The 72,089-nt window shown below is 38.5% G+C and overlaps 1 protein-coding gene, 1 long non-coding RNA gene and 1 pseudogene across 3 annotated transcripts in view; all 3 read right to left on the bottom strand.

Moving 5' to 3' along the window:
* Positions 1 to 9,239: 9,239 nt before the first annotated feature.
* On the bottom strand, positions 9,240 to 10,178 carry LOC309861983 (olfactory receptor 2T27-like; the record flags this gene model as incomplete). Its single annotated transcript, XM_082725239.1, has 1 exon — positions 9,240 to 10,178. The coding sequence occupies one exon, from the start codon at positions 10,176 to 10,178 to the stop codon at positions 9,240 to 9,242; it is 939 nt and encodes a 312-aa protein (XP_082581365.1).
* A 17,373-nt stretch (positions 10,179 to 27,551) lies between these two features.
* On the bottom strand, positions 27,552 to 29,573 carry LOC309861984 (olfactory receptor 2T27-like; annotated as a pseudogene). Its single transcript has 2 exons — positions 29,561 to 29,573; positions 27,552 to 28,527 (listed from the first exon to the last, which is right to left on the bottom strand). The product of its transcript is annotated as an olfactory receptor 2T27-like (transcript).
* A 14,585-nt stretch (positions 29,574 to 44,158) lies between these two features.
* Positions 44,159 to 72,089, bottom strand: part of LOC309861487 — a 763,634-nt gene continuing 735,703 nt past the window's right edge. Inside the window, exon 2 of the long non-coding RNA XR_014309963.1 lies at positions 44,159 to 44,428. This is a non-coding gene — a long non-coding RNA (uncharacterized lncRNA). The remainder of the gene's footprint in view (positions 44,429 to 72,089) is intronic.

The following is a 72,089-nucleotide window of genomic DNA, read 5'->3' on the forward strand; positions in this document are numbered from 1 at the left end:
ATGCGCAAGCCCTGCTACAAAGCCTGAGATACCCGTGCACACCTCTCATGCTCCCCTGAGAGAGTTACAAAGTCCGGGCCAGAGCTCTTTGACCCGCACCATTGTTTCCAAGCCTAACCCGTGTGCCCCAAACTCTCCTCTGACAGAGGTGCACAAAAGCCCAGCCTGGTGCTCTCGGACCTGTGCCCCATTCTCAGTGACTGAGATGCGCGTGCGATTCATAGCCACCCCTGAAAGAGGTGCACACAAGCTGGGCAGTCTTAGACCCTGCAAGACCAGGCACTCCCAGCCTGGGCCAGCGGCAAAATATCAGTGTGCGATTGCTGCTTGGAACCTTTCTGGCACTCAGGAGCTCCCAGACAGCCACCACTGCCTTGGTTTTGGGTACAAGCAAAAGATCCTGTACCCCAACCGTCTGCAACTTGGAACCTGCTCTGCCAGCGGCCATGGGGGAACTTATTTAGGCTCTGCAGCCAGAATGAGGCTTCTCTCTGAGAGGGAGATCAGGGTGTGGTTTGTTTTCCTCTAAAACTACAAAAACCATCAAAGGTGGTCAAGGTGAGAGAAAAAAAAAATGAACAAACATAAAAACCTCCAGAGAACAAAAGTGTGAAAAAACTAGTTTCCTCAGAGCCCACCCCCTTGAGGGAGGTGGGAGAACTTAACTCAGGAAACACCATTGACTGACAACCCACGTGGCAGGCGCCTCCCCCAGAAAACAAATCAAGAAAGAAAAAAAAAAAGAGGAAAAAAAAAGACTACAAGAGAACAACCACTACTTCATAGGAAAACTTGTATTGTTGACTCGTTCCCACTATTCTGGAACATTTTTTTTTTTTTTTTACACATAGGTAATTTTTATAACGTATTTACCATCACAACGAGCTGTACAGTACATCAAATTCCATAATACCCTTCTAACCTGAACTTTTTGATACATACACCTACGTTTTTCTTTTGCATTTTTATTTCTTGAATTCCTTTTTTAAAATTTTAGTTTAGGTTAGTATAGTTTATTCCTTTTTATTTTTATCCTCTAATATTCAAATACAGTTAAACTTCAAAGTAATCCCTTTTCCCCAATCATCTTCTTCCCATCTTCTTCTTCCCCCAGTGATTCTGTGTTTTTGTGTTTGTCCTGATAGCTCTTATGTTTTATTTCTTAAATTCAACACACGAATGAAATCATTTGTCTTTCTCTGGCTGACTTAATCCACTTAGCACAAAACTCCATCCATGTCATTGCAAATGGCAAGATTTCATTGTTTTATGGCTGAGTAATATTCCATTGTGTGTACAACTACACACACACACACACACACACACATTTCATTTTCTTTATCCTTCATCAGTTCATGGACACGGGCTTTTTCTATAATTTGGCTATTGTAGACAATGCTGCTATAAATATTGGGGTGCATGTGTGCATTTAAATTAACATTTTTGTGTTTGGGGGGTAAATCCAATTGCAGGATCATATGGTAGTTATATTTTTAACTTTTTAAGGAAATTCTATACTTCTTTTTCCCACAGTGGCTTCACCACTTCACAGTCCCATTAACAGTGCAAATGGGCTACACTTTCTCCACATCTTGACTAACATCTATACTTTGTGTTGTTGATTTTAGCCATTCTGACAGTCATGAAGTCATATCTCTTTGTAGTTTTGGTTTGTGTTTTCATGATGAGGTGTGATATCAAACGTCTTTTCATATGTCTTTGGTCATATGGATACATTCTTTGGGAAAATGTCTATATCTTCTGCCAAGTTTTTTTTTTTGTAGTTCATATTTTTTTATTAATTTTTTATTTTTTATAAACATATATTTTTATCCCCAGGGGTACAGGTCTGTGATGCAACATGGGGGCTTAAGTGGGTAGGAGAAGAATAAATGAAACAAGATGGGATTGGGAGGGAGACAAACCATAAGTGACTCTTAATCTCACAAAAAAAAACTGAGGGTTGCTGGGGGGAGGGGGTTTGGGAGAAGGGGGTGGGATTCTGCCAAGTTTTTAAGAGGATTATTTCTTTTCAGGATGCTGAGTTTCATGTGTTCTTCATATAATTTGTATACTAACCATTTATCAGATATGTCATTTGCAAATATCTTCTCCCATTCTGCAGTTTTCCTTTTTAGTTCTGTTGATTGATTCCTTTTTTGTAAAGAAGCTTGTCATTCTGATGAAATCCCAGTAGTTTGTTTTTGCTTCTCTTCCCCTTGCCTTTAGAAAGAAGTTGTTAAAGCCAAAGTCAAAGTGTTGCCTGTGTTCTGCTCTATGATTTTTTTAATAGCTTCAGGTCTCACATTTAGTCTTTTAATCCATTTTGAATTTATTTTTGTGTGTGGTGTAAGAAAGTAGTGTACTTTCATTCTTTTGAATGTTGCTGTCCCAGTTCCTCAACACTGTGTTGAAGACACTGTCATTCCCTTTAGATATTCATCCCTGCTTTGTCTAAGGTCAGTTGACCATTTAGTTGTAGATTCAAATATGGGTTCTCTATTCTGTTCTATATATATCACTTTTTTGTGTGCCTGTGCCATACTGTCTTGATCACTGTGCATCTGTAATATAATGACTAATATAACGATGTACAGAATTATGCCTTCAGTTTTGCTATACTTTTCATTTTTAAAATTGCTTTTGCTATTCAGGATCTTTGTTTACATACAAATTTTAGGATACTTTGCTGTAATTCTGTGAAAAATGATGGTTGTATTTTGAATGGGATTGCATTAAATGTATAAATTGCTTTGAGTGATATAGACATTTTGATGATATTTGTTACTATATAGTTTTTCAAACATTTGCTTATAATTTGTTGTATTTCTGCAGTATTTCTGTGGTGTTATTTCTCCTCTCTAATTTGTGATTTTATTTGTGTATGTGTTTGTGTGTGTGTGTGTGTGTTCTTTCTTTCTTCATGCTAGATCTCATTAGGGGTTTATTAATTTTATCATTTTTTCAAAAGAAACAGCTCCTCCTTTCTTTTCTTTAAAGGATTTTATTTATTTATTTATTTAAGAGAGAGAGAAAGAGAAGAGAGAATGAGCAAGAAAGGAGAAGGAGCAAGCAGGACCAGGGGAACAGAGGGAGGGGAGAAGCACAGAGCCTGAAGTGGGGCTAAATCCCAGGACACCAGGCTTGACCTGAGCAAGGCTTGACCTTGAGCCTAAGGCAGATGCTAAATTAACTGAGCCATCCAGGTGCTCCCAGCTCCTCATTTCATTGATGTGTTTAATTGCTTATTTTGTTCTAAGGTTCTGTATTATTTATATCTTCTCTAATGTAAACTATTTCTCTTATCCCCCTGGATTTGTCTTCATCTTTTGTTCTTTTTCTAGATCCTTTGGGTATAACATTAAATTGTTTATTTGACATTTTTCTTGCTTTTTAGGGTAGGTGCATATTGCTATATACTTCTCTCCTAGGACTGCTTTTGATGCATCCTAAAGGTTTTAGACTGTTGTTGTGTTCTCATTTTCCTTTATTTTTATGTTTTTGGTTATTTCTCCTTTGATGTTCTGATTCATATTTGTAAAGTTTATGGATATTTCTTAACTTTTTATCTGTTGTTGAATTAATTATTTCTTTTCTTCATTGTCAATATACTCCTTTATCTGTTACTATAGTATTTCTTAAAGTATCTTTTTTCTGATATAACTATTGGTACCCACCTTTTTTTTTTCTTTTCTTTCATGTTCATATATATACCATGAACATGAAAGAAAAGAAAAAAAAATTATACGTGTATATATATATACAAACAGATGTGTATATATATGTATATATATGTGTGTGTATATATACACACATGCACACACAGATATGTGTATATATATGTTCATGGTATATATTAATATAATATATATATATATATACCATGAAAATGAAAGAAAAGAAAAAAGTGCACATATATATGTATGTGTGTGTGTGTGTATATATATATATATATATATATATATATATATATATATACCATGAACATGAAAGAAAAGAAAAAGAAAGTTGGGTACCAAAAAAATGTGGTACCAATGTATATACATATGTATGTGTGTATATATATACGTATACATATATATGTATATGTGTATATATGCACGTGTGTGTGTGTGTGTGTATAAATATATACACACACTCTATGTATATATACAAGACCCTATGTCTTTTGGTTGGAACATTTAATCCCATTCCACTTAAAGTAATTATTATTTCTTTTAGTAGAAAACTCCTCAAAAATTTTTATTTCATTTTTTCAGTTTTCCAAAATTCATTGTGTGGCATGTAAAGTAATTACTGATAGTTATATACTTGTTGACATTTTGTTATTTCTTGTTGCTGTTTCTTTTCAGTTTATTTCCTCTTATTTTCTCTTTCCTTGTGGTTTGATGGATTTCTTTAGTGTTATGCTTAGATCTCTTTCTCATTACTTTTCATACATATTTTTTAGGTTTTTGATCTCTGTTACCATTGTGTTCATATATGATATAATTTTTTCAGCTTTTTAAAAAAAATATATATATATATTTTTTCAGCATAACAGTACTCATTGTTTTTGCACCAAACCCAGTGCTCCATGCAATCCATACCCTCTCTAATACCCACTACCTGGTTTCCCCAACCTCCCACTCCCCACCCCTTCAAAACCCTCAGATTGCTTTTCAGAGTCCATAGTCTTTCATGGTTCACCTCCCCTTCCAATTTCCCTGAACTCCATTCTCCTCTCCATCCCCCCTTGTCCTACATGCTATTTGTTATGCTCCAAAAATAAGTGAAACCATATGATAATTGACTCTCTCTGCTTGAGTTATTTCACTCAGCATAATTTCTTCCAGTCCCGTCCATGCTGCTAAAAAGTTGTGCATTCATCCTTTCTGATGGAGGCATAATACTCCATAGTGTATATGGACCACATCTTCTTTATACATTGGTCCATTGAAGGGTATCTTGGTTCTTTCCACAGTTTGGCAACCGTGACCATTGCTGCTATAAACATTGGGGTACAGATGGCCCTTCTTTTCACTCCATCTGTATCTTTGGGGTAAATACCCAGGAGTGCAATGGCAGGGTCATAGGGAAGTTCTATTTTTAATTTCTTGAGGAATCTCCACACTGTTTTCCAAAGTGGCTGCACCAACTTGCATTCCCACCAACAGTGTAGGAGGGTTCCCCTTTCTCCACATCCCCTCCAACACATGTTGTTTCCTGTCTTGTTAATTTTGGCCATTCTAACTGGTATAAGGTGATATCTCAATGTGGTTTTAATTTGAATCTCCCTGATGGCTAGTGATGATGAACATTTTTTCATGTGTCTGATAGCCATTTGTATGTCTTGATTGGAGAATTGTCTGTTCATAACTTCTGCCCATTTTTTGATATGATTGTCTATTTCGTGTGTGTTGAGTTTGAGGAGTTCTTTATAGATCCTGGATATCAGCCTTTTGTCTGTACTGTCATTTGCAAATATCTTCTCCCATTCTGTGGGTTGCCTCTTTGTTTAGTTGACTGTTTACTTTGCTGTGCAGAAGCTTTTGATCTTGATGAAGTCCCAAAAGTTCATCATTGTTTTTGTTTCCTTTGCCTTTGGAGACATATCTTGAAAGAAGTTGCTGTGTAAAGAAATCAGTGGCTTTCTTATTCACTAACAATGAAAATACAGAAAGGGAAATTAGAGAATCAATTCCATTTACTATAGCACCAAGAACCATAGGATACCTGGGAATAAACCTAGCCAAAGAGGTATAGGATCTTTACTTGAGGAACTACAGAACACTCATGAAAGAAATTGAAGAAGACACAAAAAGATGGAAGAACATTCCGTGCTCTTGGATCGGAAAAATAAACATTGTTAAAATGTCTATACTGCCTAGAGCAATCTATACTTTTAATACCATTCTGATCAAAATTCCACCAGTATTTTTAAAAGAGCTAGAGAAATTAATCCAGAAATTTGTATGGAATCAGAAGAGACCCTGAATCACTAAGGAAATTTTGGAAAAAGAAAAATAAACTGTAGGCATCATGTTACCTGATTTTAAGCTTTACTACAAAGTTGTGATCACCAAGACAGCATGGTACTGGCATAAAAACAGACACATAGACCAGTAGAACAGAGTAGAGAGTCCAGATATGCACCCTAACTCTATGGGCAAATAATCTTTGACAAAAAAGGAGAAAATAAATATCCAGTGGAAAAAAGTCTTTTCAATAAATGGTGCTGGGAAAATTGGATAGCTATATGTAGAAGAATAAAACTCGACCATTCTCTTACACCATACAGAAAGATAAACTCGAAATGGATAAAAGACCTCAATGTGAGACAGGAATCCATATATGATATTTAATGTGTATAGTCATTCATGTAAAGTTCATGGTTACTTAAATTTGAAGACATTCTATAAACACGAAAATTTTACTATCCCCTCAATGCTTTATACATTGGACATCACATTTACATTTTAAAATTTTTGAGTGTTTTTACCTTTTTAAAGATGTAATTTATTTTACTACTTGTCTTTTAACCTCTATACTGGCTTTATAAGTGATTAATCTACTAACTTTATTTGCTTTCACCTGTGGATTTTTTTAATGATTTATTGCATAAAGTTAAGGCATTTTTTTTCCACTTAAACTATTTTCCTTAACATTCCTTTCAAAACTTGTTTAGTGATGCTAAAATCTTAACCTTTGCTTGTTTAGGAAACTATCTCTCCTTTCATTGTGAATGGTAAGCATGGTCATTTGAATATTTTGGTTGGGTTTTTTTCCCCTTTGATAAATTTAAATATGCCATGCTTATTTTTCCTAACCTGCAAAGTATATACTAAAAACAAAAAATTAGAGCTGATAACATTATAGGGTTCCCCTCATTTATAACTGTTTTCTCTTATTGCTCTTAAATTTTTCATTTTGTCATTTTGTCCTATTAATTATGTACATTGCTGTGGCCTGCCTTTGGTTTATCTTGTTTGATGCTCACTGTGTTTTCTGGACCTTGATGTTGGTTTCCTTCTGATTAGAGAAAGTTTTAGCTATATTTATTCAAATAAATTTTGTGCCCCACTTCCTTTTTTTTCTTCCAAGATCCCTAATGCAAATATCATTATGCTTAATGATATTACAGATTTCTCTTAACATATTCTTTATTATTATTATTATTATTATTATCATCATTGTTAATCTTTGCTATTAAGCTTGGTTTCTTTCCATTATTCTGTTTTCACATTACTGATCTGTTCTGCATATTCTAATCTGCTCTTGATTTCCTCTTTTGTATTTTTTATTTCAGTTGTTACATTATTCAGCTTTGAGATATTAAATATTGAATATCCCATATTCAAATATTGAAGTGTATTTCAATATTCTTTTTGAAATATAGAGAAAAAACACTTTCTCTGTGTTAAATTTCTCACTGAGTTCATTCACTTTTTCTCAAGTCCAGTGAGCATCTTTGTACCCACTACATTCAGTTATTTATCAGGCATATTGTTTATCTCCAATTCATTTATATTTTTCTCTATTTTTTTTCTTGTTGCTTCATTTGGGTCATATTTCTCTGTTTCCTCCTTTTGATCTTTGTGGGTTTTTTTCTACGTATTAAGTAGGTCAGCTACATCTCCTGGTCTTGAAACTGGTGGCATGTGTAGAAGATATCCTATGCTGCCTTACAGTGAATTCCACTGGTCACTAGAACCAGGTACCCCAGCCATTCCCCTGTGAGGATAGCATGCACTCCTGTTCTGGCTGAGCTGCAATTGCTTTCAGCTTAGTTAGCTGCAATGACCAACTTTGTCTCCTGTAGGTGAAGTGAGTGTTTTTGGGCCCCGGAGTTGTTGAGAGGCATGTATGAGTTTGCTGTGAGCTTGTTGTTGGTGAGAGCTGACAGTCAGTGTAGCTGTCTGCAATTAGTCTCTCTACCACATTTGTGAGTATACTAAATGGGAGGTCTTTCTCCCTGCACAGCATGCTAAAAAGCCAGGTTGCTGGAATTGCAGGCATTCTGCTATATTAGGTTATATCTCCCCGTCATTTTAGAAGGGTGCATGCCAATATGAGAGGTTGAGATGATGCAGGGAAAATGCAAGGACAGGGTACACAGTGCTTACAAGGTTGATGGAGTGTGTTAGTGCTGGCTTCCCGGAGACTCTAACTATACTGATCACATTAGGAGAAAATATATGGCACCTGCTAGGACTTTTGTTCCTGTATAAATTGAAATATCTCTGGCCTTCTGCCACATGTTATAAGATTAGTCAATAAATCTTCACTATACCTTAGTGTACTGTGTCTTGGGATAAATTATTTATTTAGTATGTTGGCTGAAAAAAGTGTGTAATTGTTTTGCTGTTCCACACCAGCTCTCTAAGAGTTTAGCGAGCTATTTTGAAGCCTCAAAATTTAGCTCCACTGACTTTCAAAGTCAGATGTTATGGAGACTCTTCTTCCCTGTGCAGCTCCCCTGTATGAGGGGCACCTGGTGTGGACTCTGATCCTTTCACATCTTTATACATTTGAGGTGCCCTTAATAGATTTATTGATGTCATGGAGATTCCCAATGATGTCTCCCTTTTTTATGTGTTTTTCTCTCTGGATTAACAATGGAATGTTTTTCTGCCATTTGGCTCCAGGTTGTTTTAAGAGTTAGTTGCATCAATGTAGCTGATACCTCACTGTATCCATGATGGAAGGTAAACTCAGGATCCTCCTCTTACATTGTCTTCTTGTCTTTCCTAATATTGCTACCTTTAATATCAAACAGATTCAAGAATGCTAAGTTCAATGTAAAACCCAGACATTGATTCTCATTTTATTTACAAGAAAATTTTATAATCTCAGATTTCAGAATAAATTTACTTTTTAAATGCAAAATAATTTTATTACATTTTTTTCTAACTTTTTTTTATTATGTTATATTAGTAACCATACAGTACATCATTAGTTTTGGTGTATTGTTCCAAGATTCATTGCTTATGTGTAACACCCAATGCTCCATGCAATACATACTCTCCTTAATATTTGTTACCAGGCCTTAGTAATGCCCAAATGATATTTATAAGTAAAATAAAGAAACCTACATTGGAATACTAAAAAAACACATATGAATAGGTCTGTTTACAAAAAGCCACAATCACCATGGTTTCCTAAAACCTACAAAACCATGTTAGTATTTCAAAGTGGCATTTATGTCTGTGTTATAAACATGTTTTTTTTTTTTTTCACAGCTCTGGTGTAGTTTTATTCTAGTAAGAAAGCACACATTTCCCCATAAGTTTTTTGAGAGCGGCCACCACCTCCTTGTTCCTCAGGCTGTAAATTAGGGGATTCAACATGGGGGTTAGGATATTGCTGAATACAGAAAGAGCTTGGTCCTGCTCTGCACTATGGGAGGAAGTGAAAATCATATAGATAAATATGTTTGGGCCAAAGAAGAGACTCACCACAGTTAAATGGGAAGAGCAGGTGGCCAGGGTTTTTTTCCTTCCTTTGACAGAGTTCATTCGGAAGACCGCAAGGAAGATGAGAGTATAGGAAGCTGTGATGAGACTGAAAGGAACAACAAGCAACAAAATGCTTGTCACCACCACCACTAACTGATATGCTGACGTGTCTTCACAGGAGAGCTTAATGAGGACTGGGACCTCACAGAAGAAGTGATGGATCTCCCGTGACCCACAGATGGAAAAATGCATAGGGTAGACTGTATGGACAAATGAACTTACAGAGCCTCCAATCCAACACCCCAAAACCATGTGCATACAAAACCTGGGGCTCATGATAATTGGGTAACGCAGTGGGTTGCAAACAGCCACATAGCGGTCATAAGCCATGAGAGTCAAGATGAAACACTCCGACATTCCCAACATTAGGAAGAAGAAACTCTGTGTTCCACAGCCAATCCATGATATTGTCCTTTTCCCTGTGAAAAAATTAGAAGCCATCTTTGGGACAATGGTGGAAGTTAATGTCAAGTCAATGAGAGAGAGTTGACTGAGGAGAATGTACATGGGTGTATGGAGCCGAGAATCTCCCCAAATCAAGACAATCAGAAGTGTGTTTCCCAGGAAGGCAAAAGTGTAGATAAAAATTATCATGAAGTTGAGGACAATATAATGCTGAAATTCAGGAAAGAGCCCCACAAGGATGAAATCAGTTACTGAGGATTTGTTTCCATCTACCATACCTCTAAAAGAAATGTAACAGGTTTGGGGACGAATCAAATGGATTAGAACTGGTGACATTCAATACAGGTCTTATATCAATAGTTGGATGTAAAATTTTTTATCTTTCTCACCATCTTTAGAATTCCATAAAATTTGCCATCATCTCACCAGAGATATCTCACTATTATTGCTGAGAAATTGTCTAAATAATTCTTAAATAGATAATATTAGGAAAAAACATGATAAGTTCAGTGCCTTTTAAACTCTGTTGAGTTCTTTCTTTCTTTCCTTCTTTCTTTCTTTCTTTCTTTCCTTCTTTCTTCACCAGAGAATGTTGTAAAAACTATGGATCAACTTTCTGCAAATATAAACATAAAGATGTGTCTATTGTTTAATAATTATGGACCCTAGTTATTAAATCTTGTAAATTTGGGGGGAAAAAGAGAGGATGATCAAATTAATTCACTTAATTTTATTTTAAAATTACAAATCAGGGGCGCCTGGGTGTCTCAGTGGGTTAAAACCTCTGCCTTTGGCTCAGATCATGATCTCAGGGTTCTGGGGTCAAGCCCCACTTTGGGTTCTCTGAGTACAATAGGGAGCCTGCTTCCCCCTCTCTCTCTGTTTGCCTCTCTGCCTACTTGTGATCTCTGTCTGTAAATAAATAAATAAAATCTTTAAAAAAAATACAAATTAATCTTTAATAAAATATTAAAGAGATCCCATATTAATTTATTTGGGGCTAGTCATGATGACATAAGTATAGTAATAAAAATTGCCAGACCTATTTCTCCTCCTGGAAGCCATAAATATTCCGTATTGTTAATAAAATAGCTTCAAAAGAGTATATGTCTAATAAATACTTATTATCCATAAAGTTGCCAATGTACATGGAGTTCAGCAGGACACATTTCAAAATTGAATGTATGAGAAATACCTTCACTGCAATTGTATTCCCGGTGAGAACAAGAGCTTTTACCCTCCGTGACACCTTGCTGAACAGTGAAGAACCCACCCCAATCTAAGAAAGAGAAATGTTGTACATGTGGATGTTTCCTTATGCTTCAGTGTTTCTTAGAAACCGGTATTGATAAAACACAGACATCAAAATAGCTTGAAATCCTGTTCTCTATTAATTCAGGAGGAAATTTTATAATACAAAACATTGACATTTCCTAGGTTAAGGTAATGGTCCTTTTCTGGGTTTGTATATTCAGACTATTTTGTGGTAAATATATGCTCTAAGGATATTTGTTTTTGTCTTAGTCATAATTCTGCTGAAATATAAAATAAGAAGCTAATTATTATTCTTCTTCTGTCACTAATGAGCCTGCTCTCTAATCTTGCTAAAATTATACTTATATTATTTCTGGAAAATAAAGTAGTTCTGGAAAAATCATCACCATTTATTTATTTTTCATTCTAAATTTATTGAGTGGCCATTTTATATATATATATATATATATATATATATATATATATAGAGAGAGAGAGAGAGAGAGAGAGAGAGAGATGAGTTTATATACACACATATACACATGAGTTTAGACATGGAGTCATTTTACAAACAGATAAGAAGAGAGTAATAAAAATGCTTAAACTAAAGCTCTTATAGGGTGATATAAACACAAAGAAAGATCTGTCTGAGTAAGGCAAATGTGAAGAATGATCCAACATATAATTTGAGGTGTGTCTACCCTAGGACACAGAAAACTCATAAGTTTAAAGACTAAGGAAATACTCTGTACTGTCAACACTCATGTTGCATAAATAAGTGAGAAAAGAATTAGAATTCCAACCCAGATTATTATTTAGCAGTTTTGAACTGTATAAACCATAAGTTTTCAATTTCCTCATCCTATCCCCCAAATAACTTCATGGAACACATATAGGCAAGATAAAAACATACATATTTATGTTAGCATATTATAAACATATTGTACATATAAATGTGCATATTTACATCATACACATATGTGTTTCATGGCTTGGCTTGGTTTCGTCTCACTTTCTCCACTGAGCTTGGAAATTTATCTGTATGCTAAAAATATTTTATTCTTTTCCTAGAATAAGTATAATAGAAGGACATATAATAGAATGACACATCCAAAGTGCTCAAAATTTATCTATTATTATTATTAATTATTATTATTATTCTATTATTATTATTCTTTATTATCAGTGACAATATAGCAGCCCTCTTCTGCAGTCTGTTTTAGGTCTGAATTATAATCAATTATACAAGCCACATAATTCGTCAAGGCTATCAGTATATAACTTTATAACTTTCAGCATGCTAATGGCAAAGACTTTAAAAATATGGGTAATAAATAAAAGGAGGTAATATGCAGTGATTTTGAAACCAAACACCACAGTAAAGAAAAATAATATAGGGGATCCTGGGTGACTCAGCTGGTTAAGTGACTGCCTTTGGCTCAGGTTATAATCCCAGGATACTGGGATCAAGCCCCACATTGGACTCCCCCTGCTTTCAAGAGATCTTCTTTCTCCTTTTCCCTCTACTGCTTTTCTAGCTTGTGTGCTCTCTCTCTGTGTAAAATAAAAAATATATATTTTTTAAAAAGAAAAAAAAACTCTACATGTGTTTAATTGATTTTTACTTAGTATTTTAATTACTATTTTGTAAATTTGTATCAGTGAATAACTACCTGCCTGGGGAAAAGAAAAACCAAAAGCTATTGGTTGTGTTTTAAGAATTAAAAAACCATGAATTACAGTGCAGCCAGACTACAGATAGTAATTCTTGGAGTAGAAAAATGTACTGTCATTTATTAAAATTTTTGAAATATTTATTGAATTTTTCCCACAATAATAAAGCAATTGCATTAATTAATGAATCCATTTGAATAATTATTTATTGACAGGAAATTCAATATATTTCCATTATTCCTTTAATCTAATCTAGATCAATCTACTCCAAATGCAGAGTGCAATGTTACATTAATTATAGGATTTTACTAAGCTTTTAAAAAGTCTTCCACATTATGACTACTTATATCATTTTAGGAACACATCATGCCATTATTGTTGGCATGATTTGATGTTGTGCTTATGTAGGTATGCACGAGGAAAATGAAAAGAAATCATAACTCAGTAACTAGATAGTTTTTCTTTTATATTTTTTCTTAAGATTATTTATTTATTTATTTGACAGGCAGCGATCACAAGTAGGCAGAAAGTCAGGTGGAGAGAGGTGGAAACAGGCTCCCTGAGGAGCAGAGGGCCTGACAGAAACTCAATCCCAGGATCCTGGGATCATGACCTGAGCCAAAGGCAGAGGCTTTAACTCACTGAGACACCCAGGTGCCCCAGTTTTCCAAAAAGTAATAGGATAAATTGAAGAGATTATTATGAGATTCACTTGGTTACTGAGTTTTGGCAGATTTTTGAAAATATCAGTTTTGACAATGAATCATGGAACACAACATCAAAAACTAATGATGTACAGTATGGTGACTAACATCACATAATAAAAGAAAATAAAATATGAGATTCGAGTCTGAAATTTTGGTAGTTCACACTCTCAAATGTCTCTCTCAACATCATGAGTGATGCCTGCTCCAGGTTTGGTCATACAAGAGCATTTATAACACAGTTATTTAATGAATATCATCCATGCAGTTAGTCAAACAGAAACATTACAATTTCACATAGCTTTCTTCTGTATCTGAACCCTGGGAAGTATATGAAATATTCATTTAAGACTCTCACAGTTATTTTGCCTTTTGTAAGTATAATCACCAAAGTCTGACATCTGTGAAACTTAATAGGCATACAAATTTTCTACAGAATATCCATTACCAGTTTTAGTTCAAGATGCTTTCTTTTTTCTGCTAGTTTAGTATCTACCTTAGATTCTACTTATGTCCAAACACCGCTGCCTCTTGGAATTGATGACAACTTTGAGGTTTTCTGTGATCAAGTATTATATTCTCACTATGCAGCATTAGACTTATTTTGCATAGGAAATGAATGCAATTGTCTTGGTGTTGATGGAGAGACATACATTTTGGGAATGAGCCCAGTGACTATGATTATACAATACTATGTATATTAAATACTGGCTGGTATAACAGGTAAGATCTAAATTGGTAGGTGGCTTAGTAATTTGTTATCCTTTTTGAGACCTTTGAGGTGAATGACCTAGGGGAGCATAGTCCCCAGACTTTAATTAACTTTGATTGCAGATAATAATAGTTAACCCAGCCCCATGCTCTTCTAATGGCTCACTAAAGCCCATAGGCATGACCATGCCCTGCACTCTCCTGTTTTTTTTTTTTTTGCTTTTACTATCAAGTACAAGGCGAGTATTGGAAGTCCTAGTAAAACCACTAGGCAAGAAAATATATATAACTAATCTTAACTTAAAAAGAAGTAAAACTGACACTCTTCAGCCAATAAATACATTCATAAATATATTCATTAAAATTGCAAGACACAAAGTCAATGTACAAAAAGGGTTGTGTTACATAGACTAATATCAAACTATTTGAATTAGAAATTAAGAAACTGATCCAATTTACAATGGCATCAAATAAATAAATAAATAAAATACCTAGGTAGTAGTTTAACCAAGGCTGCACCAATGTATATTCTCACCAACAATGCATGAAAGCTCCCACTTCTCTACAACCTCACCAACAGTGTTTATTTATTCTTTATCTTACAGCATTCTGGCATGTGTGATATGGTATCTCATTGCAGTTTTGATTTGCAGTTTCCCAGTGATTAGTAATAACAATTCTATACGTATATCAGGGCTCATTAAGATAAATGTACTCAATCTTATTTATTCACTTCAGTCTTTTGATTTTATTGATTTCCTTTGGTGTGCAAATCTTATTTGACATAATCCCAATAGTTTGTGTTTGCTTTTGTTTCCATTGAGTAGGAAGACACATATAGAATAATGTTGTTAAAGCAGATCTCTAGGATATTCCCATCTATGTTTTTTAAAGACATTTTATGGTTTCAGATCATTTATTTATATTTTCAATTTATATTGGATCTATTTTTCCATATAGTGTTAGAAAGTGGTCCAGTTTTACTGGATGTACCTGTTTATTGGATTTAAGTGTGAAGTTTTCCCAGCATTACTTATCAAAGAGACAGTATTTTCCCCATTGTATACTCTCACCTTCTTTACTGTAGATTAATTGAACACATCAGTGTGTCTTTATTTCTGAGATCTTTATCTGGTTACATTTTGTATGTCTATTTTTATGCATTATCATAGTGTTTTAATTACAATAACTTTGTAGTATATCTTGAAATCAGGGATTACTGTATTTCCAGCTGTTTTTGTTTTTCTCAAGCTTGCTTTGGCTATTTGGGGTCTTTTGTGGTTTCAAGTATTTATTCTTGTTCTCTGAAAACTATTGCTCTTTAGACAGGAATTGAATTGAATCTGTAGATTGCTTGGGGTCCTATGGACACTTAGACAATAAAAATTTTTTCCAATTCATTAGTGTGGTGTATCTTTGGACTTGTCTGTATCATCTTTATTTCATTAATCTTTTACAGTTTGCAGATTACAGGTGTATAACTCCCCAGGTTAAGCTTTTTTCTAAGTATTTTATTTTTCTCAATAAATTATAAATGGAATATAAACTGTTAAATTATTTCTCTACTACTTGATTTTCAGTTTATGATAGTGCAAAATATTTCTGTATATTAATTTTATCCTGTGATTATTGAGTTTCTTTTTAGTTCTAGTAGGTTTTTGGTGGTGTCTTTAAAGTTTACATCTATAGTATTCAATCATATACAAATACTGACAATTTTATATCTTCCTTACCAATTTGACTGCCTTTTTTCTTGTCAGAATGTTGGAGCTAGAATTTCCAGTACTATGCTGAAAAAAAGTGATGAGAATAAAATCATAATGTTATACCTGATCTTAGAAGAAAGTTTTAACTTTTACCTGTTGAGTATGATGTTAATGATAGACTTACCCTATACGGCTTTATTATCTAAATTATGCCTCCTATAAACTTACTTCATTCAGAGTGTATATCATGAAAAAGTGTTGACTTCCATAAAATGCAGTTTCTGCCTCTGTTAAAGTAATGATTTTTTAATTGTGTTGTATTAGTCACCATAAAATGCATCATTAGTTTTTGATGCAGTATTCCAAGATTTATTGTTTATGCACCACACCCAGTGTGCCATGCAATCCATGCCCTCCTTAATACCCACAACCCGGCTCATCCATTCCCCTTCTCCTTCCTCTCTAAAACCTTAAGTCTGTTTCTTGGAGTCCACAGTCTCTCATGGGTTCTCTCTCCCTCTGATATCCCCAATTCACTTTTCCTTTCTTTCTCCTACTGTCCTCCATGTTATTCCTGACATTACACAAGTAAGTGAAACCATATGATAATTGGCTTTCTCTGCTTGACTTTTTTTATTCAACCAAATCTCCTCCAGTCCTGTCCATATTGATGCAAAAGTTGGGTATTCATACTTTTTTAAAATTTTTTTTTATTTCTTTTCAGCGTAACAGCATTCATTGTTTTTGCACCACATCCAGTGCTCCATGCAATCCGTGCCCTCCCTAATACCCACCAATTGTTTCCCCCAACCTCCCAACCCCAGCCCATTAAAAACCCCCAGATTGTTTTTCAGAGTCAATAGACTCTTATGGTTCACCTCCCCTTCCAATTTCCCTCAACTCCCTTCTCATCTCCATCTCCCCTTTTCCTCCAAGTTATTTGTTATGCTCCACAAATAAGTGAAACCATATGATACTTGACTCTCTCTGCTGGACTTATTTAACTCAGGAGAATCTCTTCAGTCCTATCCATGTTGCTACAAAAGTTGTGTATTCATCCTTTCTGATGGAGACATAATACTCCAAAGTGTATATGGACCACATCTTTCTTATCCATTCATCCGTTGAAGGGCATCATGGTTATTTTCACAGTTTGGTGACCGTGGCCATTGCTGCTATGAATATTGGGTTAGAGATGGCCTTTCTTTCACTACATCTGTATCTTTGGGGTAAATACCCAGGAGTGCAATTGCAGAGTCATAGGGAAGCTCTATTTTTAATTTCTGAGGAACCTCCAGACTTCTCAAAAGTGGTTACAACATCTTACATTCCCACCAAAAGAGTGGGAGGGCTCCCCTTTCTCCACATATTCTCAGGCATGGATTGCTTTCTGTCTTGCAAATTTTGGCCATTTGTACTGGGGTAAGGTGGCATCTCAGTGTGGTTTTAATTTGAATCTCCCTAATGGCTAGTGATTATGAAAGATTTTTCATATGTCTGATAGCCATTTGTATGTCTTCATTGGAGAAGTGTCTGTTCATATCTTCTGCCCATTTTTTGGACATGATTATCTGTTTTGTGTGTGTTGAGTTAGAGGAGTTCTTTATAGATCCTGGATATCAACCTTTTGTCTGTACTGTCATTTGCAAATATCTTCTCCCATTCCGTGGGTTGTGTCTTTGTTTTGTTGACTGTTTCCTTTGCTGTGCAGAAGCTTTTGATCTTGAAGAAGTCCCAAAAGCTCATCTTCCCTTTTGATTCCTTTGCCTTTAGAGACATATCTTGAAAGAAGTTGCTGCAGCTGATATCAAAGAGGTTACTGCCTAAGTTATCCTTTAGGATTCTCATGGATTCCTGCCTCACCTTGAGGTCTTTTATCCATTTTTAGTTTTTCTTTGTGTACAGTGTAAGAGTATGGTTGAGATTTGTTCTTCTACATATAGCTAGTTTTCCCAGCACCATTTATTGAAGAGACTGTCTTTTTTCCACTGGATATTTTTTCTTGTTTTGTCGAAGATTATTTGACCATAGTGTTGAGGGTCCATATCTGGGCTCTTTACTCTTCCACTGCTCTATGTGTCTGTTTTTATGCAAGTACCATGCTGTCTTGGTTATCACAGCTTTGTAGTAAAGCTTGAAATCAGGTAACGTGTTGCCCCCAGTTTTATTTTTGTTTTTCAACATTTCCTTCGTTATTTGGGGTCTCTTCTGATTCCATACAAATTTTAGGATTGTTTGCTCCAGCTCTTTGAAAAATACCAGTGGAATTTTGATCGGAATGGAATTAAAAGTATAGATTCCTCTAAGCAATATAGACATTTTAACAATGTTTATTCTTCCAATCCAAGAGCATGGAATGGTCTTCCATCTTTTTGTGTCTTCTTCAATTACTTTGATGAGTGTTCTGTAGTTCCTCGAGTACAGATCCTTGACCTCTTTGGCTAGGTTTATTCCCAGGTATCATATGGTTCTTGGTACTATAGTAAATGGAATCAATTCTCTAATTTCCCTTTCCGTATTTTCATTGTTAGTGTATAAGAAAGCCTCTAATTTAAGTACATTGACTTTATATCCTGCCATATTGCTGAATTGTTGTATGAGTTCTGGTAGTTTGGGGGTGGAGTCTTTTGGGTTTTCCATATTAAGAATCAGGTCATCTGCGATTAGAGGGAGTTTGACTTCTTCATTGCCAATTTGCAAAGATTTTATTTCTCTTTGTTGCCTGATGGCAGGTGCTAGGACTTCTAATACTATGTTGAACAAGAGTGGTGATAGTGGGCATCCTTGTCGTGTTCCTGATCACAATGGGAAGGCTGCAAGCTTTTTCCCATTGAGGATGATATTTGCTGTGGGTCTTCCATAGATAGATTATATGAATTTCAGGAATGTTCCCTCTATCCCTATACTTTGAATCATTTTGATAAGGAACGGATACTGGATTTTGTCGAATGCTTTTTCTGCATCAATTGAAAGGACCATGTGGTTCTTCTCTCTTCTCATATTAATTTGTTTCTCACAATGGTTGATTTGCGAATGTTGAACCATCCTTGTAGCCCAGGGATGAATCCCACCTGGTCATGGTGTGTAATCTTTTTAATGTGCTGTTGGATCCTGTTGGCTAGAATCTTGTTGATTATCTTAGCATCCATATTCATCAGTGATATTGGTCTGAAATCCTCCTTTTTGGTAGGGTCTTTGCCTGGTTGGGGGACAGGGTAATGCTGGCTTCATAGAAAGAGGCTGGAAGAATTCCTTCGGCTTCAATTTTTTGAAACAGCTTAAGGAGAATAGATGTTATTTCTTCTTTGAATGTTTTGTAGAATTCCCCAGGGAATCAGTCAGGTCCTGGGCTTTTATTATTTCGAAGGTTTTTGTTCACTCCTTCAATCTCGTTCTACATGTCAGTCTATTCAGGTTGTCAGTTTCTTCCTGGTTCAGTTTTGGGAGTTTATGATTTTCCAGGAATGCATCCATTTCATCTGGGTTGCATACCTTATTGGCATAAAACTGTTGATAATAACTTGATGATTGTTTCTACTTCCTTGGTCTTCGTTGTGATCTCTCCCTTTTCATTTATAATTTTATGAATTTGGGCTTTCTCTCTTTTCTTTTGGATTAGTGTGGCCAATGCTTTATCGATTTTATTGATTACTTCAAAACACCAGCTTCTAGTTTCATTGATACGTTCTACTGTATTTCTGGTTTCTACCTCATTGATCTCATCTCTAATCTTGATTATTTCCCTTCTTATGTGTGGAGTTGGTTTGATTTGTTGTTGATTCTCCTGTTCTTTAAGGTGTAGAGTCAGCTTTTGTGTGTTCTGGATTTTTCACTTTTTTTCAGGGAGGTTTGGATGGCTATGTATTTACCCATTATGACTGTCTTTGCTGTATCCCTTAGGTTTTGGACTGAAGTGTCTTTATTCTCATTGGTTTCCATGTATTGTTTAAGTTCTTCTTTGATCTCCTGCTTGATCCAAGAATTCTTAAGTAAGGTGGTCTTTAGCTTCCAGGTGTTTGAGTTCCTTGCAAACTTTTCCGTGTGATTGAGCTCCAGTTTCAAAGCATTGTGATCTGATAATATGCAAGGAATAATCTCAGTCTTTTGATATCGGTTGAGTCCTGATTTATGACCCAGTATGTGGTCTCTTCTGGAGAAGGTTCCGTGTGTACTTGAGAAGAATGAGTATTCTGTTGTTTTAGGGTGGAATGTTCTGTATATATCTATGAGGTCAATTTGGTCCAATGTGTCATTCAAGGCTCTTGTGTCTTTATTGATTTTCTGCTTCGATGATCTGTCTATTTCTGAGAGAGGCTTGTTCAAATCTCCTACTATTAATGTATTCATATCAATAAGACTCATCTTGCTTAACAGTTTTCTTATGTAATTGGCAGCTCCCATATTTGGGATATATATATTTACAATTGTTAGATCATCTGGGGTTAGTCCCATGAAGAATTATATAGTGTCCTCCTTTATCTCTGACCACAGTCGTTAGATTAAAATCTAAATTGTCTGATATTAGTATCACTACCCTGGCCTTCTCTTGAGGCCCATTGGCATGAAAGATGCTTCTCCATCCCTTCGCTTTCAGTCTGGGTGTATCTTTACGTTCAAAATGGGTCTCTTGTAGACAACATATGGATATGTCCTGTCATTTTATCCAATATGAAACCTTGTGCCATTTTATGGATGCATTTAGGCCATTGAGAGTGATTATTGATAAATGCGTTTTTATTGACATCGTGTTACCTTTGAAGTCTTTCTTTCTGTAGATTTTCTCTATATTTCTGTTCAATGCTATTCTTAGGATTTTTCCTCTTTTATAGAACCCCCCTTAATATTTCCTGCAGTGTTGGTGTGGCAGTTGCATAGTCTTTTAAGCCTTGCCAGTCTTGGATTGCCATCCATTTGAGTTTCTTTCTTGCTGGATAAAGTATTCTTGGCTGCATGTTCTTCTCATTTGATGCCCTGAATATATCTTGCCAGCCCTTTCTGGCTTGCCAGGTCTCTGTAGACAGGTCTGACATTATTCTTTTGGGCTTTCCTCTGTAAGTAAGTAGCCTCCTTGTCTTAACAGCTTTCAAGAGATTATATCTACAATTATGATTCCTCAATTTGACTATTAGATGCCTTGATGTTTTTCTGGAATCTATAATCGTGGGTGGAGACTTTTTGGCCTCTAGTACATGAGTGCTGGTTCCATTCTCAAGATTGGTAAAATTTTCATGAAGAACTTGTTTCACTATAGCTTCTAGACTTCTTTCTTTCTCCTGTCCTTCAGGGATTCCAATAATTCTGATGTTGGAATGTTTCATGGCCTCATTTATTTCCCTAATTCTGTTTTTGTGGCTTCTAAGCTGTTTGTGCCAGGCTTCCTCCTGATACTTTCTATTTGTTTGTTCTCCAGATTAATAATTCTATCTTCTATTTGTTTGTCCTCCAGATCAATAATTCTATCTTCTGTCTCAGTTTCCCTAGCTTTGGGGGAATTTAGATTAGATTGGAACTCATTAGGAGCACTGTGAACCTCATTCCTGGTGGCTTTCAGTTCTGCCCTAATATTGTGAACATCATTCCTGGTCACATCCAGTTCTGCCCTAATCAATTTCATTTCATAATTCATGGCTTTCTCCAATGTATCTATTGCCTGGATAATTGTTAGTCTGGATTCCATTTCCGACCTATTATCTATGTTGATAGCGCTGTTGAAGAAGGCCCATCCTCTGTATTTTTCTTCTGTTGGGCATTTCTCTTCCTAGTCATTTTGGTGAGAGATGACTGAATGAATGTAGCTGGAGGTATCAATCTTGGTGAAGTCTAGGTGCACCCTGGTAGGCTTCTGAGCAATCAGGATTCCCCACCCAAACAAGAGAAAAAAGAAAAGAAAAAGAAAAAGAGAGAGAGAGAGAGAGACTGGGAAAAAAAGGGAAGATAAAAGAGAAGGTAAAGCCCAAATGGGCCCCAGGTTAAGATTTATGAAGTATACAAACAAAAACAGGAAAACAAAAAAATGATAAAGTATATGACAAGAGAAAAATATATATATATATGCAAAAAAATGAAGAATCTCGTCAAAAAGAACCCCAAGTATAAGATTTATATACTATCAGGACAAATACAAATACACAGAAACACTGGTGGAAGAAAAAGTTGGGAGAATAGTTATAAATTCTCAGTGTGGGTGAGGAAGTTTGTTTTGATTCTTCCTGGATGTATCTTGATATCTTTGTTAAAGGACTCAGCTTTCCTAAGATAAAGATGGATTAAAAATTGGTTTACCTAAAGGGGTAGAATTGATTGGGGAAAGGGGATTACCTTGAAGTTTAACTCTTTATGAATTTTAGAAAATAAAAATAAAAAAGGTATAAACTAGACTGAATTAAACTAAAATTAAAAAAAATAAAAAAATAGAAATGCAAAAGAAAAACACAGGTGAATGTATCATAAAGTTCAGGTTATAATGTTATTATGGAATTTGATGTACTAGACATCTCACTGTGCTGGTAAATAGGTTAAAAATTTATCTATATAAAAAAGAAAAATGAGCCAGAATAGTGGGAACGAATTAAAAATAAAAGCTAAATTTATCTATATAAAAAAGAAAAATGAGCCAGAATAGTGGGAACGAATTAAAAATAAAAGCTGTCCTTTGAAGTAGTGGTAGTGGTTCTCTTGTCTTTTTTTTTTTTTTCTTTCCTGGTTCGTTTTCTGGGGGAAGGGCCTGTCACGTGGGTTTTCAGTCAGTTATGTTCCCTGAGTTAAGTCCTCCTGCCCCCCTCAAGGGGGTGTGCTCTGAGGAAACTGTTTTTATCAGGCTTTTGTTCTCTGGAGGTTTTTATGTTTGTTCACTTTTTTTTTCCTCTTGCCTTTACCGCTTTTAATGGTTTTTGTAGGTTTAGAGGAAAGCAAACTGCACGCTGAACCCCCTCTCAGAGACAAGCCTCAGTCTGCTTGCCTGTGGATGTTGTAGAGCCCAAATAACTTTCCCATTGGTGGCTGGCAGAGCAAGTTTTCAGTTGCAGTCCCTGGGGATGCAGGATCTTCTGCTTGTATCCAAAACCATGGCAGCCGTAGCTGTTTGGGCAGCTCCAGACTGCCAGCAAGGTTCCAAGCAGTGATCACACACTGAGATTTTCCTGCTGGCATGGGTGGGAGTGACTGGTCTTTCTGGGTCTAAGAGCACCGGGCTTGAATGCACCTCTATCAGGGGAGTGTGAGGGTTGGGCATGTGTCTCAGGCTCTGGTGGAATGGAGCGGGCCTAAGAGCTCCAGGCTGGGCCTTTACACAGCTCTCTCAGGGGAGGGTGAGGGGCGTGTGCGTCTCAGGCTCTGTAGAGTGGGCGGCCCGGTATTCTACCATCAGGCGAGACTCCCAGCCCCTCACAGGAGCCAGACCCCATGCATTCTCGGGCACACTGGCACCTCAGGGACCAAGACCTGGTTTCTCCACTGCACTCTTTCTGGCTCAGCGCCAGGGGAGACTGTCCTGTTTCCCTGGACATAAGGCCCTGTCCCTAGTCACCCCAATTTCCACAATTTCCCCCTCAGTGATCCTTTGCTCTTTTTGAGTGCTTTCAACCAGTCTCCAAGTTAATGCTCATCCCCAGATGCAGGGCACTCTCGTATTTGAGGTATTACTTTCCAATTGGTCGTCACTGGTGGCTCCCTCCCCCTTTTGTTTATCTTCTGATATCAGTCCAACGTTCCCACTCTGCTTTACCTGCCCACTTGCATCTTCTACCCCTGTAGAGATCCAGACATCTATAATTCTGATCTCAGGCTGATTTTGTGGGTGATTGGTGTTCATTGGAAAGTAATGAGTTCACTTTAGGGTACAGGTTGAAAGGGCGCCTACTCCTTCTTTCCCCAATCTTGTCTCCTCTGTTCCTACTATTATTAATTCAACTTATGGTCTTCCCTTCCTACTCAAAATATCTCCTTTAGTATTTCTTACAGGGCTTATTTAGTACTCATGATTTCCTTTATTTTTTTTTTAATTTTTAAATTTTATTTATTTATTTTTTGTGTGTTGGAAACTCTTTTCTCAAATCCAGTGAATAAATTTATGATAATTATTTTAAATATTCTATCAGGCACATTGTGTATCTCCATTTTGTTTAGATCTATTTCTATGAATATGTCTTGTTCTCTAATTTTAGGCATATTTCTCTATCTTTTCATTTTGCCTAACACTTTGTATGTTTCTACATCTTAGGAAAGTCAGTGATGTCTCCTGAATATAGTGGGTTATGAAGAAGAGATCCTGCCTGTAGTGTCCTGAAATGAAGTATCACTTCACTTGAACCTTTGAACCTACCACTTCAAGTGTATCTCTTATGTATGTTATGTACACCCTGCTGTTGTGGCTAAGATGATTTTCCCCTTGTTTCAGCCATATGCAATGGGTCTTTTTCCCTGTTGTAAGCAGGGTTTTCTCCCTGGAATGCAGTAGAGCATTCTGGGGCTATCTTGCACTTGAGCTGAGATATACCATCCATTTGCCAAAGATGCAATAGCACTGAAATTCCAGGCACATTCTCTGTTTTGTCCATGAGAGGCTTTCATTTTGGGGAAAGGCCTAGGTGTTACACCAGCTGTCTTCCCCCAGCCCACTGCTGAGTTCACAGACTGATGGTTATTTGTGGTTATCGTTCCCTCTCCACAGGGAAAGGGTCACTTTGGAGTTGGGCTGGCCCCTTTAGGTCTGCTTTCATTTGGCCAAGCTTGTTGAATCACTTTTGGATGGGATTTAAGAGTGTATGGAAGGGGTCGATCTGCAGAAAGGCAGGTTGAGGGGTTCAATGGTGTTAAGAAAGTTTGCTGGGGACTGCTCTGAGAGGAGAGTTGGAGTTGAGGCCTGGCTGGAGAGGCTGTGTCCAGAGGAGAATGTGAGAGTGAGGCATTGTGTTAGCAAGTTTAGTAGGGAATGTATGTGCCATATTGATCTTATGTTTTGACTGGGAAAGGTGAAAATTGAACCCCCAGATCCTCTGTTCACAGAGAAATTCCCCAATGATCCCTGCCCCTCCAGCACACTCTGAGATTAGTAAACATATCTACCTCCTGTATACTGCAGGTGTTTTTCAAAATACAGCTTTTATGCTTTGTCTCTACAGGATTGTTTTTTGATGTCTCTTTAAGGGCAAGGAATCAGTTTCTTGTTGCACTCTCCCAGCTCTCTTTTAGCAAAGCCCACTAATTTTTAAAATTCTAAGTTATGTCCCTATGCTTATAGGAACTCATGAGTTTCAGTGTCTCTGATTTTCAAAACCAATTGATATGGGGTATTAATCTTTCCTTTCTTGGCTTCCTGCTGTGACAGTCTGTTTCTACATGTCCATTCTGTCCCTCCATCTCAGACATTCTTGTGGATATGTTTAGATTATGTGTGTATCTCTGTCCTTACTACCCTATTCAATGTGATGTCTTCCTTATATTTACCTGTGAAGAGTTTGGTCTGCCAATCTTTAGTTGTTTTTTTTGTTGTTGTTTTTGTTTTTTTGGGTTTTTTTTGTCTTGGATTATTTAAACTGCTGTTAATGTTATCTAGTTGTATCCATGGGAAGAAGTGAGTTTCTCCTACTCTAACATCTTCCCAGGAGGTTTAGTAAACAGACTTAAAAAAAATGGTATTTGAGAAACTAGATAGCCAAATGGAAAATGATGAAACTAGATCACTTTCTTACATCATACACAAAAATAAAATCAAAATTAGTTAAAGACCTAAATGTGAGACCGAGAACCATGTAATTCCAAGACAAAACAGGCAGTAATCACTTGGACATTAGCCTTAACAACATTTTTATGGATATGTCTTCTCAGACAAGAGAAAAAAAATTTAGAAATGAATTACTGGGACATCACGAAAATAATAATAACAATTACAACAAAAATAGTTTTGCACAGCAACAGAAACCATCAGCAAAATTAAAACAACAACAACAACAATGTAATGAATGGGAGAAGATATTTGTAAATGATATATCTAATAAAGAATTATTATCTAAGATAAAGAATATAGACATTTAACATCATAAAGCAAAATATCCAATTTAAAAATGGTTAATGAATCTTAGAAGACATTTTGTCCAAAGTATATATACATATGAGACCCAAACATATGAAAAGATTCGCCACTTCTCTATTCATAATGGAAATGGGAATAAAAACTACAATGTAGGGGCGCCTGGGTGGCTCAGTGGGTTAAAGCCTCTGCCTTCAGCTCAGGTCATGATCCCAGGTTCCTGGTATCGAGCCCCGCATCAGGCTCTCTGCTTCACGGGGAGCCTGCTTCCTCCTGTCTCTGCCTGCCTCTCTGCTTACTTGTGATTTCTCTATGTCAAATAAATAAATAAAATCTTTAAAAAAAAACCCTACAATGTAATATGACTTAACACCAATCAGAATGACTACTAAGCAAAAGACAAGAAATAACTAATGTTGGCAAGAATATGGAGAAAATGGAACCATTGTACACTATTGGTGAGAATTCAAATAAGTAAAATCACATGGAAAACAGTATAGATGGTCCTCCTAAATTAAAATTAGTAATGACATATGATCCAGTAATTCCATTCATTGGTATTTACTCACAGAAAATGAAAACCGTAATTTGAAAAAAAAATACACCATTATATTTACTGCTGCATTATCTATAACAATCAATATATGGATGCAAGCCCAGAGTCCCATGATGATTGATAATGTGGGGTGTGTGTGTGTGTATCTGTGTTTGTGTATTGCAATATTACACAGCCATAATAATGAGGTTTTGTTATTTGCAACGATGTAGATGGACCTAGAAGGTGTTATGCTATGTAAAACAAATAGACAAATACAGATACCATATGATTTCACTTATAAGTGGAATTTAAAGAAAACAAACAAAAACACATTCTTTCAAATACAGAGAACAAACTGGTGGTTTCCAATTGGCTGGTGGTGGAAGAATAAACAAAATAGATCATAGTGATTAATAGCTACAAAATTTCAAGTTAGAAAATTAGTTAGTCATGGAGATTAAAAAACAACAACAGCAATATAGGGAATGTAGTTAATAATGTACTAATATTGCATGGTGACTACACTTATCACAGTGAGCACTACATAATATATAGAATTGTCAATATGTTGTTGACTTTCTCAGCTGACCATAAAATTGTACTGCCTGTCAATTTTATTTCAATAATAGGTTTCAATATAATTTTATATAGGAAACATCAACCTGGATAAAATAGTACTTCATGGAGAAAATGGATGTCTTTGTTTCTCCACTTTTCTACTCTCAGATTAGGCTGATGCTCAGTCAAAAATTAGAAGCATTCACTTGCTCCTTTGTATCTTTGATGGTAAAATATGACAATATTGCTTGTCCACCTTTGTGGATGATTTAAGAAAATATGTATACCTCCACCTATTTGTTATCAAAGCCCTTTTATTCAAATATTTCTATAAAGTAACTCTTTACTAAACTTAATTGTTTTGTTTCAAAAAGAATAAGTTGTTTGACAATTTAATGACTGTTTTGAAATAATCTATGTCTCTAAATAGACTTTCTCCATAGCTGAAGACAACTTTCAAGCCAAGGAATTTGATTTTTATTCTGGGACTGGTTTTAAATATGAAGTATGACAGTGATATTTCTTAAACCATTTTGATATTAGGTACTTTCCCAGGACCTTCTTTATAGCGCCCACAACCTCCTTGTTTCTAAGGCTATAAATTAAAGGGTTCAGTATGAGGGTGAGGATAGTATAGATCATGGAGAGACCTTGATCTAGTGCTGGGGTGTGGGAAGAGCCAAGTGTCATCTACATCAATATTGCTAGTCCCAAGTAGAGACTCACAGCAATAAAGTGAGAACAGCATGTGGACAGGAATTTTTTTCCTCCCCTCAGGAGAGTTTATTTTGAGAACAATGAGAAAAATTTGAATATAATAAGTCACTATTCAGCTAAAGGGGTGAGTATAAATATAATCCTTACCATAAAGAACACCATCTCATAATCTGAAGTGTCCTCACAGGATAGCATTAGGATGACTGGTATCTCACAGAAGAAGTGATTTATTTTCTTCAGGCCATAGACAGGAAAATGCATGGTGTAGATGGTTTGAATGAGTAAATTTTGAGCATCTCCAGTCCATGATGCCACTGCCCTTAGCAAGCAGACTTTAGAGTTTGTGATGAATGTGTAGTGAAGGGGGTTACAGACAGCCACAAATTGGTCATAGGGCATAAAAGTTAGGAGGAGACACTCAGTGCCACCTAAAGTCAGGCAGAAGAACATTTGGACTACCAAGCCAATGAGAGAGATGTTGTGCTTTCCTAAGGAATGTTTGATGACAATTTAAGAAACCAAGATGGAAATATAAAACAAATCAATGATGGAAAGTTGGCTGAGCAAGAAGTTTTAGGAGTGTGGAGGTAGGAGTCCACCCAGATCAGAAAGATGAACATTGAGTTTCCTGTGAGGGTAATAAGGTAGACCAGAAGGATGAGGTAGAACAGGAGGCTGGCATATTGGAACTCAAGGAAGAGTCCCAAGAAGATGAAATCTGTAGTGCATGCATCATCTGTTTGCCATATCTCGACTTCATTGGTGACAGATGATGTGTAGTAAGAGGAAAGTATGGGCTGTCCATTAAATTTTGTCCTTTTATGAACCTTTTATTTTAGGCTTGATTTACTTTTTCCCATCTATTCTTTCTGCAACATCTTGACAGACCCAAATAGCATTTAAAATATCTTGGGAAACTTGAAAGTTGGGAACATATGGAAATTTGGAGAGAGTGGCACACTTAAAGAAAGCATGAAATGTCTGTGTTTTACCCCATGTACATTACCCTACACATCTCTCCCATCTAGATGTTAATTTTTCTTTATTCTTTATTTTATCTTTTAATAATAAATATATAAATATCTAGTTTAAAATCCTGAAGTTTGAATGTAGCAAACTTCTTATTTACTAAATATTAATGTAATTATTTCACTCTGTTATGTAAAAATTAATCCATATTTATATAGTTGTAGTACTCACTCAAGAATTTAAAACTCATTTTTTTCAAATTTCCTAAGACAATGAGTCTCCATAGTTTTTGACTTGTCAAAGAAACCATTTCCCCAAGAGTCTTGTATAGATCATTCTCTGCTCTGTGTAATTTATCTCCTTTATCAATTTTTTATAACCATTGCAGAACTAACTATGTACTTTGCATGAAAAGATGAAAATTTTGGACCCCCTTTGTTCAAAGTTATTAAGAATTTCAAAACAGCAACATCAAAAGAAGAAATCATGCACAATACCCTTCTAAGGACAGAATTTAGTATAATATCATGAATTACTTTTATCCTCATCTTAAGGGATTCAAGCTTCTAGAATAACACATCAATATGATATCTTCTGAACTCATTTCTGTGTTGGCAATTTCCTAAAAACTTTCATCAGGTATCCCGAGAACACTTTCAATTTATCATGCCAAAATTGATATTAGCTCCCATCTCTTACACTTTATTATTTCCTCCATTTCCATTTTGTTACCACAAATATTCAAGCTTAACCCTTGAGGCCAATTTTGATTTCTTCATTTTCTATGTTTAATCAGTTACTTGGAGCAGGCATACTACACTCTCAGTATCTCTAAGACTCATATCTCCTTTTTAAACCTATTATTTCACTCCATTCTAATTTTTCAATGCCCATTCCTCAAAAGTCTCCTGACTTTCTAGACTTTTTTCTTTTTTTTTTCCTTTCAAATCATACATATCTAAAAACACATCAAGATCAAGTCACTTTCTGGGACAATTTTTGAAATGTTTTTTATGAACTAGGGAATTGCTTAACAATAATTATATTGGTATGCAAATATTCAGCGAATTTATGACTAGTTTACCTGGCTCGCTTTCTTTCTCTTTCTTTCTTTCTTTCTTTTTTTCTTTCTTCCTTCCTTTCTGGTTCTTTCTTTCTTTTATTTATAACAAACTTTCATTTTTTTTTCCTTAAAACAACTTAAACTATAATTATCTAAAAGGTCACAATGTTTTTCATTTCCATGCTGGTACTTGCATAGTTTCACTTCCATTTAAGCTAAACTTTCTCCAACATAACCTATATTAAACCTTTCCAATTATTTAATTTACTAATCACATGTTAGCATCTCGCTGAAGCTTCCTCAAAACTCTGCCCATCCTCTGCCAAATCAAAATTTGATATTTTCTTCTTAATTTTGACAATGCATATTAAACTGTCCTACCGGTGGCACATTCAAATTTAACAATTTTATTAAATATTTTGTTCCAGGTGTGCTTGGGTGGCTCATTTGGTTAAGCATCTGACTCTTGGTTACAACTCAAATAATAATCTTATGGTTCATAAGATCATGCTCCACATTGAGTTCCATGCCAAGCAGGAATTCTTCTTGAAGACTCTCCTTCTACCCATCTCCCCAGTATCCTTGCTCTTTCTCTCTCAAAAAACAAACGAACAAAGAAACAAACAAAAAAACCTAAATACTTAAGAATAATAAATAAATAAATACTTAGTTCCACTTGAACTTCAATATTTATAATGAGGAAGTAACAAATATATGTGTTTTATAATTCTTATAAAGTGATCCCTCAATAGAATTTTATAAGATAGATCATAAAATGGATGAGTTAATTAGTTAGTGTTGGAATGTAGATGTTTCAAGATTATTACAGCCATGCTAGCATTCACTTTTGCAAAGAAAACTCATCTAGTGAAATATTTCTTAACTTTGTTAATTTTGACACTCGATATGTGTTTGCTGGCTATCAGAGATGACCCAACTACAGACTGAAAGTAATTCATGAAAAAGGGAGTTAGAGTTTGAGGATTTATAGAATAAAGAGAAGGAAGTGGAAATTGATTAATAGTTGTGGAATAATAAGGGGAGGAAGAAATGTTTTAAAACAAAGAAAGGAAAGGAAATTGAAGGAAAAATATGTCAACTGAAATAATGTTCAGTTTTATTCTTTTTTAAATTTATTTTTTTATATTTTTAATTTCTTTTCAGTGCCAATTTTGTCTTATATGATATTATCAATACACAACAAATATTAATACTATGAAAACTTTACTTAGGCTGCTTTAGAGGCTCTAAGGACATAGATCACACTAGTTAATTGCCATTAATTTTTTATGTGAACTAAACAATTAATTAAATTAACAACTATTTTTAATTAATTAACAATTAATTAATTGAATTTTTGTTTTAACAAACTATATTTATGGCTTTTTCACAAAGTTTCATCTGTGAGAAGGATGTTTGTTCTAATATGTGTGACAGCAAATTAAAGAATAAAAAGATGTTCTCAATGTTACAAAAATTAATAGGATCAGAATTAAGAATCTGAAAAATTTTGACTACTCTTTGTGATCTAGTTATACCTTTTTTACTCAGAAATGTGAACCTTCTAGGAAGAGGGGTGGGGACGTGTTTAGACAGATAAATACATACACTCACAACCTCAAAATGAGTGAGAGTTATGACTTCATTAGATCCCTACTACCAGCAATGGAACTGGACTAGATCCTGGAATAGAGATTCCAATTCCAAAAACAGTAGATATGATATTTTTAGTTTACAAACCCCTTTAAAACTAGTAACTGTTATTGAAACCAATGGTCTTTTGTTATTAGCATATATAAAACAAACAAGGCCAGCAGGTTTGGATCAATAGTTTTTAATTGAGATTAATTTCTTTTGGTCATTTTATGTCATAGTCAAAATAAAACATGAGGTTGTCACACATTAAAGATGGAGGAATAATGGAATAACACTGCTAATGAGAGGGAGAAAAAGGAATGAAATGGACAGGCTCTTAACTGCAGTTCCTTCAATGTTTTCACTGCTATGTCCACATACCCAACCTCTAACACTTTAAATTTGTCAGCAACTAAATCAGAAATTGAAAACCAGGATATTATTCTTTTAGTATCAGTGGCCTTCATGTTCTTTCCACAGAATCCTGAGATAGTTGTCACCTGGCTGCTTTTGGTGGATAACGTTTTTAGAATATTCCCCTGATCTAATCAAAAGCTAAGTTCCTCTCCAACTCATCTTAATCTCTACTGGAGTGAAATTAGAGTGGGCATGGTAAAAAAGCCTCCTCTCATTATTTCATTCAGTAGAATGGAACCCTGGAGCCTGGTGCCCCAGGAGACCTTACAAGGGCATGATGGGATGGGACATAGAATATTTCCAGAGACTGTAGAAGTTACCCAATTCAACCTCTTACCAAATAAGGTGATATTTATATCACCTTACAAATAAAAGTAATTTGTGAGGAAAGTAAATTGTGAGGTTTTACTTACCAAACATTAGGCAAACTTACCAAGAATTTCATAAATACTAATTTAAGAAATAACTGTATAATATTACTATCATCCCCATTTTTCAGAAATAGGGTCAGGTAATTTTCCATACAGCTATTAAGGAGAGATTCACCTCTCAAACCAGGACAATGGCCAGCTCTACAGCCAGTCTCTGCTTCTTCTAAAATGCCAGTGGAGCTAAGGGATAATTTTTTTGTTTATGAATCCTGTTCAAAAGAACCCAAGATGATCAGGACAATTCAAATGTTAAAGAGAATAGAGTGGAGAATCAATGCCCAACCAAAGTAAATTGTGCTATAAGCTGGTTAGAAGCAGCAAAGATGTAAATAGTGACATTGGCAGAGCAGGAAGGGGATAGTGCATTTCAATGCACCACTGAAGTGAGTCCAGAATAAAATCGGGGATGCTGCAGAAATGTTGATAAGATACTCATGATTGTGCCAGTATAAGGAATCATTAGTTACTTAAAATTTATAAATCAACAGTTTTCCAGAAATCCTTTGTAATCTTTCATTATTGTCACCACTTCGAATTTAGTTTCTACTCATTCATCTTTCTTCACCTCTAGCCCACAAGTTTCTTGAATGCTGTGATAATGTCTTATTTACCTTGATGCTGAGTTTATGTTTAGAATCATTCCTGGAACATAAAAGTTACTACTAAATGATAATGAATAAACCACAACTCTAAGAAGAAAATATTGTTTCTACTTTTCTGATAAGGAAGTTGATGAAATTTTCATAGATTTGCCCACGTATGTGACATATCCTGAGTCCCTAGTTTGTGCTGCATCATTGATGAGGGAACAGAAGGCTGGCTGAAGACAAAACAGAAGGCTGACACCTTGCAACCTCCCCCCCACCCCTACTCCTGGCTGGGACATATTATGACATTCTTTTTTTTTTTAAGATTTTATTTATTTATTTGACAGAGAGAGATCACAAGTAGGCAGAGATGCAGGCAGAGAGAGAGGAAGGGAAGCAGGCTCCCCGCTGAGCAGAGAGCCCAATGCAGGACTCGATCCCAGGACCCTGAGATCATGACCCGAGCCGAAGGCAGCAGCTTAACCCACTGAGCCACCCAGGTGCTCCGTATTGTGACATTCTTTAGGGATATCCCACCCATCTTAATGCTAATACCTTGCTAGAGGGCAACACAACCTTGGCAATGGCAAGGCCCCTGGTATCTGGTATCTTGTAGACCCTCTTCAGCATATGAAATTTCTATTGAAACCTCCCTTTTCCTTACCTCTCCAACTCCAGGGTACATGAACTGCCACCCCTAACAACCCCAAAGCAGCAGTTCTTCCTGCCCATAGATCCTGTACCAGTGTTTTAATAAACCACCATTATGAACCAAAGATGTCTCAGAATTATTTCCTGGTCAGCGGCTCTGGACCTCACCCCACTGAACCTCACCTATATACTAGAACTTCATCATCATGATTCCATGTATCATTCTATTTTTAAGAAAAATAATCAAACAATGGAAACACCAGAAGTATGGCCCAAGGTTTATTTTTACTGTCAAGGTGACCTCACATTTCCCGCTATGCTATAAAATTTAACATGGAAAGGATATAAAATCTGCTTGTTTTTCTTTTTCTTTCATCTTTTGTGACTTTATATTTGATAATGTTCTAACAGATAAAATGTGGAAATGGTTTTTATTTTGGTAAATCTACAGCTACTCAGAAGAGAGGCTGAAAAATAAAGTGCAAGATGACTTATTGTTGAAGCAATTCACCTATGTTTACCTCTATCCCCAAACCCCAAATTAGCAATCTGTGTCAAATAATTGGAATTCCACATGATATAGAATATTTATAATAATTATAAAACCCCAAGAAATGACCAACCATAGGTGATTGTTCTAGCAAGTTGATAAACTTATTCAAGTCCAGCCAAACTTTTCTATTGTGTTAAGTCCACAATCAAAGGAGCAAGACTGATACAAAGTGAAGGTCAAGCAAAGCTTGATTTCATGCCAAACATTGAGAATCAAGCCAACCAGTCAGGGTCACCTTTTACAGAGAGGGCGATCCCATCCTGCCTAGCCGACTAGCTTTTAAAGGGCAAAGGCTATGTGGTTGAGCCTGGCCACACACAAGTAGCCAATGAGATTGCAACACACAGAGAAAGCTTCACACTCATTTTAGGTCACACACGGGTGGCCAATTGAATTGCAACTTATCCTAAAGTAGATATTTAAACTAGCCTATCACTTGGTCAGAATTGGCACCAAAAAGGCAGGACCAACACTCCTTGGTAGCTAGGGAGACAGTATGCATGCCTCACTGATTGGATGTCTTGATCTGGCCTGACCAGCCCTTGTATTTGGGCTTTGTTACCTGGAACTGGTTTCCCGGACTTGCTTTTAAGTAAGTCCCCTGGGGTGGTGGTGGGGGGGCAGGGTCAGTTTAAGTTTTACTGCATAAACAACAAAAATCACTGTTTAATCGGATGGAATTGCTCTGGCTAAAAAGGCCTTACAACTGTATATTCTTTTTTTATTATTTCTTTTTTTTTTTTTGTGGTTTTAATTTTTTATTTTTTATAAACATATATTTTTTATCCCCAGGGGTACAGGTCTGTGAATCACCAGGTTTACACACTTCACAGCACTCATCAAAGCACATACCCTCCCCAATGTCCATAATCCCACCCCCTTCTCCCAAACCCCCTCCCCCCATCAACCCTCAGTTTGTTTTGTGAGATTAAGAGTCACTTATGGTTTGTCTCCCTCCCAATCCCATCTTGTTTCATTTATTCTTCTCCTACCCACTTAAGCCTCCATGTTGCATCACCACTTCCTCATATCAGGGAGATCATATGATAGTTGTCTTTCTCTGCTTGACTTATTTCGCTAAGCATGATACGCTCTAGTTCCATCCATGTTGTCGCAAATGGCAAGATTTCATTTCTTTTGATGGCTGCATAGTATTCCATTGTGTATATATACCACATCTTCTTGATCCATTCATCTGTTGATGGACATCTAGGTTCTTTCCATAGTTTGGCTATTGTGGACATTGCTGCTATAAACATTCGGGTGCATGTGCCCCTTTGGATCACTACATTTGTATCTTTAGGGTAAATACCCAATAGTGCAATTGCTGGGTCATAGGGCAGTTCTATTTTCAACATTCTGAGGAACCTCCATGCTGTTTTCCAGAGTGGCTGCACCAGCTTGCATTCCCACCAACAGTGTAGGAGGGTTCCCCTTTCTCCACATCCTCGCCAGCATCTGTCATTTCCTGACTTGTTGATTTTAGCCATTCTGACTGGTGTGAGGTGATATCTCATTGTGGTTTTGATTTGTATTTCCCTGATGCCGAGTGATATGGAGCACTTTTTCATGTGTCTGTTGGCCATCTGGATGTCTTCTTTGCAGAAATGTCTGTTCATGTCCTCTGCCCATTTCTTGATTGGATTATTTGTTCTTTGGGTGTTGAGTTTGCTAAGTTCTTTATAGATTCTGGACACTAGTCCTTTATCTGATATGTCGTTTGCAAATGTCTTCTCCCATTCTGTCAGTTGTCTTTTGGTTTTGTTAACTGTTTCTTTTGCTGTGCAAAAGCTTTTGATCTTGATGAAATCCCAATAGTTCATTTTTTCCCTTGCTTCCCTTGCCTTTTGCGTTGTTCCTAGGAAGATGTTGCTGCAGCAGAGGTCGAAGAGGTTGCTGCCCGTGTTCTCCTCAAGGATTTTGATGGATTCCTTTCGCACATTGAGGTCCTTCATCCATTTTGAGTCTATTTTTGTGTGTGGTGTAAGGAAATGGTCCAATTTCATTTTTCTGCATGTGGCTGTCCAATTTTCCCAGCACCATTTATTGAAGAGGCTGTCTTTTTTCCATTGGACATTCTTTCCTGCTTTGTCGAAGATTAGTTGACCATAGATTTGAGGGTCTATTTCTGGGCTCTCTATTCTGTTCCATTGATCTATGTGTCTGTTTTTGTGCCAGTACCATGCTGTCTTGATGATGACAGCTTTGTAATAGAGCTTGAAGTCCGGAATTGTGATGCCACCAACGTTGGCTTTCTTTTTCAATATCCCTTTGGCTATTCGAGGTCTTTTCTGGTTCCATATAAATTTTAGCATTATTTGTTCCATTTTAATATCATTTTAAAAATTTTAAAAATTTCTTTTCAGTTTACCAGAATTCATTGTTTATACATCACAACCAGTGCTCCATGCAATATACGCCCTCCATAATACCCACCACTGGGCTCACCCAACTTCCCACCCCTTACCCCTTCAAAACCCTCAGGTTGTTTTTCAGAGTCCATAGTCTCTTATGGTTCATCTCCCCCTCCAATTTCCCTGAACTCCCCTCTCCTCTCCATTTACCCATGTCCTCTGTGTTATTTCTTATGCTCCACAAATAAGTAAAACCATATGATAATTGACTCCCTCTGCTTGACTTATTTCACTCAGCATAATCTCTTTCAGTCTCATCCATGTTGATACAAAAGTTGGGTATTCATCCTTTCTGATGGAGGCATAATATTCCATAGTGTATATAGAAGACCACATTCTCTTTATCCATTCGTCTGTCGAAGGGCATCTTGGTTCTTTCTACAGTTTGGCGATCATGGCCATAGGGGTACAGAAGGCCCTTCTTTTGACTACATCTGTATCTTTGAGGTAAATACCCAGTAGTGAAGTTGCAGAATCATAGGGAAATTCTATTTTTTAATTTCTTGAGGAATGTCCACACTGTTTCCAAAGTGGATGCACCAACGTGCATTCCCATGAAGAGTGGAAGAGGGTTCCTCTTTCTCCACATCCTCTCCAACACATGTTGTTTCCAGTTTTGCTAATTTTGGCCATTGTAACTGGTGTAAAGTGGTATCTCAATGTGGTTTTAATTTGAATCTCCCTGGTGGCTAATGATGATCAACATTTTTCATGTGTCTGATAGCCATTTGTATGCCTTAATTGGAGAATTGTCTATTCATGTCTTCTGCCTACTTTTTGACGTGATTATATGTTTTGTGTGTGTTGAGTGTGAGGTGTTCTTTATAGATCTTGGATATCAGCCTTTTGTCTGTAATGTCATTAGCAAATATCTTCTCCCATTCCGTGGGTTGCCTCTTTGTTTTGTTGACTGTTTATTTTGTTGTGCAGAAGCCTTTGATCTTGATAAGTCCCAAAAGTTAATTTTTGCTTTTGTTTCCTTTTCCTTTGGAGGTATGTCTTGAAAGAAGTTGATGTGTCTGTTGTCAAATAGGTTACTGCCTACGTTCAACTCTATGGTTCTGATGGATTCCTGCCTTATGTTGAGGTCTTCTATATATTTTGAGTTCATCTTTGTGTATGATGTGAGAGAATGGTCGAGTTACATTCTTCTACACATAGCTGTCCAATTTTCACAATGCCATTTATTGAAGAAACTGGTCTTTTTCCACTGTAATTTTTTTCTTGCTTTCTCAAAGATTATTAGACCACAAGGTTGAGGTTCCATATCTAGGCTCTCTACTCTGTTCCACTGGTCTAAGTGTCAGATTTTGTGCCAGTACCATGCAGTCTTGGTGATCACAGCTTTATAGTAAAACTTGAAATCAGGCAACATGATTCCCCAGTTTTGTGTTTCTTAGAGTGGACATTCTTGTCACATTCCTGATCTCAGCAAGAAGTCTGTGTGCTTTTCCCATTGAGGATGATATTTGCTGTGGTCTTTCATAGATATATTTTATGAAGTTCAGGAATGTTCCCTCTATCCCTATACTTTGAAGAGTTTCCATCAGGAACAGATGCTGGATTTTGTCAAATGCTTTTTTTTTTTTTTTTTTTTGCATCAATTGAGAAGACCATGTGCTTCTCTCTTTTCTTATTGATTTGTTCTATCACATTGATTGATTTGCAAATGTTGAACCATCATTGAAACTCAGGGATGAATCTCACCTGGTCATAGTGGATAATCTTTTTAATGTACTGTTGGATCCTATTTGGTAGGATCTTGTTGAGAATCTTAACATCCATATTCGTCAGGGATACTGGTCTGAAATTATTCTTTTTGGTGTTTGCCTGGTTTGAGGATCAAGGTGATGCTGCCTTCATTAAAAGAGTCTGGAATTTTTCCTTCTGCTTCAGTTTTTTGAAACAGCTTCAGGAAAATAGATAATTATTTCTTCTTTGAAAGCTTGGTACAATTCCCCAAGGAATCTGGCAGGTGCTAGGATCTTGATTTTTTGGAGGATTTTGATCACAGTTTCAATCTCATTATGGGTAATCAGTCTATTCAGGTTGACAATTTATTCCTGATTCAGTTTTGGCAGTTTACAGTTTTCCAGTAATGAATCCATTTTATCAATGTTGCTTAAATGATTGGCATATAACTTTTGATAATAATTTCTCATGATTATTTCTATTTCCTTTTTGTTTGTTGTGATCTCTCCATTTTCAGTTATTATTTTATTAATTTGGGTCTTCTCTCATGTCTTTTGGATTAGTTTGGCCAATGGTTTATCAATTTTATTGAGTCTTTCAAAAAACCAGCTTCTAGTTTCATTTGATGCATTCTACTGTACCTCTAGTTTCTATCTTATTGATCTGTGCTCTAATCTTGATTATTTCCTCTCTGTGTGTGGTGTTGGCTTAATTTGTTGTTGATTCTGCAGTTGTTTAAGATATGAAGACAGCAGGTGTATTCTGGATTTTTCAGGGTTTTTGAGGGAGTCTTAGATGACTATGTATTTCTGCCTTAGGACTAACTTTGCTGTATCCCATAAGTTTTGGACTGAGGTGTCTTTATTCTTATTGGTTTCCATGAATTGCCTAAGTTGTTATTTGATTTCCTGGTTGATCCAAGCATTCCTAAGCAAGGTGGTCTTTAGCTTCCAGGTGTTTGAATTCCTTCCGAAATTTTTCTTGTGGCTGACCTCCAGTTTCAAAGCATTGTGATCTGAGAATATGCAGGGAATAATCTCAATCTTTTGGTATCAGTTGAGCCCTGACTTGTGATCCAGTATGTGATCTATTCTGGAGAAGATTCCATGTGCACTTAAGAATAATGAGTATTCTGTTGTTTTAGGGTGGAATGTTCTGTATCTGTACTTGTCCAATGTGTCATTCAATGCTCTTTTTTCTTGATTGATTTTCTGCTTGGATGATCTCTCTATTACTGAGAGTGGCATGTTAAGATCTACTCCTATTAATGTTTTCCTATCAATATGACTCTTTGTCCTGATTAACAGTTGTCTTATGTAATTGGCTGTTCCAATATTGGGGACATAAATTGTGACAATTGTTAGATCTTCTTGGTGGATAGTCCCTTTAAGAATTATTTAGTGTCCTTCTATATCTCTGAGTACAGTCTTTAGTTTAAAACCTAAATTATCTGATATAAGAATCACTACCCCAGCCTTCTTTTTAGGTCCATTGGCATGAAAGATGCTTCTCCATCCCTTCACTTTCAGTCTGGATGTGTCCTTAGGTTCAAAATGATTTCTTGTAGACAATATATGGTTGGGTCCTGTCGTTTTATCCAATCTGCAACTCAGTGTTGTTTTATGGGTGGATATAGGCCATTCACGTTGAAAGTGGTTATTGAGAGATACATTTTTATTGACATTGTGTTACCTGTGATGTGTTTGTTTCTATAGATTGTCTCCATATATTTCTGTTCAATGATATTCTTAGTTCTTTTCCACTTTTATGGAACCCCCCCTTAAAATTTCCTGAAGTTTTTCCTTGGTGGTCACATATATTTTTAAACCTTGCCAGGCTTGGAAGCTCTTTATTTCTCCATCCATTTTGAATGTCATTTTTGCTGGATAAAGTATTCTTGGCTGCACGTTCTTCTCATTTAGTGCCCTGAATACATCTTGCCAGCCCTTTCTGGCTTGCCAGGTTTCTATGGACAGATCTGACATAATTCTGATGGGCCGTCCTCTGTACATAAGGAATATTCACCCTAGCTACTTTCAAGAGCTTCTGTCTACAATTATGATTCATCATTTTCACAAACAGGTGTCTCAATTTCTTTCTAGATTCTATGAGCTTGGGGGCAGACATTTCTGCCTCTAGTACAGGTATGCTGGCTCCATTTGTGAGATAGGGAAAATTTTCATGGATAGCTTGTTCAACTATATCTTATAGTCTTCTTTCTTTCTCCTCTCCCTCATGGATTCCAATAATTCTGACGTTGGAATGTTTCATGGAATCTTTTATTTCCATAATTTTGTTTTCATGGCTTCTAATATGTTTGTTCCAGGCTTCCTACTAATGCCTTTACTCAATCTGTTTGTCCTCCAGATCACTAAATCTATCTTCCACCTCATTTACCTTAGCTTTTAGTGAATTTAGATTAGATTGGAACTCATCAAGAGCATTGTTAACATCATCCCTGTTGTCTTTCACTTCTGACATAATCAGCTCCATTTTGTCATCAAAGGCTTTCTCTAACCTAGCTATTGCCTGGATCATTGTTAACCTGAATTCCCTTTCCAACATATTGTCTATGTTCATATCCAATAGCTCCAATGGAGAGGGGCCAGTCTCTGAATTTTTCTTCTGTTGGGCATTTCTCCTCCTAGTCATTTTGGTGGGAGATGGCTGAACGGATGTGTAGCTGAATGTATCAATTGTGGTGAAGGCAAGGTTCACCATGGACCACTTCTGAACAAAGGAGAGTCCCACCAAAAAGAAAGAAAATAGGAAAAAAAAAGAAGAGAGAGAGAGAGATAAAATAAAAGAGAACGCTCAGCCCAAATGGGCCCCAAGGTAAGATTTATGAAATATACAAACAAAAACAGACAAACAAAAAGACTGACAAAAGTAGATAAGAGAAAATAAAAACAAATAAATAAACCAAAAAAATAGCCTTGTCAAAAAAACCTCCAAATATTAGATATATATACTACTAGGACAAAAACAATTACACAGAAAGACTGACAGAAGAAAAAGATGGGAGAGTGCTTATAAATTCTCAGTTGGGCAAGGAAGGTTATTTTGATTTTTCCTGGATATATCTTGATATCTTTGTTAAAGGACTCAACTTTCCTGAGGTGAAGGGGGATTAAAACTGGTTTTCCTATAGAGGTAGCATTGTTTGGTGAAAGGAGATTGCCTTGAAGCTTATCTCTATATGAATATTTTTTAAAATATTAAAGAAAATCAAAGTAAAAAAATTAAAAACTAGGAAAACACAGGTATGTGCATCAGAAAGTATCAAAAAGTTCAGGTTAAAAGGTTATTTTGGGGGCGCCTGGGTGGCTTAGTGGGTTAAGCCGCTGCCTTCAGCTCAGGACATGATATCAGGGTCCTGGGATCAAGTCCTGCATTGGGCTCTCTGCTCAGCAGGGAGTCTACTTCCTCCTCTCTCTCTCTCTCTGCCTGCCTCTCTGCCTACTTGTGATCTCTCTCTGTCAAATAAATAAATTAATTAAATATTTGAAAAAAAAAGGTTATTATGGATTTTGATGCACTGAACATCTCATTGTGATGATAAATAGGTTAAATATATATATGTATATTCTGGTTCTTTTCATATATAAATTATATATATATATTTTTCTGGTTCTTTCTTATATATAAAATGTATGTATATAAATTTCTGGATATATATATATATGTATATATAAATTTTATACATATACATTTATGTATACATAAATTTTATATATACGTATATATATATATAGTGGCTCAGGGACCAAGAGACCTGGCTTCTTCTCTCCACTCTCTCAGGCTCAGCACCAGCGGTGGCTGTCCTGGATCAGTGGGATTAAGCCCCTGTCCCTAACTGCCGATTCCCACAATTTTCCCCCAGGATCCTTTGCTCTATTTGAGTTCTTTCAACCAGACTTCAAGTTAATGCTGGTTCCCAATCACAGGGCACTCTCATATTGGGGTATTACTTTTCAATGGGTTGTTTCTGGTGGCACCCTCCCCCTTTCCTTTATCTTCCAATCAGTCCTATCAATGTCCCCACTCTGCTTTATCTGCCCACTGGCATCTTTTGCCCCCAATAGAGATCGAGAAGTGTATAAATCTAATCTCAGGCTTATTTCATGGGTCGTCAGAGTTCCTTGGTAGGTAATCAGCTTACATTAGGGGAAAGGTTGAAGTGGTACCTCCTTCTACTTCTCTGCTATCTTGTCCTCCTCTATTGTATATTCTTCTTTCCAAAATTCTTTTAAGTAGATGGTGACTATTCTAACAAAAGAGGCACCAACAACTTTCTCTGAGAAATAAAAATACAGGGGTGCCTGGGTGGTTCAGTGGGTGAAGTCTCTGCTTTTAGCTCAGTTCATCATCTCAGAATCCTGGGATCGAGCCCCGCATCAGGATCTCCACTCGGCAGGGAGCCTGCTTCCCCCTCTCTCTGCCTGCCTCTCTGCCTACTTGTGATTTCTCTGTCAAATAAATAAAAATAAAATCTTTAAAAAAAGAAATAAAAATACACATATTTCATGTGATATTGACAGAGATAAACACATTTTTACTTCTATTGGGTCAGAAGCTGCTCCCTGAGGCTGGTTGTGTGACTCCAAAATAAGGATTGTATATGAACTGGATTCACATGATGAATTCCATAAAAGGAAGCCAGCTGAGTTCATGCTGTGTTAAAATAGTGACTCTGGTCCTCATTTCATAAACCTTGTGGGTGTTCTGTCTCCAACTTAATTAGGAGTACATCAAACTTGTTTTTATTCTCAGAACATTCTCACAAATGTATGTAAAGGAAAACATCCAATTTTTCCCCCAACTGGACACTAGAAAATGCATACAATATCACTTCCCTTAGGATTCTAAGCCTGTTCTAATCTTCAGGATTCTCTAAGGATTTGTTCCTTGAGGATACATAGAAATCTACTGAGTCATTTAATATATTGTGAAATTATCTAGGTAAACACATAGCATTCTTCCTATTATAAGTCAGTACTATAAAAAATACAAATGAATATACCTTAATAAGAATAAAACCCAGTAGGGGTGCCTGGGTGGCTCAGTGGGTTAAGCCTCTGTTTTTGTCTCAGGTCATGATCTTGGGGTCCTGGGATCAAGCTCTCTGCTCATCGGGCTCTCTGCTCAGTGAGGAGCTTGCATTCCCCTCTCTCTCTTCCTGCCTCTCTGCCTACTTGTGATCTCTGTCTGTCAAATAAATAAATAAATAAATAAATAAATAAATAAAATCTTTTAAAAATATTAAAAAAGAAATAAATCTTCATTAAAAATTTGTCCCAAGAGAAGATATTCTACTTCACCAGAAAACTCTTAGGATTACTATACTAACTCAGTAAATTTGCAAGACACAAAAACAAATATAAATAAACCTTGCACTTATATGCACTAAACAAACTTTCAGAAAGAGAAATTAAGAAAAAATCCCATTTATGATTACATGAAAAGAAATAAAACACCTTGGATTAAATTTCACCAACGGAGTAATAGGCCTCTACAGTGAAAATTATTAGACATGTGAAAAAAAATATCCAATCACGAACTAGAAGAAATAATACTGTTAAAATGTCCTTATTACCCAAAGCAATGTACGGTTTCAATGGAACATTTATCAGAGAGTTTAACTTAAATCGCAGTTAGTGAACATACACTGTAACATTAATTTCTGCTGGATAGCATAGTGACTCACCACTTCCATACTGCACATCACAATTTCACTCCTTAATCCCCATCATCTATTTAACCTATCCCCACTACCCATCTCTATTTTGGTAACCATCAGTTTGTTCTCTACATGTAAGAGGCTGTTTCTTGGTTTCCCTATCTTTCTCTCTCTTTTTACACTTTGCTCATTAGTTTTGGGTCTTAAATTCCGCATATCACACACACACACACACACACACACACACACACACGTCCACAGTGACTGAAGGACCCCAGGTTAGAATTATACTATAGCCTATAAGTTTTAACATTCTTTTTATAACCAGCTTATGCTAACTGAGAAACTGTAGCTAGCTGACGATAGATAAGGGAGTCAGCAAGCAGCATAACAGGATAACGAATAGCGAAAATCTGTGTTTAACCCGGCTGTTTCTGGCTTCTGTATAATAATGCTTCTAATGCTTTGCTAAGAAATGAAAAATTGCTTAAACCCTCAACTCTAAGGAGCAAGAGGCTGGCTGAGGACAAAGCAAAAGCTGGCGCCTTGCACCCCCCCTTCACCCGCTCCCCTCCATATGTGTAGCATTATAAATAGTTACCTTGCAGAAATCACAGTCCTGCAGGGTAGGAGTCTCCCTTGGTTTGCAAATGTCCTTGAGATTTACAACAAAGAAGTTACCTTACGTTTGATAGCAGGAATGTAACATTTCACCAGGAGACTCCCAGTTGTCTTTATGTTAGGACCTCATTAAAGGGAAAATGGCCTTGGCTTGATAGTAACCAGGCCTTCAATATCCTGATAGTGCTTTCATTTGCATGCGTGGGCTAACCGGCCAGTTCTGCTTCTGTAAGATTGCTTTGTTTGCTTTCGCACGTGGGTCCCCGATCCACTCCACTGACGCCAAGTATGCCTGTTCAAACTATCAGTCAGTCAGCTCAACCCCTCCCGAAACTTGTTTGTCCATAAAAAACCTGCACCACCCCAGCCTGGTGTGCTCAGCTAGCAGGAGCTGCTGACCACCCGCAGGCGCCTGTGCTACAATAAAGAACCTCTTGCTGTTTGCATCCTGTGGCAGTGTTGAATTCTTGGGTAAGGGGATCAGCGGGTCTTTCATGACTACATCAAATTGCAATCTCACCAAAGGGCATGAGTGTTCCTTTTCTCCAAGTCATTACTAACACATATTCTTTTGTTGTTGATTTGAGCCATCCTAACTGGTGTGAGCTGATACATCACTGTAGTTTTTTATTTATCTTTCCCTGATGATCATTGATGCTGAGTGTCTTTTCATGTATATCATAGTCATCTCTACCTGTTCTTGGAGAAATTTCTTTTGATGTCTTTTGCCCAATTTTAATTTGACTATTTTGGGTTGTTGTGATTTATAAGTTCTTTGTATATTTTGGATACTAACCCTTTATCAGATATGCCATTTGCAAGTATCTTATTCCATGATGTAGGTTACCATTTAGTTTTAATGATTGTTTCTTTAATTGTGCAGAAGCTTTTTATTTTGACATACAATAATTTATTTTTGTATTTGTTTCTTTTGTGCCAAGAGACATGTTTAGAAAGAAATTGCTACACCTGACGTCAAAGAAGGTGCTGTTTTCTTCTCTAGAATTATGATGGTTTCAAGTGTCACATTTACACATTTAATACACTTTGAGCTTTATTTTGTACATGGTACATAATAATAGTTTCTATATTTTTCATGTTTCTGTCTAGTTTCTTTAACATTTCTTGAAGAGACTCTCTTTTATCCAGTAGATATTATTTTACACTTTATTGGTGATTAATTGGCCATATATTTGTAGGTTTATTCCTGGGTTTTTTAATTCTGTTTTACTATTCTATCTGTCTATTCTTTTTTTTTTTTTTTTTGCACTTTATTTATTTATTTATTTATTTATTTTAAATTTTTTATTTTTTATAAACATATATTTTTATCCCAAGGGGTACAGGTCTATTCTTATACCAGAACCATACTCTTTTGATTACTACAACTTTGTAATACAGCTTGAAGTCTTGAATTCTTTGCCTCCAGCTTTGCTTTACTTATTCAATATTTCTTTGGCTATTTCTTTTGTGGTTTCATACAAATTTTAGCATTGATTGTCCTACCTCTATGAAAAGTGTTGGTGGAATTTTGATTGCATTATGTTTGTAGGTTGCTTTGGTTAGTATATATATTTTAACAATATTTTTTCTTCCAACCCTTGAACATGAAATGTCTTTACATTTCTTTGTGTCCTTTTTAATTTTCTATTTAATTTTTTAAAGATTTTATTTATTTGACAGAGAGAGAGAGATATATCAAAAGTAGGCATAGAGGCAGGCAGAGATATGGGGGAAGCAGTCTCCCTGCTAAGCAGAGAGCCTGATGTAGGGCTCAATCCCAGGACCCTGGTATTAAGCAGAGGCTTAACCCACTTAGCCACCCAGGCTCTCCTTCAATTCCTTTCATCAGCATATTATGGCTTTTGGAGTAGAGGTTTTTCCCTTGCTTGGGTAGATTTATTTCTTGGTATCTCATTGTTCTGGGTGCAGTTGTGAAATTTCTCTTATTGCTCTTCATTCTTGGTGTATTGAAATTCAACAGAATTCTGTACCTTGATTTTTATATCCTGTGACATTACTGAATTCATTTTTTGTTTCTAAATTTTTTTTGAAGAAGTATTTTGGGTCTTCTACATAGAGTATCATGTCATCTGTAAACAGTGAATTCTTACTTCTTTATTGATTTAGATGTCTTTTATTTATTTTTGTTGCCTGATTGCTTTGTTTAGGACTTCCAGTTCAATGTTAAATAAAAGCGGTCAGAGTGGTTATCTTTGTCTTGTTCCTAACCTTACAGAAAAATTTCAATTTTCCAATGAAGTTAGTTTCAAGTTTTTTATATATGGACTTGATGGTGTTGTATATTTATCTTAAACCTACTTTTAAGAAATCAGGGATGGACGCTGTACTTAGTCAAAATCACTTTCTGAATCTATTGAAAGGATCATTTGGTTTTCACTCATTCTCTTTTGATGTAAGTGTCAGATTGATTGGTTTGTGAATATGAACCACACTTGAATTACAGGAATGAATTCCACTAGATCATGGTGAATGATATTTTTATGCATAATTGGATTTGAAATGCTAGTATTTTATTGAGAACATTTGCATCCATATTCTTTAGGGATATTCACATCTAGTTTTCTTTTTAGTCTTGTCTTTATCTGACTTTGGCATCAAGGTAATGATGGCATCATAAAACAAATTTAGAAGTTTTCCTTCTTTTTAAAAAGAAAAGTTTTCCTTCATTTTATGTTTTGAATAATTTGTGAAGAACAGATATTAACTCTTCTTTATGTGCTTGGGATAATTTTCCTATGAATCTATAAACTCTCATAATTTGTATGTTGCGAGATTTTTATTACTGAATCAATTTATTTACTGATTATTGGTCTGTTAAAATATTCTAATTCTTCTTCTTTCAGTTTTGATAGTTTATTTGATTCTAGGAATGTATGCCTTTCTTCTAATTTGTCTAGTTTGTTGACACATAGTTTTTTTTTATAATATTCTCTGATAGGCACTTTTTCTGTGATGTTTGTTGCTATTCCTCCTTTCTCATTTGTGATTTTATTTATATTTTTCTTTTTCTCTTGATAAATCTGGCTACATGCTTATCAATTTCAATAAATTTTTCAAAGATCCAACTCCCAGTTTCATTGATTAGTTCTATTTTTTTAAATTTCTATATTATTCATTTATCCTTGGTCTTTATGATTCCCTTTCTTTTTTCTTCTGCTGGTTTTAGGTTTTGGGTTTTTTGTTTGTTTGTTTTGTTTTGTTTCCCTCTAGCTCCTTAGGTTGTAAAGTTTCCTTGTTTGAGATGTTTGTTGATTCTGAAGTTGGCCTGTATTTCTCTTAATTCTCCTCTTAAACCCCCCCCCCCTTTTTTTTGCATCTCAGAATTTTTGGTCAATTGTGTTTTAATTTTTATTTGTTTCCACCTATTTTTTATTTTTTAATTTTTAATTTTTTTAAAAAAATTATCTATTTGACAGAGAGAGAGAGATCATAAGTAGGCAGAGGCTGGCAGAGAGAGAGGGGGAAGCAGGCCTCCCACCAAGCAAGGAGCCCAATGTGGAGCTTGATTCCAAAACCCTGAGATCATGACCTAGGATGAAGGCAGACTCTTAATCAACTGAGCCACCCAGGCACCCCTGTTTCTACCTATTTTTAAGTGTCTTCTTTGATTTCCAGGTTGATCCATTCATTGTTTCATAGTATTTTTTTTTAATCTTCATGTATTTTGGTGTTTGCAGTCTTTTTGTTTTCTACTTGTTGACTTCTAGTTTTATAATGTTGTCGTTAAAAAATATGCATTGTATGGCTTTAATCTTGACTTTGTAGATTTATTATGTGGACTAACTTGTGATCTATCTGGAATGTCTCATGTGCACTTGAAAGTAATATGTATTGTGCTGTTATAGATAGAATGTCCTGAATATATCTGTTAAATTTGTCTATTGCAGCATTGAATTGAAAGCCATTATTTCTTGGTTGAATTTCTGGTTTAAATGATCTGTCTGCTCTTGTAAATGTGGTGTTATATTCTTCTAATATTATTTTATTATTATTAAATAGTCCCTTCCTATTTGTTATTAAGTGCTTTATGTATTTAGATATTCCTGTTTGGCTGCAAACATATTACAATTTTTACATCTCCTTGTTGGATTTTACCCTTTATTATCCTGTAGTGTGTTTTCTTGATTTTTTTAGAGTCTTCATTTTAAAGTCTATTATATTTGATATATATATTGCTATTCTGGTTTTATTTTGACATGTGCTTGCCTCTCAAATGTTTCTTCATCCCATTACTTTCATTCCAGAGGTGTTTCTAGATCTAAACTTGGTCTCCTATAGTTATCATACAGATAGGTCGTTTCTTAAGTATTCTGTAACTCAATGGTATTTTATTTTTTTAATTGGAACATTTACTCCGTGTATATTTAAAATTATTATTGACAGATATGTATTTATTGTTATTTTAATATTTGTTTTGTGGTTTTTCCTGAAGAAGTCCTCTGATCTTTTCTTGTCTCTTTGATTTTTGCTGATTTTCTTTAATGATCTATTTGGATTTCTTTTTATTATTTTCACATAAATTAGTATTTTTGATATATGGTTACCACTAGGATTGTAGGGAACCAGTTCTGTATATAGCAGTTTATATTAAGTTGATGGCCATTTAGGTTTCAACACATAGTGTACACCTCTCCTCCCCACATTGTAGGAATATGTAGTTATATTTTATATCCTTTTATTTTGTGTGTTTCTTGAGTGAGTTTTTTTACAGAAATATTCATTTTCACTGCTTTTGTTTTTCCTATCTATATACTTTCATTTTTGGTCTCTCCCTTCTACTGGAAGAGACCATTTTAATACTTCCAGCAAAGCTGATGTAATGGTTATGAACTCCGTAATTTTTTGTGTGAGAAACTCTTCACCTATTCTGAGAGATAAAGATCTATCCTGAAACTCCCTTCCATTCTGAATAATACTCTTGATGGATAGAATACTCTTGGTTGTAGATATTTGGCATTGAACACTTCAAATATGTCATGTAATTTGCTTCTGGCTTTGAAAGTTTCTGATAAAAAGATCTCCCACTAGCCTTACTGGTTTTCCCCTGTAAGATACTGTCTGCTTTGGTTCTCTGACTTATTCATTCATTCCTTCATTTATCACTACATTTTGTCACTTTAATTACAATATTTTTTGTTGTTATTGTTGTCTTGTGCTTTTATTGATTGTGACAGGATTTGTCTGTGACTCCTGGATCTGGATATCTGTATCCTTCCCCATGTTGGGGAATTTTTCAGCTATTATTACTTCCAATAATTTTTGTCCCCTTCTATCTCCTCTGTCCTTCTGGAAGCCCTATAATACAATTGGTATTATGTTTGATGGAGTCACTGAATTCCCTATGTCTATTTGCTTAAGCCTAGAGCTCTGTAATAGTTTCAGCATTCCTCAAAATAATGACTAGACACTGCAATCGGCAACAAACACCAGGAGGCTACACAAAGCATGCATGACTTTAACACAATTTGACCTGATTCGAGGGCCAAGTCTAATAGTGGGAGTAGAACACTCCTCGGGAGAACTCATAGATGTGGCACACTGCTATGAATTAGGGAACAAGTATCCCTGTAGCCAAGCCTTCCACAGATGGCCCTGTTTTATGCAGGGGAATGGGTAAGGGAGGAAAATGGCATCTGCCTGTTCACTCCATTTTAAATAAGTCTCACAACATGCTCCAAAATCAGTACGAACAGATGTAACTCCTATTTGTCCTTGGCATTGTGTAAACTGCAGTTCTTATGTTGCCTCCCAGAGAAGGTTAGAGTCTTTTTAAGGGTGGAAACCTAGTTATCACTTGCTCTCAAGGCTCACCCAGTGCTGAATCAGCTGACATTTGAAGCTCCAGGCTCCAAGTCCCACTGGTTACACAGCATGTTTTCAGCCCTTCTGGCTTTCAAAGCCAAATGTTACGGGGATTAGTATTCCCTATGTGAGCTCCCAAGTGTAAGGGCTCATTTCTCTGTCTTCTCTGTACATATATCCCCCTCCCTCTTTCAGACAGCTTTCCTCCACCTTTCTCACATCCCTAACATTTCTGACGACACTTCTTTATATTTAGTTGTGGGATTCGTTCTCTCAGTCTCTGGATCACTCCCCAGTTTATTGATTTGGATGTGGATGATATCTATTTTAAAAAGTGGATATTCGTCCTTTCTGATGGAGGCATAATACTCCACAGTATGAATACCAACTTTCCTAGCAACATAGATGGGACTGGAAGAGATTATGCTGAGTGAAATAAGTCAAGCAGAGAGAGTCAATTATCATATGGTTTCACTTATTTGTGGAGCATAACAAATAGCATGGAGGACATGGGGAGATAGAGAGGAGAAGGGAGTTGGGGGAAATTGGAAGAGGAGGTTAACCATGAGAGACTATGGACTCTGAAAAACAATCTGAGGGTTTTGAAGGGGTGGGGGGTGGGAGGCCGGGGTACCAGGTGGTGGGTATTATAGGGGGCACGGATTGCATGGAGTGAAAGACCCCTCTCCCCTTGCTAAAGGCTTGTTTAAGTAACCTGATGTCCCCACAGCACCCCCTCTCCCCTTGCTGAAGGCTTGATTGTTCCCATAGCAGATGGCAACACATACCAGGATGTCTATTGTCTGTGTTCACCTGGTCTGTCAAAAGAAAAGACAAATGAGGAATAGAGTGACCTGGGACTTTCCAGAGGGCTGAGCCAAGGCCCACCAGAACAAACCGTTGTGTCCTTGCCTTAAACCCAGTGCCTGACAATGCTTGATTTAAATTTACCAATCAGATTCCTGTAACCATGCATCTGCTTCTGTAATCTTGCTTCCCGCCACCCCAACCCTGCCCTATATAATCTGCTCCCCAACTTAGCCCGGCACGCTCAGTCCACAAAGTCTGATGCGTCCGCAGGCGCCTGTGTAACCAATAAACCTCTTGCAACTTGCATCCAGTGGAGGCTTGGTGTCTGCTTCTTGGGTGCGGATCGAGGGTCTTTCAGGAGCACTGGGTGTGGTGCAAAAATAATTAACACTGTTATGCTGAAAATAAAAAAATAAATTTAAAAAAGTGGAATGGGATAGAATACAGGTCATCCTACTTGCACTAAAAAACCCAAGTTAAATTAAAAATAATAACAATGATAGCTCTAAGAAGAGACTAACAAGAATGCTATGTAATGATAAAGATAATCCAATAAGAGGATATAACAATTGTTAATATTTATTCTTTCAAAATGTGATTACTGAGGTACATAAAGAAACTAATAATAGTCATAAAGAAAGAAATTGACTAATAAAATAATAGTGGAGAACTTTAACAGCTGACTTACATCAATGGATAGATCATCCACACAAAAACATCAACAAGGAAATGGTGGCTGAGTGATACATTGGACCAGATGGACTTAACAGATATATATAGAGACTGAGACAAAATGCCAAGATGAAGTAATTGATCCCAAATGAATGAACAAGTTAAGATCACAATCAGATATCTAAGATAGAGATATAAGTAATGTGCCTGATGGATAATTTAAAACAACAAACATAAGGATATTCAGTGGATTTGAAAAAAATAATTGAAGATATTAAGGAGAACCTTACCACAGACATAAAAGTTTAAAAAGAAATTAAAAATAAGTATCAATCAGAGATGATTAATGCAATGAATATGATTGGAGAAAGCTTATTCCAATAAACACCAGATAAAAAACAGGAATGAGGGCGCCTGGGTGGCTCAGTGGGTTAAGCCGCTGCCTTCGGCTCAGGTCATGATCTTGGGTTCCTGGGATTGAGTCCCGCATCGGGCTCTCTGCTCAGCAGGGGGCCTGCTTCTCTCTCTCTGTCTCTCTGCCTGCCTCTCCATCTACTTGTGATTTCTCTCTGTCAAATAAATAAATAAAATCTTCAAAAAAACCCCAGGAATGAATTAGTGATATAGGAGACAAATCAATGGAAAATACTGAAGCTGAACAAAAGAGAAAGAAGAATTTTAGAACATGAGAATAGACTTAAGAAAATCAATGACTCTTTCAAATATAATAACATTCACTTCACAGGAGTCCAGAAGGGAGATAAAAAGTTGAAGAAAATTTATTTGAAGAAATGATAGCAGAAAAATGCTCTAATCTAGGAAAAGAGACAGACACTGTGATAAGGAGATCTAGAGAACTCCTATCAAAATAAAAAAAAGTGGACCAACATAAAGACATATTTCAATTAGATTTGCAAAGTATAGTAGTAAAGAAAAAATATTAAAAGCAACAATATAAAATAAATTATTAATTTACAAAGGAAGACCCACAATGCTAGCCTCAATAGAAACTCAGCAAGCCTGTCAAGAGTGGCATAATATATTCAAATTGATAAATGGGTAAGAACTGCATCCAATAATATTCTATCCATCAAGGCTGGATTGAAGGAGAGATAAAGAAGTCCCAGACAAACAAAAACTAAGGAAGTCCATGTCCACTAAGCCGACCTTTCAAGAAATATCACAAGGAATCTTTAAGTAGAAAGGTGAGGAAAAAAAAGTCACCAAGCCAGGAAAGGAAGAGAGAAAATCTCCAGTAACAATGACAAGACAAGTAATAAAAAGGAGCTAAATACAGTTCTAGTAATAATTACTTTAAATATAAATTGGCTAAATGCTACAATAAAAATATAATGTATCAGAATGGATAGCATAAAAAAAAGTCATCTATATTCTGCCTAAAAGAGACTTACATTTTTTAAAATTTTTAAATATTTTATTTATTTTTTTACAGACAGAGATAACAAGTAAGCAGAGAGGCAGGCAGAGAGAGAGGGGGAAGCAGGCTCTCTGCTGAGCAGAGAGCACGATGTAGGGCTTGATTCCAGGACTCTGGATTCATGATCTGAGCTGAAGGCATAGGCTTTAACCCACTGAGCCACGCAGGTGCCAAAAGAGACTCATTTTAGACCTAAAGCCACCTGCAGAAGGAATGTAAAGCAATAGAGAAATACTTCCATGGAAATGGACATAAAAAAAAATAAAAAGCCTGAGTACCAATTCTTATATTGCACCACTGAAACATTAAAAAATAATTTGGAGAGAGCAAGATGGCAAAGGGACAAGGAATACCATTTGAACTGATCCCATGAATATAATTGGATATCTATCAAACCATTTTGAATATCCATGAGATCAACCCAAGATGTAAGACCATATATCTGGATCTCTACGAGAAGAAAAGTGACTGCTTTCCCAAAGAATGCTGTACTTTCCCAGGGGAGATGCCCAGGCAAAGAGGCTTTCGCTGTATGCGGGGTTTCTCCCACCACAAGACTGGGCTCAGGCAAGCAGCAGCGGCCCGCAAAACATTTCCCAGCGCATGCTGTGCTTTCGCAGAGGCTTTGGCTTGGAGCGAACAGCACTTCCCTGCTGCTTCCTCAGCGAGACTTCAGTTGCGTCAGGGAAGAAGAGCTGCGGGAGAGCTGGTGCCTCTTGGGCCTTGCTTTCCCGGGCTCCATGTTCATGTCCTGGGTTCACCCTGCCAGGCCGAACTAAGCAGACACAGCCACAACCGTGCAGTAGCCTGTGTAGCCTAGGATGGCACTCTATGCACACTACCATCTCCCGGTGTAGGCATCGCTTGGCCTTTTACTCTGGCGCTCAGGCAGACTCGCGGACTAGGCCAGTGCTTTCCCCACAGGAAAGGAGAGGTGACAGAATCCCTGCACACCGCCCGTGCACTGAACAGGAAGCTTTGGGGGACTGTCCCCACTCCTTCTCCTTAAACCCCGTGCCTCCTCCAAGCTTCCACATCCTGGACAAAGACGGCATCTGATGGCCTGTTCTTTCTGGGAGTTGTTTCTCGAGTTCAGGGTAGGCGCCTGGTGGCAAGCCCATGTCTCCACCACGGACAGGTGGCCAAGGAGCTGCTGTATCCATGGGCCCAAAGGTTCAGGACAGGCATGCTTTCTGCACAGACTCCTTCCTCAGAGTGGAGCCCTTTCCCCTGCCCTAATCTTGCCCTCGTGTCTCCTTAGCAGCCAGGCTTCCGTCACTCTGCAGTGACAGACGTGTCCCTTTCCTTAAGGCTCTTTCCACAGGCGCCACCGCGCTTCTCTCTCAGGCAGAGGGTATGCCCAGGCAAAAAAGATTTCGCTCCATGCGGGTTTATTACACCGTGCTGTGGAGACCAGCTCCGGCAAACAGCAGGCAGCATCCCACAGACCAGACTCTGATTTCCCAAAGAATGTTGTGCTTTCCCAGAGAGGATGCCCCGGCATAGAGTCTTTCGCTCTCTGCGGGTTTCTCCCATCGTCCTGCGAATACTAGGCTAAGGCAAACAACAAAAGCAGCCCTCAGAACTGACTCTGATTTCCCAGCGACTGCTATGCTTTCGCAGAGGTTTTCAGCTTGGCGGGAACCGCACTTCGCTGCTGATTCCTCAGCAAGGCTTTGGTCGTTCGCTCTCTCTGGGCAGGGAAGAAGAGCCGTGGGTGAGCTGGTGCCTCTTGGGCCTTGCTTTCCCGGGCTCCAAGTTCACGCCTGGGGTTCACCTTGAAGCCGAACTAAGCAGACACAGTCACAACCCTGCAGCAGCGTGCCTGGCCTAGCACGGCACTCTATGCCTATTACCATCTCCTGGCGTAGGTAAGGCTTTGCCTTTTGCCTGGCGCTCAGGCGAACTCGCGGACTCGGTCAGTGCCTTCCTCACAGGAGAGGAGAGGCGACAGGATCTCTGAACACTGCCCGTTACTGGAATGGGGAGCTTTCGGGGATTGTCCCTACTTTTTTCCAGGCACACTCCCTGCCACGGAAAACGCTGTCACATCTTGGAGGAAGATGGCATCTGACTGCGCGTTTCTCGAGGGAGGTGTTTCTGCGAGTTCCGGGTATGGCGCCAGGTAGCTAGCCCAAGTCTGCCCTTGGGACAGTGGTCCAAGGAGATGCTGTCCCCTTGGGACCAGAGGCACAGGACAGGCCTGCCTTCTGCCCAGACTCCTTCCTCAGAGTGGAGCACGCGCCCCTGCCCTAGTTGTCCCCTCATGTCTCCTTATCAGCCAGGCTTTCATCTCTCCGCACAGGGAGCATGTAACACTTGTCTTGCCACTGGCCTGCTGTTCGTGCCATGGCAGGCTATCCTGATTCCCGAGCGTTTCTCGACCCCAAGGCCAAGGGCTCCTTCTCTTCCCAGGGGGCGGCGTGGTGCACCTTCCCCACACTTGCTCCTGGGGAGCGCGATGACAGACATGTGCAACCATGCTTCTCTCTCAGGCAGAGGGGATGCTAGGCCAAAGAGTATTTCGCTAAATGCGGGGATCTTCCACCCTGTTGCGGAGACTAGCTCAGGCAAGCAGCAGCAGCATCCCCAAACCCAACTCTGATTTCCCAACGAATGCTGTGCTGCTTTCCCAGGGGAGATGCCCAGGCAAAGAGGCTTTCGCTGTATGCGGGTTTCTCCCATGTCAGGACTGGGCTTAAGCAAGCAGCAGCAGCCCAAAGAACATTTCTCAGCGCATGCTGTGCTTTCGCAGAGGCTTTGGCTTGGAGCGAACAGCACTTCGCTGCTGCTTCTGCAGGAAGGCTTCAGTCGCGTCAGGGAAGAAGAGCCGCTGCAGAGCTGGTGCCTCTTGGGCCTTGCTTTCCCGGGCTCCAAGTTCGCGCCCAGGGTTCACCTTGCTAAGCCGAACTAAGCAGGCACAGTCAAAGCTCTGCAGCAGCGTGCCTGGCCTTGCATAGCACTCTATGACTATTACCATCTCCGGGCATATAAGGCTTTGCCTTTTGCTCCGTCGCTCAGGCAGACTCGGGGTCTAGGCCAGTGCCTTCACCACAGGAGAGAGGAGGCGACAGGATCCCTGCACAAGGCCCGTGCACTGCGATGGGGAACTGTAGGGAACTGTCTCCACTCCTTCCCCGGCAAAACCTCTGCCACCCACAACGCTGCCACATCTTGGTGGAAGACGGCATCTGACTGCCCGTTTCTCCATGGGGTTGTTTCTGCGAGTTCCGGGTATGGCACCTGGTGGCAAGCCCACGTCTGCCCTTTGGAGGTGAGAATTCTACCACTGAACCACCAATGCCCAAGTCTGCCCTTGGGACAAGTGGCCAAGGAGATGCTGTCCCCTTGGGACCAGGCCCAGGACAGGCGTGCCTTCTGCCCAGACTCCTTCCTCAAGTGGAGCACGCACCCTGGCCCTAGTCGTCGCGTCATGTTTCCTTAGCAGCCAGGCTTCCATCACTCCGCACAGGGAGCGGGTGACACTTGTCTTTCTACCGACCTGCTGTTCGTGCCATGGCAGGCTCTCCTGCTTCCCGAGCGTTTCCCGACCCCAAGGACAACGGCTCCTTCTCTTCCGGGGGGCATGCTGCGCCTTCCCCCACACTTGCTCCTGGGGAGCGCGGTGACAGACGTGTGAAACCATGCTTCTCTCTCAGGCAGAGGGGATGCTAGGCCAAAAAGTATTTCGCTCCATGCGGGTATCTTCCACTGTGCTGCGGAGACTAGCCAACTGTCTATTTAAAAGGACTTTTGTTTCAATTCCTTTAAGAAAAAGTCCTTTCAAAAAAATCTTTTTTCTTTATTTTTTATCCCATATGTTTACTCTGATCGTGGAACTTTGTCATTTTGACCTTCTCTGCTGATTAAAATATTCTTCATCATCAGCAACTACTGCTCTCCTCTCCTGGTGGTCTCTCCGGAAGGGGTCTTCTCTAGCTCTTCTAGCAGGTGATGGGCACTTCCCCTCTACCCCTGTTGCCAGACCAGCCTTACCTATCCTGCAGGGTCAGGTCGGCCTGGCCCTTTATCTGTTGTTCTCCTCTGAGTGGTTAGATTTTCATCAATCCCGTGCTTTGCTTTTGTCAGGATTTACCTGGATTATCAAAACCCTATTCTTGTGCCAGTGAAGCCGAAGAAACAGTCCTAATGAGAGAACCAGGAACTCAAACAGATCATATTTATCCTGAATGTTCTGTCCAAAATGAAAAATTCATTTCAGAGGAGCCTCAAGATCTCTGAGAAGGGAAGTTTCACCAACTCTGTCATGTAGGGGCATCAATTCCGAATCTGTGTCAATTGTCCTACTTTCCCAGCTAGTAATTCTCTACCTCTCAAAGCACACTCTCAACCGTTTCCTCTTTCAAAGGCAGTGGCTCTTAGAGTCTGCACATGGCACTTGGGGCCTACTGGTCGTTGGCTACTGCCCTCTGTACCTTGGGTCTAACAGCTGCGGGGCATCAAGATGAGCACGTCTCTTGTTCTAGGACTTAATATAATTTGGGGCACATGGTAAGCAATAATCACTTCTTCAGTTGATCCAAGTGTTGGATCTTTCTTAATTATTCTACTACCTCAATTTACTTGTTCTAAGATTTGCCCCCCCCATTTTAATATCTCTTAAGGTGGCACTCAACTTGCACTAGATGACATATCCTACTTTAACTGACAGCATTTCTTTTTCTTATCGAACATAAACTAAAGTGCATCTTACACTTGATGAAAGCTAGGATGCAATTAAATACTCTATTATGGTTACGATTCTGATATTTGAAATTCTCCGGTAGCTCCCTGTGCCCCCACAGTGTAGTACCTCACCTCCTCGCCATAGTATACAAACCTTCTCACCCCCAGTGATAACCTCCGGGCTCAGCCTCAATCCCCAGGTGATGCTGCCAGATCAGCTGTCGGTTCCTGAACTTGCTGTAGTTTCCCGAATGCACTGTGCTGCCTATTGGAACTTTGAAACTTGACACACTTATCCTCATTCTTCGATTTGCCCTTGTCTATCACCTCCCTAGAAAATCTGTTCCTAAGTGGCTTTTCCCAGCTCCCAACTACCCTTGGCAGTCTTTTATCTCCCTGTGGTAAAGCCTGTCACACTGCATCATGGACATTGCCCATTGTACCCCTGAGAAGAGAAAAGGGACAATGAGGGCCCCAGCATTTGCAGCTCTAGAGCAGAGCCCCATGCCTGGCTTGCAGGAAATGCCAGATCATGAAGACAAAGGAGATCATCTTCTGGCTAAAACCAGCTCTTCTTTGCCTATCGCAGGATCTGGTCAATAAAGAGCAGCCAGTTATTATTGCTGTTTTTCTAGGGATTTTTACCCCATATATTTCCCAGGTCTTTACTCTTTTTGTAGCACTTTAATTCAGGCTTCAACCACTTCCTAGTCAGATCAGGTGAAATCATTTTCCTTCCCATACCCTCGATGTATTTCACATCTAGTAATTCTTTTTTTAAAGATCTTATTTACCCATTTGACAGACAGATCACAAGTAGGTAGAGAGGGAGGCAGAGAGAGAGGGGGGAAGCAGGCTCCCCGCTGAGCAGAGAGCCCGATGTGGGGCTCCATCCCAGGACCCTGAAATCATGACCTGAGCCGAAGGCAGAGGCCTAAACCACTGAGCCACCCAGGAGCCCCCATATCTGGTAATTTTTAACCAACGTGGATTTGCTGCATCAAATGGTTCCTTCTTCTTCAAATATAAATATATAAATAAAGTGATCAAGTCACACGCATGTCTTAGGAGAATGTCATACCTTTAGTAGCAAACTTGAAATCTTGGCCATGGTTTTGATTAGATTTGGTTCCGTTTTTGTCATTTTAAAAATCCCTCCAGCCCTTGGCTCTGTCTGACCTGATTGCTTTCAGCTGTTTCTACAACAAAATTGTCCTGGCAGCGAAACCTCTCATTGTTTACAGTGGCGCACCCTTCTGAACACTTTGTTAATAAAAAGGTTTTGTTTTTTTTTTTTCCGGCTATGGTAAATGTGGAACAACAATGAGGTATTTCAAAGAGGTGAACCACAGATAAATTTCTCTAAGGGTGGGGTGAGGGTTACTCAAAAAGGAACTTGACAAGGCTTTTAAAGATATCGACAATCATTATAACATAACATGACTGATTGTTTCCGTGCTCTTAACTGGGCAAGCACTTGTTGGCTTCCAAGAAAGACTAACATAGTTGAGATGGTTCTAGCAGCCGTCTAGCACAGGGTCTCATGAGGCAGGGATTCTAGCCACTGGCTGTGCAAGGCATGAGGCCTGTTAGTGATTCTATTTTTTTTTCTGCAGAATAGGTCTTTCTACATTCCAGGTCTTTTCTACCCCAATAAATAATGTGGCGATTCTCTCAGTGACTTGTACTATTGGTTTAAACAGCCAACTGTCTCTTTAAAAGGACTTTTGTTTAAATTCCTTTAAAAAAAAGTCCTTTCAAAAAAATCTTTTTTCTTTATTTTTTATTTTTTATTCCATATGTTTACTCTGATCGTGGAACTTTGTCATTTTGACCTTCTTTGCTGATTAAAATATTCTACATCATCAGCACCTACTGCTCTCCTCTCCTGGTGGTCTCTCCGGAAGGGGTCTTCTCTAGCTCTTCTAGCAGGTGATGGGCACTTCCCCTCTACCCCTGTTGCCAGACCAGCCTTACCTATCCTGCAGGGTCAGGTCGGCCTGGCCCTTTATCTTTTGTTCTCCTCTGAGTGGTTAGATTTTCATAGATCCCGTGCTTTGCTTTTGTCAGGATTTACCTGGATTATCAAAACCCATTTCTTGTGCCAGTGAATCCTAAGAAACAGTCCTAATGAGAGAACCAGGAACACAAACAGATCATATTTATCCTGAATGTTCTGTCCAAAATGAAAAATTCATTTCAGAGGAGCCTCAAGAACTCTGAGAAGGGAAGTTTCACCAACTCTGTCATGTAGGGGTATCAATTCCGATTCTGTGTCAATTGTCCTACTTTCCCAGCTAGTAATTCTCTACCTCTCAAAGCACACTCTCAACCGTTTCCTCTTTCAAAGGCAGTGGCTCTTAGAGTCTGCACATGGCACTTGGGGCCTGCTGGTCGTTGGCTACTGCCCTCTGTACCTTGGGTCTAACAGCTGCAGGGCATCAAGATGAGCACGTCTCTTGTTCTAGGACTTAATATAGTTTGGGGCACATGGTAAGCAATAAACACTTCTTTAGTTGATCAAAGTGTTGGATCTTTCTTAATTATTCTACTACCTCAATTTACTTGTTCTAAGATTTGTCACCCCCATTTTAATATCTCTTAAGGTGGCACTCACCTTGCACTTGATGACATATCCTACTTTAACTGACAGCATTTCTCTTTCTTAGTCAACCATAAACTATAGTGCATCTTACACTTGATGAAAGCTAGGATGCAATTAAATACTCTATTATGGTTACGATTATGATTTTTGAAATCCTCCGGTAGCTCCCTGTGCCCCCACAGTGTAGTACCTCACCTCCTCGCTAGAGTATACAAACCATCTCACCCCCAGTGTTAACCCCGGGGCTCAGCCTCCATCCCCAGGTGATGCTGCCATATCAGCTGTCGGTTGTCATGAACGTGCTGTAGTTTCCCAAATGCACTGTGCTGCCTCCTGGCACTTTGAATCTTGACACACTCATCCTCATTTTTCGCTTTGCCCTTGTCTATCACCTCCCCTGAAAATCTGTTCCTAAGTGGCTTTTCCCAGCTCCCAACTACCCTTGGCAGTCTTTTATCTCCCTGTGGTAAAGCCTGTCACACTGCATCATGGACATTGCCCATTGTACCCCTGAGAAGAGAAAAGGGACAATGAGGGCCCCAGCATTTGCAGCTCTAGTGCAGAGCCCCATGCCTGGCTTGCAGGAAATGCCAGATCATGAAGACAAATGGAGATCATCCTCTGGCTAAAACGAGCTCTTCTTTGCCTACCGCAGCATCTGGATCAATAAAGAGTAGCCAGTTATTATTGCTGTTTTTCTAGGGATTTTAACCCCATATATTTCCCAGGTCTTTACTCTTTTTGTAGCACTTTAATTCAGGCTTCAACCACTTCCTAGTCAGATCAGGTGAAATCATTTTCCTTCCCATACCCTCGATGTATTTCACATCTAGTAATTCTTTTTTTAAAGATCTTATTTACCCATTTGACAGACAGATCACAAGTAGGTAGAGAGGGAGGCAGAGAGAGAGGGGGGAAGCAGGCTCCCCGCTGAGCAGAGAGCCCGATGTGGGGCTCCATCCCAGGACCCTGAAATCATGACCTGAGCCGAAGGCAGAGGCCTAAACCACTGAGCCACCCAGGAGCCCCCATATCTGGTAATTTTTAACCAACGTGGATTTGCTGCATCAAATGGTTACTTCTTCTTCAAATATAAATATATAAATAAAGTGATCAAGTCACACGCATGTCTTAGGAGAATGTCATACCTTTAGTAGCAAACTTGAAATCTTGGTCATTGGTTTTGATTTTTGTTTTGGTTAGATTTGGTTCCGTTTTTGTCATTTTAAAAATCCCTCCAGCCCTTGGCTCTGTCTGACTTGAATGCTTTCAGCTGTTTCTACAACAAAATTGTCCTGGCAGGGAAAACTCTCATTATTTACAGTGGCGCACCCTTCTGAACACTTTGTTAATAAAAAGGTTTTTTTTTTTTTTTTTCCGTCTATGGTAAATGTGGAACAACAATGAGGTATTTCAAAGAGGTGAATCACAGATAAATTTCTCTAAGGGTGGGGTGAGGGTTACTCCAAAAGGAACTTGACAAGGCTTTTAAAGATATCGACAATCATTATAACATAACATGACTGATTGTTTCCGTGCTCTTAACTGGGCAAGCACTTGTTGGCTTCCAAGAAAGACTAACATAGTTGAGATGGTTCTAGCAGCCGTCTAGCACAGGGTCTCATGAGGCAGGGATTCTAGCCACTGGCTGTGCAAGGCATGAGGCCTGTTAGTGATTCTATTTTCTCCTCTGCAGAATAGGTCTTTCTACATTCCAGGTCTTTTCTACCCCAATAAATAATGTGGCGATTCTCTCAGTGACTTGTACTATTGGTTTAAACAGTCAACTGTCTCTTTAAAAGGACTTTTGTTTCAATTCCTTTAAGAAAAAGTCCTTTCAAAAAATCTTTTTTCTTTATTTTTTATTTTTTCTCCCATATGTTTACTCTAATCGTGGAACTTTGTCATTTTGACCTTCTTTGCTGATTAAAATATTCTACATCATCAGCACCTACTGCTCTCCTCTCCTGGTGGTCTCTCCGGAAGGGGTCTTCTCTAGCTCTTCTAGCAGGTGATGGGCACTTCCCCTCTACCCCTGTTGCCAGACCAGCCTTACATATCCTGCAGGGTTAGGTCGGCCTGGCCCTTTATCTTTTGTTCTCCTCTGAGTGGTTAGATTTTCATAGATCCCGTGCTTTGCTTTTGTCAGGATTTACCTGGATTATCAAAACCCATTTCTTGTGCCAGTGAATCCTAAGAAACAGTCCTAATGAGAGAACCAGGAACTCAAACAGATCATATTTATCCTGAATGTTCTGTCCAAAATGAAAAATTCATTTCAGAGGAGCCTCAAGAACTCTGAGAAGGGAAGTTTCACCAACTCTGTCATGTAGGGGCATCAATTCCGATTCTGTATCAATTGTCCTACTTTCCCAGCTAGTAATTCTCTACCTCTCAAAGCACACTCTCAACCGTTTCCTCTTTCAAAGGCAGTTGCTCTTAAAGTCTGCACATGGCACTTGGGGCCTGCTGGTCGTTGGCTACTGCCCTCTGTACCTTGGGTCTAACAGCTGCGGGGCATCAAGATGAGCACGTCTCTTGTTCTAGGACTTAATATAGTTTGGGGCACATGGTAAGCAATAAACACTTCTTTAGTTGATCAAAGTGTTGGATCTTTCTTAATTATTCTACTACCTCAATTTACTTGTTCTAAGATTTGTCACCCCCATTTTAATATCTCTTAAGGTGGCACTCACCTTGCACTTGATGACATATCCTACTTTAACTGACAGCATTTCTCTTTCTTAGTCAACCATAAACTATAGTGCATCTTACACTTGATGAAAGCTAGGATGCAATTAAATACTCTATTATGGTTACGATTCTCATGTTTGAAATCCTCCGGTAGCTCCCTGTGCCCCCACAGTGTAGTACCTCACCTCCTCGCCAGAGTATACAAACCATCTCACCCCCAATGTTAACCCCGGGGCTCAGCCTCCATCCCCAAGTAATGCTGCCAGATCAGCTGTAGGTTGTCAAGAACGTGCTGTAGTTTACCAAATGCACTGTGCTGCCTCCTGGCACTTTGAATCTTGACACACTCATCCTCATTTTTCGCTTGGCCCTTGTCTATCACCTCCCCTGAAAATCTGTTCCTAAGTGGCTTTTCCCAGCTCCCACCTACCCTTGGTAGTCTTTTATCTCCCTGTGGTAAAGCCTGTCACACTGCATCATGGACATGCCCGTTGTCCCCCTGAGAAGAGAAAAGGGACAATGAGGGCCCCCAGCATTTGCAGCTCTAGTGCAGAGCCCCATGCCTGGCTTTCAGGAAATGCCAGATCATGAAGACAAATGGAGATCATCCTCTGGCTAAAACGAGCTCTTCTTTGCCTACCGCAGGATCTGGATCAATAAAGAGCAGCCAGTTATTATTGCTGTTTTTCTAGGGATTTTAACCCCATATATTTCCAAGGTCTTTACTCTTTTTATAGCACTTTAATTCAGGCTTCAACCACTTCCTAGTCAGATCAGGTGAAATCATTTTCCTTCCCATACCCTCGATGTATTTCACATCTAGTAATTCTTTTTTTAAAGATCTTATTTACCCATTTGAAAGACAGATCACAAGTAGGTAGAGAGGGAGGCAGAGAGAGAGGGGGGAAGCAGGCTCTCCGCTGAGCAGAGAGCCCGATGTGGGGCTCCATCCCAAGACCCTGAAATCATGACCTGAGCCGAAGGCAGAGGCCTAAACCACTGAGCCACCCAGGAGCCCCCATATCTGGTAATTTTTAACCAACGTGGATTTGCTGCATCAAATAGTTCTTTCTTCTTCAAATATAAATATATAAATAAAGTGATCAAGTCACTCGCATGTCTTAGGAGAATGTCATACCTTTAGTAGCAAACTTGAAATCTTGGCCATTGGTTTTGATTTTTGTTTTGGTTAGATTTGGTTCGCTTTTTGTCATTTTAAAAATCCCTCCAGCCCTTGGCTCTGTCTCACCCAATTGCTTTCAGCTGTTTCTGCAACAAAATTGTCCCTGCAGCGAAAACTCTCATTGTTTACAGAGGCGCCCCCTTCTGAACACTTTGTTAATAAAAAGCTTTTGTTTTGTTTTGTTTTTGTTTTTTGGCTATGGTAAATGTGGAACAACAATGAGGTATTTGAAAGAGGTGAACCACAGATAAATTTCTCTAAGGGTGGGGTGAGGGTTACTCAAAAAGGAACTTGACAAGGCTTTTAAAGATATCGACAATCATTATAACATTTACGTGACTGATTGTTACCGTGCTCTTAACTGGGCAAACACTTGTTGGCTTCCACAAAGACTAACATAGTTGAGATGGTTCTAGCGGCAATCTAGCACAGGGTCTCATGAGGCAGCGATTCTAGCCACTGGCTGTGCAAGGCATGAGGCCTGTTAGTGATTCTATTTTTTCCTCTGCAGAATAGGTCTTTCTACATTCCACGTCCTTTCTACCCCAATAAATAATATGGCGATTCTCTCAGTGACTTGTACTATTGGTTTAAACAGCCAACTGTCTCTTTAAAAGGACTTTTGTTTCAATTCCTTTAAGAAAAAGTCCTTTCAAAAAAATCTTTTTTCTTTATTTTTTATTTTTTATCCCATATGTTTACTCTGATCGTGGAACTTTGTCATTTTGACCTTCTCTGCTGATTAAAATATTCTTCATCATCAGCACCTACTGCTCTCCTCTCCTGGTGGTCTCTCCGGAAGGGGTCTTCTCTAGCTCTTCTAGCAGGTGATGGGCACTTCCCCTCTACCCCTGTTGCCAGACCAGCCTTACCTATCCTGCAGGGTCAGGTCGGCCTGGCCCTTTATCTGTTGTTCTCCTCTGAGTGGTTAGATATTCATAGATCCCGTGCTTTGCTTTTGTCAGGATTTACCTGGATTATCAAAACCCTTTTCTTGTGCCAGTGAAGCCTAAGAAACAGTCCTAATGAGAGAACCAGGAACTCAAACAGATCATATTTATCCTGAATGTTCTGTCCAAAATGAAAAATTCATTTCAGAGGAGCCTCAAGATCTCTGAGAACGGAAGTTTCACCAACTCTGTCATGTAGGGGCATCAATTCCGATTCTGTGTCAATTGTCCTACTTTCCCAGCTAGTAATTCTCTACATTAGAAACCCCACTCTCAACCGTTTCCTCCTCAAAGGAAGTTGCTCTTAGAGTCTGCACATAGTACTTGGGGCCTGCTGGTCGTTGGCTACTGCCTTCTGTAAATTGGGTCTAACAGCTGAGGGGCATTAAGATGAGCACGTCTCTTGTTCTAAAACTTAATATAGTTTGGGGCACATGGTAAGCAATAATCACTTCTTTAGTTGATCCAAGTGTTGGATCTTTCTTAATGATTCTATACCACAATTTACTTGTTCTAAGATTTGTCCCCCGCCCGCAGTTTAATATCTCTTAAGGTTGGACTCACCTTGCACTTGATGACATATCCTACTTTAACTGACAGCATTTCTCTTTCTTAGTCCAACATAAACTATAGTGCATCTTACCCTTGATAAAAGCTAGGATGCAATTAAATACTCTATTATGGTTACGTTCTGATATTTGAAATCCTCCGGTATCTCCCTGTACCCCCACAGTGTAGTACCTCACCTCCTCGCCATAGTATACAAACCTTCTCACCCCCAGTGTTAACCCCGGGGCTCAGCCTCCATCCCCAGGTGATGCTGCCAGATCAGCTGTCGGTTGTCATGAACGTGTTGTAGTTTCCCGAATGCACTGTGCTGCCTCCTGGCACTTTGAAACTTGACACACTCATCCTCATTCTTCGCTTTGCCCTTGTCTATCACCTCCCTAGAAAATCGGTTCCTAAGTGGCTTTTCCCAGCTCCCACCTATCCTTGGCAGTTTATTATCTCCCTGTGGTAAAGCTTGTCACACTGCACCATGGACATGCCCCTTGTCCCCCTGAGAAGAGAAAAGGGACAATGACGGCCCCCAGCATTTGCAGCTCTAGTGCAGAGCCCCATGCCTGGCTTGCAGGAAATGCCAGATCATGTAGACAAACAGAGATCATCCTCTGGCTAAAACCAGCTTTTCTTTGCCTACCGTAAAATCTGGATCAATAAACAGCAGCCAGTTATTATTGCTGTTTTTCTAGGGATTTTTACCCCATATATTTCCCAGGTCTTTACTCTTTTTGTAGCACATTAATTCAGGCGTCAACCACTTCCTAGTCAAATCAGGTGAAATCATTTTCCTTCCCATACCCTCGATGTATTTCACATCTAGTAATTCTTTTTTTAAAGATCTTATTTACCCATTTGACAGACAGATCACAAGTTGGTAGAGAGGGAGGCAGAGAGAGAGGGGGGAAGCAGGCTCCCCGCTGAGCAGAGATCCCAATGTGGGGCTCCATCACAGGACCCTGAAATCATGACCTGAGCCGAAGGCATAGGCCTAAACGACTGAGCCACCAGGAGCCCCAATATCTGGTAATTTTTAACCAACGTGGATTTGAAGCATCAAATAGTTCCTTCTTCTTCAAATATAAATATATAAATAAAGTGATCAAGTCACTCACATGTCTTAGGAGAATGTCATACCTTTAATAGCAAACTTGAAATCTTGGCCATGGTTTTGTTTTTTGTTTTGGTTAGATTTGGTTCCGTTTTTGTCATTTTAAATATCCCTCCAGCCCTTGGCTCTGTCTGACCCGATTGCTTTCAGCTGTTTCTGCAACAAAATTGCCCCAGCAGCGAAAACTCTCATTGTTTACAGTGGCGCCCCCTTCTGAACACTTTGTTAATAAAAAGCTAAAAAGCTTTTTTTTTTTTTTTTCGGCTATGGTAAATGTGGAACAACAATGAGGTATTTCAAAGAGGTGAACCACAGATAAATTTCTCTAAGGGTAGGGTGAGGGTTACTCAAAAAGGAACTTGACAAGGCTTTTAAAGATATCGACAATCATTATAACATACCATGACTGATTGTTACCGTGTTCTTAACTGGGCAAACACTTGTTGCCTTCCAAGAAAGACTAACAGAGTTGAGATGGTTCTAGCGGCCTTCTAGCACAGGGTCTCATAAGGCAGGGATTCTAGCCACTGGCTGAGCAAAGCATGAGGCCTGTTAGTGATTCTATTTTTTCCTCTGCAGAATAGGTCTTTCTACATTCCAGTTTCTTTCTACCCCAATAAATAATGTAGCGATTCTCTCAGTGAGTTGTACTATTGGTTTAAACAGCCAACTGTCTCTTTAAAAACACTTTTGTTTAAATCCCTTTAAAAAAAGTCCTTTCAAAAAAATCTTTTTTCTTTATTTTTTGTTTTTTATTTCACATGTTTACTCTGATCATGGAACTTTGTCATGTTGACCTTCTCTGCTGATTAAAATATTCTTCATCATCAGCACCTACTGCTCTCCTCTCCTGGTGGTCTCTCCGGATGGGGTCTTCTCTAGCTAATCTAGCAGGTGATGGGCACTTCCCCTCTACCCCTGTTGCCAGACCAGCCATACCTATCCTGCAGGGTCAGGTCGGCCTGGCCCTTTATCTGTTGTTCTCCTCTGAGTGGTTAGATTTTCATAGATCCCGTGCTTTGCTTTTGTCAGGATTTACCTGGATTATCAAAACCCTTCTCTTGTGCCAGTGAAGCCTAAGAAACAGTCCTAATGAGAAAACCTGGAACTCAAACAGATCATATTTATCCTGAATGTTCTGTCCAAATGAAAAATTCATTTCAGAGGAGCCTCAAGATCTCTGAGAAGGGAAGTTTCACCAACTCTGTCATGTAGGGGCATCAATTCCGATTCTGTGTCAATTGTCCTACTTTCCCAGCTCGTAATTCTCTACATCAGAAAGCCCACTCTCAACCGTTTCCTCTTTCAAAGGCAGTTGCTCTTAGAGTCTGCACATGGCACTTGGGGCCTGCTGGTCGTTGGCTCCTGCCCTCTGTACCTTCGGTCTAACAGCTGCGGGGAATCAAGATGAGCACGTCTCTTGTTCTAGGACTTAATATACTTTGGGGCACATGGTAAGCAATAATCACTTCTTTAGTTGATCCAAGTGTTGGATCTTTCTTAATGATTCTACTACCACAATTTACTTGTTCTAAGATTTCCCCCCGCCCATTTTAATATCTCTTAAGCTGGCACGCACCTTGCACTTGATGACATATCCTACTTTAACTGACAGCATTTCTCTTTCTTAGTCCAACATAAACTATAATGCATCTTACCCTTGATGAAAGCTAGAAAGCAATTAAATACTCTATTATGGTTACGTTCTGATATTTGAAATACTCCGGTAGCTCCCTGTGCCCCCACAGTGTAGTACCTCACCTCCTCGCCATAGTATACAAACCTTCTCACCCCCAGTGTTAACCCCGGGGCTCAGCCTCCATCCCCAGGTGATGCTGCCAGATCAGCTGTCGGTTGTCATGAACTTGCTGTAGTTTCCCGAATGCACTGTGCTGCCTCCTGGCACTTTGAAACTTGACACACTCATCCTCATTCTTCGCGTTGCCCTTGTCTATCACCTCCCCTGAAAATGTGTTCCTAAGTGGCTTTTCCCAGCTCCCACCTACCCTTGGCAGTCTTTTATCTCCCTGTGGTAAAGCCTGTCACACTGCATCATGGACATGGCCGTTGTCCCCCTGAGAAGAGAAAAGGGACAATGAGGGACCCAGCATTTCCAGCTCTAGTGCAGAGCCCCATGCCTGGCTTGCAGGAAATGCCAGATCATGAAGACAAACGGAGATCATCTTCTGGCTAAAACGAGCTCTTCTTTGCCTATCGCAGGATCTGGTCAATAAAGAGCAGCCCGTTATTATTGCTGTTTTTCTAGGGATTTTTACCCCATATATTTCCCAGGTCTTTACTCTTTTTGTAGCACTTTAATTCAGGCTTCAACCACTTCCTAGTCAGATCAGGTGAAATCATTTTCCTTCCCATACCCTCGATGTATTTCACATCTAGTAATTCTTTTTTTGAAGATCTTATTTACCCATTTGACAGACAGATCAAAAGTAGGTAGAGAGGGAGGCAGAGAGAGAGGAGGGAAGCAGGCTCCCTGCTGAGCAGAGAGCCCGATGTGGGGCTCCATCCCAGGACCCTGAAATCATGACCTGAGCCGAAGGCAGAGGCCTAAACCACTGAGCCACCCAGGAGCCCCCATATCTGGTAATTTTTAACCAACGTGGATTTGCTGCATCAAATAGTTCCTTCTTCTTCAAATATAAATATATAAATAAAGTGATCAAGTCACTCGCAAATCGTAGGAGAATGTCATACCTTTAGTAGCAAACTTGAAATCTTGGTCATTGGTTTTGATTTTTGTTTTGGTTAGATTTGGTCTTGTTTTTGTCATTTTAAAAATCCCTCCAGCCCTTGGCTCTGTCTGACCCGATTGCTTTCAGCTGTTTTTGCAACAAAATTGTCCCTGCAGCGAAAACTCTCATTGTTTACAGTGGCGCCCCCTTCTGAACTCTTTGATAATAAAAAGCTTTTTTTTTGTTGTTGTTGTTTTTGTTTTTTGGCTATGGTAAATGTGGATCAACCATGAGGTATTTCAAAGAGGTGAACCACAGATAAATTTTACTAAGGGTGGGGTGAGTGTTACTCAAAAAGGAACTTGACTAGGCTTTTAAAGATATCGACAATCATTATAACATAACGTGACTGATTGTTACCTTGCTCTTAACTGGGCAAACACTTGTTTGCTTCTACAAAGACTAACATAGTTGAGATCGTTCTAGCGGCCTTCTGGCACAGGGTCTCATGAGGCAGGGATTCTAGCCACTGGCTGTGCAAGGCATGAGGCCTGTTAGTGATTCTATTTTTTCCTCTGCAGAATAGGTCTTTCTACATTCCAGGTACTTTCTACCCCAATAAATAATGTGGCGATTCTCTCAGTGAGTTGTACTATTGGTTTAAACAGCCAACTGTCTCTTTAAAAGGACTTTTGTTTAAATTCCTTTAAAAAAAAGTCCTTTCAAAAAAATCTTTTTTCTTTATTTTTGATTTTTTATTTCACATGTTTACTCTGATCGTGGAACTTTGTCATTTTGACCTTCTCTGCTGATTAAAATATTCTTCATCATCAGCACCTACTGCTCTCCTCTCCTGGTGGTCTCACCGGAAGGGGTCTTCTCTAGCTATTCTAGCAGGTGATGTGCACTTCCCCTCTACCCCTGTTGCCACACCAGCCTTACCTGTCCTGCAGGGTCAGGTCGGCCTGGACCTTTATCTGTTGTTCTCCTCTGAGTGGTTAGATTTTCATAGATCCCGTGCTTTGCTTTTGTCAGGATTTACCTGGATTATCAAAACCCTTTTCTTGTGCCAGTGAAGCCTAAGAAACAGTCCTAATGAGAGAACCAGGAACTCAAACAGATCATATTTATCCTGAATGTTCTGTCCAAATGAAAAATTCATTTCAGAGGAGCCTCAAGATCTCTGAGAAGGGAAGTTTCACCAACTCTGTCATGTAGGGGCATCAATTCCGATTCTGTGTCAATTGTCCTACTTTCCCAGCTCGTAATTCTCTACATCAGAAAGCCCACTCTCAACCGTTTCCTCTTTCAAAGGCAGTTGATCTTAGAGTCTGCACATGGCACTTGGGGCCTGCCGGTCGTTGGCTACTGCCCTCTGTACCTTGGGTCTAACAGCTGCGGGGCATCAAGATGAGCACGTCTCTTGTTCTAGGACTTAATATAGTTTGGGGCACATGGAATGCAATAATCACTTCTTTAGTTGATCCAAGTGTTGGATCTTTCTTAATTATTCTACTACCACAATTTACTTGTTCTAAGATTTGTCTCCCCACCCCATTTTACTATCTCTTAAGGTGGCACTCACCTTGGACTTGATGACATATCCTACTTTAACTGACAGCATTTCTCTTTCTTAGTCCAACATAAACTATAGTGCATCTTACCCTTGATGAAAGCTAGGATGCAATTAAATACTCTATTATGGTTACGATTCTCATATTTGAAATCCTCCGGTAGCTCCCTGTGCTCCCACAGTGTAGTACCTCACCTCCTCGCCATAGTATACAAACCTTCTCACCCCCAGTGTTAACCCCGGGGCTCAGCCTCCATCCCCAGGTGATGCTGCCAGATCAGCTGTCGGTTGTCATGAACTTGCTGTAGTTTCCCGAATGCACTGTGCTGCCTCCTGGCACTTTGAAACTTGACACACTCATCCTCATTCTTCGCGTTGCCCTTGTCTATCACCTCCCCTGAAAATGTGTTCCTAAGTGGCTTTTCCCAGCTCCCACCTACCTTTGGCAGTCTTTTATCTCCCTGTGGTAAATCCTGTCACACTGCATCATGGACATGCCCGTTGTCCCACAGAGAAGAGAAAAGGGACAATGAAAGACCCAGCATTTGCAGCTCTAGTGCAGAGCCCCATGCCTGGCTTGCAGGAAATGCCAGATCATGAAGACAAACGGAGATCATCTTCTGGCTAAAACCAGCTCTTCTTTGCCTATCGCAGGATCTGGTCAATAAAGAGCAGCCCGTTATTATTGCTGTTTTCTAGGGATTTTTACCCCATATATTTCCCAGGTCTTTACTCTTTTTGTAGCACTTTAATTCAGGCTTCAACCACTTCCTAGTCAGATCAGGT

The sequence above is a fragment of the Mustela nivalis genome, assembly GCF_964662115.1.
Source record: "Mustela nivalis genome assembly, chromosome: 3".
NCBI classification, from domain to species: domain Eukaryota; kingdom Metazoa; phylum Chordata; class Mammalia; order Carnivora; family Mustelidae; genus Mustela; species Mustela nivalis.